A 72,089-nucleotide genomic window follows, 5' to 3' on the forward strand; every position below is an offset into this window, starting at 1 on the left:
AGTTAGTTGCGGGATGATGTGTTACGGAACGAGTAAAGAGACTTGCCGGTAACGAGATTGAACTAGGTATCGAGATACCGACGATCGAATCTTGGGCAAGTAACATACCGATGACAAAGGGAACAACGTATGTTGTTATGCGGTCTGACCGATAAAGATCTTCGTAGAATATGTAGGAACCAATATGAGCATCCAGGTTCCGCTATTGGTTATTGACCGGAGAGGTGTCTCGGTCATGTCTACATAGTTCTCGAACCCGTAGGGTCCGCACGCTTAACGTTACGATGACAGTTATATTATGAGTTTATATGTTTTGATGTACCGAAGGTTGTTCGGAGACCTGGATGCGATCACGGACATGATGAGGAGTCTCGAAATGGTCGAGACATAAAGATTGATATATTGGATGACTATATTCGGACACCGGAAGTGTTCCGGAGAAGTTTCGGATAAAACCGGAGTGCCGGAGGGGTTACCGGAACCCCCGGGGAAGTATTGGGCCTTGGTGGGCCTAAGGGAGAGAGAGGGCAGCAGCCCAGGAGGTGGCGCGCCCCCTCCCATGAGGAGTCCGAATTGGACTAGGGGAGGGGGGCGCGGCCCCTCTTTCCCTCTCCCTCTCCCTCTCTTTCCTTCCCCCTTCTCTCTTCCTCGTTGGACTAGGAAAGGGGAGTCCTACTCCTACTAGGAGGAGGACTCCCCCCCTCTCCTTGGCGCGCCCCAAGGGCAGCCGGCCTCCCCCCTTGCTCCTTTATATACGGGGGCAGGGGGGCACCTCTGAACACACAATTGATATACGATATTTTAGCCGTGTGCGGTGCCCCCCTCCACCATATTACACCTCGATAATATCGTTGCGGAGCTTAGGCGAAGCCCTGCATCTGTAGAACATCATCATCGTCACCACGCCGTCGTGCTGACGAAACTCTCCCTCAACACTCGGCTGGATCGGAGTTCGAGGGACGTCATCGAGCTGAACGTGTGCTGAACTCGGAGGTGCCGTGTGTTCGGTACTTGAACGGTCGGATCGTGAAGACGTACGACTACATCAATCGCGTTGTGATAACGCTTCCGCTTTCGGTCTACGAGGGTACGTGGACAACACTCTCCCCTCTTGTTGCTATGCATCACCATGATCTTGCGTGTGCGTAGGATTTTTTTTGAAATTACTACGTTACCCAAAAGCCTCGACGATCCCTGCATGACACGGAAGATCAGTTCGTCCATGCATGTGACCAGACTCCACCAGACACGCTTGGATTGGCTATCGTCTACACATCGTGCAGGCTGTGTTGTACAGGGCTGTAGTTCTGGTGAGAAATATAAAACAAGGTTTCTTGTCATCTCGCAAAATTAGGTGTCATGTGCTTCGGATCACTACGAGGGTTAAACAGCGACAACTGAGTTCCTCCAAGGCGCTAGTCATGGGGGGCACATGCACGAAGACTACTCGGCTGCCATCTTGGTCAAGCCGGCTATGTTAATTAGGACATCTATCGCTGGACCCCTTTTCTACGAGTTCATCTTCAATATGAGCTTTGATCCTCGTCTAGTTTGTTCGTCGGGATTCATGTTGTCTCCTTTGGGCAGTAAGGTTATGTTTTCTTGTCATGTGGCATTTTTTATGTTATATGTTATAATCTGGTGCTTCAGATGAAAATGACGACAACTGCACCTTCGGGGCATGTGCATGAAGACTTCTCGACAGTCATTGATGAGGTCAAGCCGGCTCCGGTAGACAAAAGAAAACTAGTAGTACTCCACTATATAGGCAGGAGCTTCCGCGCTTGCTTGCTAGTGTTGCTCTCTTCACACTGTCTCTTCCTCTCCAGATCTAAACACGACAGTGGTGGCCACACACTCTCTCTCTCTCTCTTTGCTCACCGCTTGTCACAGATCCAGCCGAATCCTCTCCACCGGGGAAGGTGAGAAGGTGAAACGTTCACGCGGTCATCCTCGGCGACGCTATTACCACTGCCGGCGCGTCCCGATTGGCATGCCTTGCCGTTCTTTCCCAAGCACCGCTGGCTAGGGAGGGCCTCCGACCCCTTCTTCCTCGTTGCCATAGTGTGGGCAAATCCGGCCTCCCGCCGCCCACCTAGTGACATCCCGGCGACCCTCAGGTATAACTTCCTTCGAAACCGGCCTTTCTCTACTTCCCAAGGTCCTGAAGTCGCTGCATTTGTATCTTTTACTATTTCTCAGGCCCCCTCGTAGATAGGATCGATCGGCTATTCGAAAGCCACCTAAATTTTTACTGTTAAGAGGTAAAACTAGTTCATGCACTTGAATCTAGTACTACTTGGTTCAAACAAGGAAGAAAGGGGGTGGGGGTGGGGGAGATTTGTTACCTGAATCTAGGACTTGATTGAAAGAGGAAATAATGGGGGCAAAAAGTAGCAGAGACTGGCTATCCAACTGGTCTCTAGGTCTAATAGGGAAATAAAGGGAAACGCAGTACAAACTCAATATAAACCCGATCTATTGGTTGAAAAAGGAAAGAAAGTGGGGACTGGGGGACAAGTCAACAGAGTAAGTCCAGCACTAGATTTGCTAGCCTCACACAGTATAAGGTGGCTATACCGAACAAAAATGGGACCAACCCAGATATCATGTTCTGATGTTTGTTGCCCCGAGCCACTCTTATGTAATGCCACTGGTAAAATGTAGCAGTCGCACTGCTAAAAGTAAGGACACGTTAAACCAATGTTGTTTTCAATGTAATGCCTCCAGTAATATGAATCAATGGCACTTTTTTTCATGTCCTGCTAAATTTCCCATTAAGATAAGTTGCTTCTTTTCGTTAGAAATGCAACTGTCCTGGTCCGCCTACTCTCCCGTGCCCAAATACCGACTCTGTAGCAGCTGTTAATGTAATGTTGCTGGTAAAATGAAGCAATGGCACCATTAAAGTAATGTTGTATTTAATGGTTGTCATAGTTAATCCTAATGCCCACACTAATATCTAGCAATGCTGCTGCTTTAGAAATTGCTACTGTCCTTGTAGGATTGCCATTCAGATAAGGAACATGCTTCTTTTCATTTGATGTATGTTTCATCACTTGTTTGTCACCCTCCTTTCCCCGTTTTTTGTGCAAACAGAGACATACATTTCACGCTTGATCTTAGTTGAACTGCACAAATGATATCCAAATTATAGTTGAACATTCCAGGAGCTTCACAACCAACCTTGATGTTGCTCAATTTTATTGCAACTAATGAAGATGAAGCTCTGTGGGCTTAGTTTTCTGATGGAAATGGAACCGGGGCTGGAGCCCTTTTCTTAAAAATAAGAAGAAGATGCTAGCTCATGGGACATTGCCTCATTTAGGTGAAATGCACCAAAAGGTCCCATGAATTGAATCATCCATGTTGGTGACTGGTGTCATCCCTTCTACGATGGTGTTGACTGCAGATATGGTTCCCATCACGAGGTATGTTCCTTTTTGGTCAGACCTTTTGCCAAAGATCCTGCATGTTGAGTCTGCTCTTATGCTACTGTTTTGGCACTGCCATGATAAAGCAGTAATGTTATTATTTTGCACCTTAATCTAGTGGCACTATTAATTTGAGGCAATGTTTTGGCACCACTAGTGCCACTGATTTTTTTATATATCGAAAGAGGGGGTTTCCTCCGATTTCATTAAAGAAATCCAACCATAGAGAACCATTATCCGACAACATCTCAATGTAAATGGGTAGTTATGCAACTACTACTAGAACGGACTGAGTACTAGCAGGAGACAAGTTTGCCACATAAGCTAGGCAGGTAGGGGGACACAGCACCAGCTCGACCAAGTTTGGATTACAACCCAAATGCTACCATAGAAACATCAGGGGGAAGATAGGGACTGAAAGAGCCATCTTCAGCATCCCAGTCTAAGCATCCTCGGCCTCCATCCTTCCGATGCACGGTACACCTCGTTTGCCACTTGCTCGACCCTAGTGCCACTGATAAAATGAAGTAATAATATAGTTAAAATAGAGCGAGTGTCCTCTCTATCATCTCATTTCCAATGTTGATAAAGAAAGTGCTTCTCTTTGTTAGTATATGTTTCATCAACTAGTCCCATTGTTAATGTTTAAGCGTTTCTGCAAACTAGGGTGCTTAATTTTAGTTGATCTGCACAAAAATAGAGATTGGAATGTCTCAAGGCCCCTCCTTGTACTACTGCTGTACACTGATGTTCATCACTGGCAGAAGGTGTATCGGGGAGACTTGAGTCGATTTCCAGTATGAGGCGTACCGTATGAGGCGTCGCAAGGCCCATCTCGCCCTCGCAGCATGGCATACTATGATACTATCGCAATATTTTCTTCTATTTATTAGTGTATGTTTCATCAACTAGTGCCACTATAATGTAATCACGCTTTTTCATTATCTGTGCAAACAGGGTTATTCAGCTGCATTTTGGTGGAACTGCACAAATGTACGGATGGAACCGGCATATATGCAGAGTGCAAGGTGCCAAGTAAAAATTACCGACACCAACCCTGCTCCATCTAAGCATTGGCATCCACCACCACCAGTGGGATGTGTGGCGCTCACTGTGGATGGATCTTTCTCAACAGCAAATCCTCTAACCAAATACTAGTAGCTTAGACTTCAAAAAAATACTAGTAGCTTATATTGGCAGTTTTCTAGGGAGTACTCTTTTCTGAAAGAAGCACCGATCTATTTTTCTTTACACAGTGTCACAACTTTGACCCAAAGGTCCAGAGCTATTTTAGGGTGATTGGCGTAGTACTCGGAGACTGACTGTAAGCATGATTTTTATTAGTTGTCACACTGATTGCAAGCATGAGCAGATGGAAGATTAGGTTAGTGCGAAGCTCACCTTAAACCCTACCGACGCCGTTGAAACGAGGCAAGAATCGAGGGAACCGTGGAGAACGGCGGGGAAGTGATGTCGCGCCATCCGGCCTCCTCTTGCGGTGCGAGAACGAATACTCCTGTGGCTCCGGCTGTCTCTGCACCCTCACGAACGGCACACCGTACTCGATCGATTTGTTATCCTCTGGGTGCTCGACATTCGACCTGTATGCCCACCATCTCCGCCTGACGTTTGCCTCGGGCGAATCTGCCTGCTCCATCGCCCAGAGGAGATACTCGATGAACTCGAAGGACTGCGGCGTGACTGCCGCCGAGGAGTACATCGCCGCCCTCATCGTCGCCGTCTCGCTCTTTCGCATACATTGCCACATGGCCCTCACCGTCCTCGAAATCTCCCACTCATTGTCAAACCAAGTAAGGATCTCCTTCAACCTGGCTAGCTTTGCCTGGTCGCCGCCGGCGATCTACCTGATTCGCTGCTGCATCCTCTCCATAGATGTCCTTCTGAGTGGTCTGGTGCTAGCTTTGGAAGATGAGAGGAGAGACGGTGGTCTTGCAATAGAGAAGAGGGAGAGGCGAGACGGTGGTTTTGTAATGGAGATGATCGAGAGGAGAGGGGGTGGTTTTGCAATGGAGAAGAGGGAGAGGCGAGACGGTGGTTTCAGAATGGAGATGATGGAGAGGAGAGGTTTCCCTGCCATTTGGTCGCTGACAGGTGGGCCCCGCGCTTTGTGGGACCCATGTGTCAGTGTCTCAATGGAAGGATGGGCTACGTCAGGGGATCCTCGTCCGAGGAGAGAGGAGGTGGTTTTGCAATGGAGAAGAGGGAGAGGCGAGACAGTGGTTTTGGAATGGAGATGAGAGGAGGTGGTTTTGCAATGGAGAAGAGGGAGAGGAGCGTGCGGCTGTGATTTAGGATTGGACGAGAGGACCGGCGCGCTGTGACTGGATCAAAATCAATCTACCCTTCAATTAAGAAAGCGACCCCACATTAACTAGTCTCCCTTTTATTCTGGGTCATAATTGAGCATGATTTTCACAAATAAAATATATGTTATATGTTGCAAAAATAATATAATTTGAAAGTACATTCAGATACGAACCAAACGATACAATTTTTGGTGACATGCATTCACATTTTGCTTGTCAAATACAGTACATGGTCAAACTTTGACCCAAAATACGCAAAACAAAAAAATACTTCCAAGACCAACGACGCTCCTCTCCTGTTCCAATCTAAATCCAGCACCGCTCCTCTCCTCTTCCATTTTAAAAACCACCGCCCCTCCTCTCCTGTTCCAATCCAAAACCAGCGTCGCTCCTCTCCCATTCTAATCCGAAACTAGCGCTGCTCCTCTCCTCTTCCATTCAAAAACCACCGCCGACGAGTGAAGGTGCTGTGGAGAAGTAGATCGATGGAGGAGTACAACCGATACATGAGGATCGCACACGGTGACCCTGTGAAGCTAGCTAGGATGTTGGAGATATAGTCTTGGTTTGACAACAAGGACCAACTAGCGGCGACGGCGACATCCCTGGCCAAATATCTGCAACAGAGCGAAAAGGCGGTGATACTCCCGAAGGGAGTCACGCGGGAGTACATAGAGCTGCTCCTCTGGGCCATGGACCAAACGAATTCATTGAATCCGATCGTGAGGGAGCGGTGGTGGGAGTATCGATCCCAGATGGAGCATCCACCAGAGGTTGAAGGATCGAGTATCTACAGGGTGCCGTTTGTGAGGGTGTCATGCCAGAGTGAGCCGGTGAAGCCTTCGTCGACCGAACCCAACTGCAAGAGGAGAAAAGCAGTTGGCCCGACGACGCTTCCCCGCCATCCTCTCCCTCGCCGTTCACATCGTCTCACGGGGCGGTTGTCTGCCGCCGAGGAATAGGAGGGGACTGCCCCCCAGCCCAATAGTCGGGCAGGTTGTGAATTGTCAGGAGGATCTTAGGGTTGTCAGTATTTGCAGGTTGTGAATTGTGTATTTTGAGAGTACTTTCAGATATGAATGTCTTTTGAATTTCAGATATGCAGTATTAAGCATATGAAGTATTTTATGAATTCTAGATATCTATTATTAGCACTTAGAAAAAGTAGTTTGATAGGAGTATAAAAGTGCAGACAATGTGATTCTCAGAGAAGAAACTGCAAGTTTTAGTTTCAGATAAGAAACTGCAACTTTCAGAGGCAGAGCATTTATATTAACATGGACTTTTCAAACAGGGTTAACATCATGTTGGAAGTTTTATTCATGGTCGAAAATGGAACTACCAGCCAGTTAACATCATGCTGATCAACATTCATGCATAGCACATCTTCATATGATGCACAGTCAAAAAGATATGCTATTTTCAAAATGCCCACACAATGTCGAGTGTGTGAATAACAGATAAAACGAGGGATGAAGTTTTGGCAAGTGTTGGACGTGGTGTGCGTAGATGACAATGGGGACCCACATGTCAATAATAGCAGAGGCAAAAAATTTGGAGATATTTTCCTTGCATCAGGTGGAATCGAACCCGGGTGGAACAGCTGTCGGGTAGTGTCACTTGGCCACTGGGCTAGTTCAGTACTTATGTTACAAATAAGGCAATGCCTCAGGTGGTCCGATCTCCTCCCGCGCCTTTGTGCGCTCGTCGCGGCGCTGTTGTCTGCCGTTGTGAACATGCTGAACAAGCAAGAGAAATCTGGAGAGGACTGTACGTGGAGAGGCGGACAGTCGGGATCCACCAGGTCTATGGCCGTACGCAAGCAAGTGCCTCATCGAAAAATACTTCCTCCTAATGCTATACTGACGTTGGGGCCCACGGGTTTGTCAACATAGTTACATTTTTAGGTGCTTCAACATAGTTACTATAGGAGATAAATTCACAACGAAGTCGGGAAGCTAACAGGTATCATTTATTATCACTGGGGCAGCAAGTATCAGCTGGGTTTTGGGCTGCCCCGTCTAGGCTTTCTTTTTCAACATGCGCAGCCCACGACATGCCGATTTGTATTTTTTTGAGGGCCGTCATGTATCGGCCGGCCTATGGACCTCCCATCCGAGGTTTTATTTTTCCTGAAACATCGGCAACCCAATTTATGTATTTTTTTGAAGAAAACACAGAGGTCTGTTCTATTTTTCTATATAAGAATAGGAACGCCTGGTCCAACTTGTGTTTCCCTTCTAACTATATTATATATATTTAAATTATTTTATATGTTATTGTTATTGTCATCATATATTTAACAGATACTTACATATGTAAGAAAACAATATCCGACATCTTATTAACTTATAAAAATAATTTCTTAACAATTAAATCCTGGATTTTTTGGCAACGAAAATCCTGGTGATTTGTGTACAAAAGCTTGGTAAGATTTAAGGACCAATGTAATAATAAATCACTTATTATTTAAATATATTTATAACAAAATGCTCAACCCCTGTTTATTTTTTGATAACATTGCTGCGCCCAACCCAACATTATAATTGGAATCAACCCAGGAAAATCGTGTATTTCGAGAAAGTGCAAATGGCCTGTAATTTTTTTGGAAAAAAATAAATGGGCCGCATGGATGCTACATTATTTGTTCACCCAGCCCAGCAAATGGACTGTAATTAAAAAAAGAGATCAAATTGACTGTAAATTCTGAAAAACTGGGTTGAATACGTGCCACATTTTTGGAGGCTGAAATGTGGGCCAATAGGTCGAAGCCAATGCAAGTCGTTGTCAAGTTAGTTAACAAATGATCTGACGTCGTTAGTCGTTGGATTTACATCCAACGACCGGCATCCATCTTCAATCTCTCGTCTTCTTCTTCCAGCGCCACCGGGACCACCTGCTCCCACCTACTGCTGCTAGCAGCTCTGCTTAGCATGCTTCGCTGTGAAGCGCTACCCCACCGTTGACCAGGCCATCCCTCCACCCCTCCACACCTCCTGTTCTTCTCCATCGATTGCCGAACCACACCGCACCAGAACCAGTTAACCCTCATACACCTCTCCGTCTGCGACTCTACTCCCGCGTCTTCCCATCTCCGGCTCGTTGCTGTCCGGGGCCTCGCCGTCGTCCACCACCTTGGATGCGCTCGGCGCGGAGTGGTCAACGTGGTCAACGAACGACATCCATCGGAAGTAGGCTGTGCATGGAGAGGCTGACAGCTGGGTCCACGGCCGCACGCAAGGAAATGCCTCCTTATTACGCGCAAAATAATGATTCCTCCACCTGACAGCTGGGACCCATCGGAAGGGCCTCTGTATTTCACGAAAAAACATTCCCCCCGCTGACAGGTCAGACCCAACAGCTATATCTTCGCACGCAAGGAAGTGCGTCCATATTACGGGCAAAAAAATGATTCGCCCCCCTAACTGCTGGGACCCACCGGCTACATCTTCACACGCAAGGAAGTGCCTGACAGTCGGGACCCACCTGGTCGAAGCGTACTTAGCGTTATCATTCTGGTCATGAACATGTACGTACATACGATCGGTATGTCTGCAGGCTGCAGCGATGAACCGTGGCCGTGTAAGGAAGGGCACGTGTCATAGTAGAGGCGCACACGTGTCGTTGTAGAGGCGCGCATGTAGCATGTACACGTACGTACAGCGGCCAGGGTACGTACATATAGGCGGGGTCTAGAACGCCCACTCGCGCATACGTACAACCAAGTCTCGTGTACATGGCTGGGTCGGAACGGAGAAGCTGCATCGTCGTCGTGTTCATGGGGAGGCAACGGAATGCGTCGTGTTCATCGGGAGGCAACGGAACGCGTGCTGTTCATCGGGAGCCAACCGGCTTGGATGGAACAGCCGATGGAAACGAGGCCTGACATACCGCAGAACAGAGGAAACGGCCTTGTGTTCGACCGGCCACGGTCGAAACAGGATCCTGTTCATCGGGAGGGGTCTGGCGTACCGCAAAGCGGAGGAAACGGACTTCTCTTGGACCTCCTACGGCCTAAACGGGGTCCTGTTGATCAGGAGGGGTGTGGCATACCGCAAAAAGGAGGAAACAGACTTGTGTTGGAGCACTACAGTCAAAACAGGGGTCATGTTCATCAGGAGGGGTGTGGGGTACTGCAAAACGAGACTCCACGGGATACTGTTCATCTCCACCGTCGACCTCCTCCAGCCTCCACAGGCTATTGTTCATGTACCGTCGACCTCCTCCATCCTCCACCTGCGACTGTTCATCCACGGGCTCCTGTTCATCTAGCCTCCACCGCGCGCTCCTCCACCGGCTACTGTTCAACCAACCCTCTCCACGGGGTCCTGTTCAACAACCCCTCCATGGGATACTGTTCATCTAGCCCTCCACCGACTACTGTTCAACCAGCCCTCCACGGGGTCCTGTTCATCCAGCCATCCACCGGCTCGATCGATCGGGGTACTGTTCATCCAGCGGCAACGGCCTCTACTACCACAGGGTCCTGTTCATCCAACCCCCCATCGGGAACTGTTCATCCAAAGCCCCCAACAACACTCACTGTTCACCAAGGGAAGGAGGCAGCAGTGTTCGATCGGCTTCAGTTAGCAGCAGTAGCGAAGGAATCGCTCGATCGGGTTCAGTTAACAGCCATCGATTGATCGCTCGGGTTCAGTAACGCATAGCCTGCAGTGCAATTGCTCGGGTTCAGTTAGATCCCAACGCCTCGCACCCACGCGCCTACGTGTACGAGAGAAACGCGCATCGCTCGGCCCTGACCACCCACCATAACCGGGAACTCCCCGATATTTTTCGCGCCCTCGCTTCTACCACGGTTTTCTCTGTCATGGACGGCCCAAAGAATGTCATGCAGCTGCGTCTCCGGCCCGCCCAGGACGAAAATCCCATTTTCTGTAATGATTTTTTGTCATAGAAGTAGGATCCCACCACATCTATGATGATACCAGGTTTTGTCACAATTATTGTCATAGAAGTGTCATAAGCATGACCGAATTTTTTTTCGTTCGGCCCAAAATGTCACGGATGTGTCGTTTTTTAGTAGTGGATCCTAGCATCGGCGGCACTCCGGCGCCACCGAGACAGAGGGGGAGAGAGCCCCCCTCCTTCTTCTTCTTCTTTGGCCTCCCCCCTAGATGGGAGGAGACTTCCCCCTCTGGTCCATGGCCGCGGAGGGGCGGGAGCCCCTACGAGATTGGATCTCCCTCTCCGTTCTCTTCTGTTTCGCGTTCCCTAGATCTGGCTGAAAACCGTTTCTTATATTCCCGAAGATCCGTAACTTCGATTGAGCTGAGATTTTAACACGATCTTTTTTCCAAACATAAGCTTCCTTGCGCCCGAAGTAGAGCCCCAACCGACGTACGAGGTGAGCACAACCCACCATGGCACGCCTGGCGCCTCTTGCGCGCCTTGGTGGGTTGCGCTCACCACGGGCCTCCGTTTATGGTGATTCCAACTCCCAAAAATCACATATATTCCGAAATAATTCTCCGTGAAATTTTATTGCATTTGGACTTCGTTTGATATGGATACTCCGCGATACAAAAAACATGCAGAAAACAGGAACTGGCACTGGATCAATAGGTTAGTCCAATAAATCATATAAAAAGTTGCCAAAAGTATGTAAAACTTGTGTAATATTGGCATGAAACAATAAAAAATTATAGATACGACGGAGACGTATCAGAGGTCTCCTTCATGAACTTTGTAGGCTTTCGAATGTCGAACGATACAACGAGCCTCATTGTGGTCATTAGGGAGCTCCCGCCTATTAAGGTAGGCCAGGAAGGGTTCGGTCCATGGAGCGATTACCGCCATGATTACATGGCCGGAAGGCGTTGGTTCTGTGCCTGAGCCCCCGATGATATCCGAATCATGTTCGGCATCCAGGGGTGTGATCGGCGCCGAACTGGTATTTCCGCTCTCGTCCTGCCATACCACAGATGGCTTAAAGAGCCTTTCCACGAAGGTGTTAGGCGGGACGGGGTCGCATTTAGCGCCCATTCGAGCAAGGATGTACGCTGCTTGGTTACTGTCTCGGGCCACGTGATGAAATTCGAGCCCCTCGAACCGAGCTGATATTTTGAGTACGACGTTGTGGTAAGCTGACATCTTTGGATCTTTTGCATCGAATTCTTTGTTTATTTGGGATATTGCGAGGTTTGAATACCCACGCACCTAAGGCGGTGTATGGCCATAGAAACAGCCATCCGGAGACCATGCAGTGGTGCCTCGTATCTGGCTGCGTTATTGTAGTCCGTATACATGATTTGCAATACGTAACGGACTGTGTCCCATGTAGGGGATCTTAGGATGACACCGGCCCCCAATCCGGCTAACATTTTGGAACCCTCGAAGTACATGACCCAGTTGGAGTATGTGTCGTACTCTTTAGGGAGTTCGGCTTCCGTCCATTCGGCGACAAAGTCGGCCAACACCTGAGATTTGATAGCTCGGCCGGGTTTGTACGTTATTTCAAATGGTAAGAGCTCGATCGCCCATTTTGCAATGCGGCCGGTGGCGTCTCGATTGTTTATGATGTCATTGAGTGGTACCTCGGAGGCCACTGTGATCGAGCACTCTTGAAAGTAATGTCGCAGCTTCCGAGATGCCATGAAAACCGCATACGCTATCTTTTCATAGTGCGGGTATCGGGATTTGCATGGTGTGAGAACCGTCGATACGTAGTATACGGGTTTTTGGAGTGGGAATTTATGTCCCTCTTCCTCTCGTTCAACGACGAGTACTGCGCTCACCACCCGGTGAGGTGCAGATATGTACAGTAGCATAGGTTCGCCGATGTTCGGTGCGGCAAGGATTGGGTTGTTTGCTAGCAGAGGTTTTATTTCCTCCAACCCGGCTGTTGTCGCGTCCGTCCACTCAAATTGGTCGGTACGTCAAAGCAGACGATATAGCGGCAATGCCTTCTCTCCCAATCTTTAGATAAAGCGACTCAAGGCTGCTACGCACCCTGCTAGTTTTTGGACCTGCTTTCGGTCTGTTGATATTGCCAACTGTGACAAGTCTCGGATTTTGACCGGATTTGCTTCGATTCCTCTATTGGAAACAATGAACCCGAGCAACTTTCCGGCCGGAACACCGAAAACGCATTTTTCCGGATTGAGCCGTATGTCATATGTTCGAAGGTTATCAAATGTAAGACGTAAGTCGTCCACCAATGATTCGACATGTTTAGTTTTGATGACTACATCATCGACATATGCCTCCACCGTCTTGCCAATTTGTTTTCCCAGGCATGTTTAAATCATGCGTTGATAAGTGGCGCCGACGTTTTTGAGTTCAAAAGGCATAGTGTTAAAGTAGAAATGCCCGTACAGAGTGATGCGTTGCGGCCTGATCGTATTCCTTCATCTTAATCTGATGGTACCCGGAGTATGCGTCGAGGAAACACGGTGAATCATGTCCTATAGTCGCATCGATGATTTGGTCAATGCGGGACATTGGGAAGAGGTCCTTGGGGCAGGCCTTATGGAGGTCTTTGAAATCGACACAAAGGCGCCAGGATTTGTCCTTCTTTGGTACCATGACCAGGTTTGCTAGCTAATCCGGGCATTTTATCTCTCTAATGAACCCGGCTTCCAGTAGTTTGGCTAGCTCCTCCCCCATAGCTTGTTGCTTGGGTTCGGAAAATCGCCGTAGCGTTTGCTTAACTGGCTTGAACCCCTTTATTATGTTGAGGCTGTGTTCGGCCAGTCTGCGTGGGATTCCTGGCATATCTGAAGGATGCCAGGAAAGATGTCCCAATTTTCATGCAGGAATGCTCTTAGAGCGGCGACGACCGTCGGATCCAGCTGTGCTCCAATGGCTGCTATTTTATTAGGATCCGTCGGGTGGACTTGGAATTTGACTATTTCGTCTGCTGGATTGAAAGAAGTGGACTTAGGCCTTTTATCGAGGATTACGTCATTTCTATCCACTTTGGAACGCAGAGCGGTGAGCTCCTCAGCCGCAAGGGCCTCAGATAGTGCCTCGAGGGCCAGGGATGCGGTTTTATTTACGGCGCGGAGTGCTATGTCCGGATCACTGGTGATAGTGATAACTCCGTTGGGCCCAAGCATTTTGAGCTTCATATACCCGTAATGGGGTATGGCTTGAAAGCGTGTGAATGTGTCTCGCCCCAACAGGGCGTGATATCCGCTATTGAAAGGTGACACATGGAAGATTAACTCTTCGGACCTGTAGTTCTCCGGTGTTCCGAATACCACATCAAGTTTAATTTCCCCCGAACATCGCGCTTTGCGACTAGGGATAATGCCTCAAAAGGTTGTACTGCTCTACTCGATGCGGCTCTTGTCTATTTGCATTTTATCAAGCGTGTCCTTGTAGATGAGGTTCAGTCTGCTGCCACCGTCCATGAGTACTTTAGCGAGACGTAAGCCGTCGACGATTAGAGTTAGGACCAAAGCGGCTGGTGCGTGGACTCATCGAGCCCTTGGTTCGTCATTGGCAGTGAAAGTTATCGCCGTATCATTCCAAGGATTTACTGCGGCTACTTGGTTAACTTCGGCGAGGTCGCGGAGCGCCCTTTTGTGCTGATTATTTGAAGAAAAGGTCTCGAAGACCGCAAATACGTTGAGATCGTCACCCTATGAAGAGGGCTTCTCTTGGGTAGTTTTGGTGAGGATAGCCTCACCGCTCTTAGCCACCTGCCGGAGTATCCAACACGTCCGAAGGCTGTGTGTTGGTTTGGTATTCGACGTTGTGTGTATCTGACAAGGCTTGTCGAGCCATTCCTCAAAGACAGTTCTATGTCCCGCTAAGGGCTTGATTTTCTTGCCCATGGGATGAAGATTAGGTGCCCCGCGAGGGTGCATCCTTTTTGCCCGTCCGGTGGGAGGCCTGAAGGCGGGCGGATCCCACCGGGCTATCTGGGCTTTCCAGGCGCTTTCCATTGCGCAATACTTCTGTACTATGTGTGCCAAATCTGCAAAGTGCAGTATGCGGCGTCAGTTGAGGGCATTGAGGATTCCCTCGTCCGTACAGTTGCGGAAAAATGTTGAAACCGCATCACCGTCACAACAATCTTTGATCTTGTTTTTAACAAGGAGGAACCTGGCCCAATAGTGATGGACCGTTTCCTGAGGTTGCTGCCGCACAAACATTAAGTCGCATATGTCCGGAGGGCCGGAATTGCTTGGTGAATATTGCCCGTGGTGGGTGCGAGGGATTAAATCCGAACCCTAACCCACTGTGGGATCCGGAGTTTGAAGAATTTCTGAGGTCACCGGCCCAGGATCCGGGGTGTCCTGGGGGTTTTCAGGCTCAATGCCTGGTTCTATGTTCGGAGGGCGGAGGGTCTCTTCCCGAAGATGGGTGTCCGGCTCGAAAGGCTCGGAGATCCGAACATAGCTTGTTCTCAGTGTAGGGGGAGAGGTGTCTGCGGCTTGCTCCTCTACAACCGCTACCTGGTGGGTGATCGGCGGAGATCTGATTTTCCTTTCATCGGGTTTAAGCCCAATCCGACCATAGTCTGTTGTGACCCACAGCGCGGTGATGCGATCCATTAGTTCATTCAAAGACAAGATATCCGCCGGATTCATCTTATCGGAGTGTTCGAGGCCAATGCAGAGAAGGTTATTGGCAGTTTGGGGGACCGCCTTGGGCTTAATGGCTGAGCGGGCGCCCATGATAAGACTGTTGAGCTGGAGGATCTGCCCCGGAGCCACGGCCCTTCCAGCGGTGATTTTTTCATTGATGACAAGGCGAGCCATCGATCCTTCTATTGACGACACAGAGGAACTTTCAATGAAAACACCAATGTCGGTGTCAAAACCAGCAGATCTCGGGTACGGGGTCCTGTGCGTCTGAGGATCAAGGGTAACAGGAGACGGGGGACACAATGTTTACCCATGTTTGGGCCTTCTTAACGGAGGTAATACCCTACTTTCTGCTTGATTGACTATGATGAGTATATGGGTTACAAGAGTCGACCTAACTCGAGATCATAATGGCTAAACCCTAGATGTCTAGCCAGTATGATTGTGATGATCTCTACGGACTAACCCCTCCGGTTTATATAGACACCGGAAGGGGCCAGGGTTGTACAAAGTCGGTCTACAGAGAAAGTAAACTACATGACTAGCCGCCAAGCTTGCTATCCACGCCAAGGAGAGTCCCATCAGGACACGGGGAAAGGCCTTCTATCTTGTATCTTCATGGCCCATTACTCCGCCCATGTCACATAGCCCGACCATCCGAGGAACCCTTAATCCAGGACTCCCTCGGGGGCCACTACGAGGAGCTGCACGAGCGCAGAGTGGAGGCGGTTGCACGGGGAGTGCGTGGCAGCGGCGCTTGCGGAGAGGAGCGTAAAAAAAGGACTAGGAGATGAGACAATATGCAGTCGACGACGAGGGTGCCCCTGGTATGCCCCGGTGCTAATGCGGCTACAAGAGTGTCGTGCTCCGGGATACGGCATGCTGGCCACCGACTCGATGTCGGACTTGGGCTACTCCACCGCCATGGCCCGCGACCTAGTGACGACATGGCCAGCACCAATGACCCGCACTGGTACGGCGAGTTTCCAATGCGGTCGTACGTGGAACAGAGGAAGGGGATCCTGGTGCAACCACGTGGAGTTTGACGGCAAGAAGTGACCGTGGAGTTGGAGGCATCGTTCCCGGCGGCGCCCTCGTCATGCTGCTCATCTACACCGAGTTCATCTCGGACCGGCCGAAATGAAACTTTTGGTCCCACCGATTGGCCCTAGCCATTGCACTAAGTACAACTCGGTCTGACCGAAAGCAATTTCTTCGTGAAACCCTAGCATCTCGGAGTCACCGAACTACAACTCGGTCCAACCGATTTTGCATGTTTAGACTCTGTTTGTGCTTTGGTGTCACCGAGATTATCATATCGGTAGCTCAGAAATGCCTTCTACAGAAAACTAAAACTAAGTTTTTGATGCAATTGTTTTACAAAACCAGCTGCACTTTTGTGATTCTCATCCACCCTGACTATACCTATCCATTCACAGGGTCTGTTTGCAATATGTCAAGTGCAAGTGACAGTCAGAAAAGATCAGAGGAACAGGTTAACCTCAGTCAGGGCACTAGTCCCAGCAGCAGCTATGATGATGGCAGTAGAAGCACTCCTAGCAACTTGCCAAAATCTGCTACCAGACAAAGAAAGAAGAGAAATTCTGATAGTGAGGATGAAGATTTCGTGGTTGAGGAATAGGTAACTTCTAAGAAGAAAGTGCTGAAGAAATTGTTAGGGAACGCTGTATTTCAAAAAAAAATCATACGATCACGTGAGATCTATCTAGGAGATGCATAGCAACGAGAGGGGGATAGTGTGTCCACGTACCCTCGTAGACCGAGAGCGGAAGCGTTTAGTAACGCGATTGATGTAGTTGAACGTCTTCACGATCCGACCGATCCAAGCACCGAACGTATGGCACCTCCGAGTTCTGTCCACGTTCAGCTCGATGTCGTCCCTCGAACTCTTGATCTAGCGAAGTGTCGACGGAGAGTTCCGTCAGCACGACGGCATGGTGATGGTGAAGTAATCCGCGTAGGGGTTCGCCTAAGCACTACGTGAATATGACCGGAGGCGTAAACTGTGGAGGGGGCGCCGCACACGGGTAACAATGTTTGTTGTGTGTTCTAGGAGCCCTCCCCACATATATATAGGTGGGAGGGGGAGGGGAGCAGCAAGGGCGCGCCCAAGTAGGAGGAATCCTACTTGGGGGCCTTGTCCAATTCGGCCTCCCCCCCTTCCAAAAGTGTTGGAGGGGGAAGGAAAGAGAGGGGGGAGCGAAGGGAAGGGGAGGCCGAATCCTCGTATTTCCTTTCTCTCTTCCCCTCCTTCCTTCTCCTCCTATTTGGCATATATGGGGCGCACCATCCCACTAGGGGCTGGTCTGTCCCACCCTTGGCCCAATAAGGCCCATAAGTTTGCCGGGGGGGGGGGGTGCCCGAGAGGGGGGAGCGAAGGGAAGGGGACGCCGAATCCTCCTATTTCCTTTGTCACTTCGCCTCCTTCCTTCTCCTCCTATTTGGCATATATGGGGTGCACCATCCCACTAGGGGGCTGGTCTGTCCCACCCTTGGCCCAATAAGGCCCATATCTTTGCCCGGGGGGGGGGGGGTGCCCGGAACCCCTTCCGGTGTCCCGATACATACCCGGTACCCCCAGAACACTTCCGGTGTTCGAATACTATCGTGCTATATATGAATCTTTACCTCTCGACCATTTCGAGACTCCTCCACATGTCCGTGATCTCATCCGGGACTCTGAACAACATTCGGTCACCAAATCACATAACTCATTTAATACAAATCGTCATCGAGCGTTAAGCGTGCGGACCCTACAGGTTCGAGAACTATGTATACATGACCGAGACACATCTCCGGTCAATAACCAATAGTGGAACCTGGATGCTGTTATTGGCTCCTACATATTCTACGAAGATCTTTATCGGTCAAACCGCATAACAACATACGTTATTCCCTTTGTCATTGGTATGTTACTTTCCCGAGATTCGATTGTCGGTATCGTCATACCTAGTTCAATCTCTTTACCGCTAAGTCTCTTTACTCGTTTCGTAATGCATCATCCTGCAACTAACTCATTTGTCACATTGCTTGCAAGGCTTATAGTGATGTGCATTACAGAGAGGGCCCAGAGATACCACTCCGATACATCGAGTGACAAATCCTAATCTCGATCTATGCCAACTCAAAAAACACCATCGGAGACACCTGTAGAGCATCTTTATAATCATCCATTTACGTTGTGATGTTTGATAGCACACTAAGTGTTCCTCCGGTATTCGGGAGTTGCATAATCTCATAGTCAGAGGAACATGTATAAGTCATGAAGAGAGCAATAGAAATAAACTAAACGATCATAATGCTAAGCTAATGGATGGGTCTTGTCCATCACATCATTCTCTAATGATGTGATCCCGTTCATCAAATGACAACTCATGTCTATGGCTAGGAAACTTAACCATCTTTGATTAACGAGCTAGTCAAGTAGAGGCATACTAGGGACACTTTGTTTTGTCTATGTATTCACACATGTATCAAGTTTCCGGTTAATACAATTCTAGCATGAATAATAAGCATTTATCATGATATAAGGAAATATAAATAACAACTTTATTATTGCCTCTAGGGCATATTTCCTTCAGTCTCCCACTTGCACTAGAGTCAATAATCTAGTTCACATATCGCCATGTGATTTAACACTAATAGTTCACATCACCATGTGACCAATACCCAAAGGGTTTACTAGAGTCAATAATCTAGTTCACATCGCCATGTGATTAACACCTAAAGAGTACTAAGGTGTGATCATGTTTTGCTTGTGAGAGAAGTTTAGTCAACGGGTCTTCCACATTCAGAGCCGTATGTATTTTGCAAATTTTCTATGTCTACAATGCTCTCGACAGAGCTACTCTAGCTAATTGCTCCCACTTTCAATATGTATCTAGATTGAGACTTAGATTCATCCGGATCAGTGTCAAAGCTTGCATCAACGTAACCCTTTACGATGAACTTTTTGTCACCTCCAAAACCGAGAAATATGTCCTTATTCCACTAAGGACAATTTTGACCGCTGTCTAGTGATCCACTCCTGGATCACTATTTTTCCCTCTTGCCAAACTCATGGTGAGGTACACAATAGGTTTGGTACACAGCATAGCATACTTTAAAGAACCTATGACTGAGGCATAGGGAATGACTTTTCCTTCTCTTTCTATGTTCTGTCGTGGTCGGGTTTTGAGTCTTTACTCAACTTCACACCTTGCAACACAGGCGAGAACTCCTTCTTTGACTGTTCCATTTTGAACTACTTAAAAAACTTGTCAAGGTATACACTCATTGAAAAAACTTATCAAGCATCTTGATCTATATCTATAGATCTTGATGCTCAATAAGTAAGCAACTTCACCGAGGTATTTCTTTGAAAAACTCCTTTCAGACACTCCTTTATGCTTTCCAAAAAATTCTACATCATTTTCGATCAACAATATGTCATTCACATATACTTATCAGAAAGGCTGTAGTGCTCCCACTCACTTTCTTGTAAATACAGGCTTCACCGCAAGTCTGTAGAAAACTATATGCTTTGATCAACTCATCAAAGCGTATATTCCAACTCCGAGATGCTTGCACCAGTCCATAGATGGATTGCTGGAGCTTGCACACTTTGTTAGCACCTTTAGGATTGACAAAACCTTCTTGTTGCATCATATACAACTCTTCTTTAAGAAATCCATTAAGGAATGTAGTTTTGACATCCATTTGCTAGATTTCATAAAATGTGGCAATTGCTAACATGATCCGGACAGACCTTAAGCATCGCTACGAGTGAGAAAATCTCATCGTAGTCAAAACCTTGAACTTCTCGAAGACCTTTTTGCGAGCTTTATAGATAGTAACACAACTATCAGCGTCCATCTTCCTCTTGAAGATCCATTTATTCTCAATGGCTTGTCGATCATCGGGCAAGTCAACCAAAGTCCACACTTTGTTCTTCATAGATGGATCCCATCTCAGATTTCATGGCCTCAAGCCATTTTGTGGAATCTGGGCTCATCATTGCTTCCTCATAGTTCGTAGGTTCGTCATGGCCTAGTAACATGACTTCGAGAATAGGTTTACCGTACCATTCTGGTGCGGAACGTACTCTGGTTGACCTACGAGGTTTGGTAGTAACTTGATCTGAAGTTTCATGATCATCATCATTAACTTCCTCACTAATTGGTGTAGGAATCACTAGAACTGATTTGTGTGATGAACTACTTTCCAATTCGGGAGCATGTACAATTACCTCATCAAGTTCTACTTTCCTCCCACTCACTTCTTTCAAGAGAAACTCCTTCTCTAGAAAGGATCCATTCTTACCAATGAATATCTTGCCTTCGAATCTATGATAGAAGGTGTACCCAGCAATCTCCATTGGGTATCCTATGAAGACACATTTCTCGAATTTGGGTTCGAGCCTATCAGGCTGAAGCTTTTTAACATAAGCATCGCAGCCTCAAACTTTAAGAAATGACAGCTTAGGTTTCCTGCCAAACCACAGTTCATACGGTGTCGTCTCAACGGAGTTAGACGGTGCCCTATTTAACGTGAATGCAACTGTCTATAATGCGTAACCCCAAAACGGTAGTGGTAAATCGGTAAGAGACAACATAGATCGCACCATATCTAATAAAGTACGGTTACGATGTTCAGACACACCATTATGTTGTGGTGTTCCAGGTGGCATGAGTTTGTGAAACTATTCCACATTGTTTTAATTGAAGGCCAAACTCGTAACTCAAATATTCGCCTCTGCGTTCAGATCATAGAAACTTTATTTTCTTGTTACGATGATTTTCCACCTCACTCTGAAACTCTTTGAACTTTTCAAATGTTTCAGACTTATGTTTCATTAAGTAGATATACCCATGTCTGCTCAAATCATCTGTGAAGGTCAGAAAAGAACGATACCCGCCGCGAGCCTCAACACTCCTTGGACTCCATACATTAGTATGTATTATTTCCAATAAGTTAGTTGCTCGCTCCATTGTTCCGGAGAACGGAGTCTTAGTCATCTTGCCCATGAGGCATGGTTCGCAAGCATCAAGTGATTCATAATCAAGTGATTCCAAAAGTCCATTAGCATGGAGTTTCTTCATGCGCTTTACACCAATATGACCTAAACGACAGTGCCACAAATAAGTTGCACTATCATTATTAACTTTGCATATTTTGGCTTCAATATTATGAATATGTGTATCACTACGATCAAGATTCAATAAACCATTTATATTGAGTGTATGACCATAGAAGTTTTTATTCATGTAAATAGAACAACAATTATTCTTTGACTTAAATGAATAACCTATTGCAATAAACATGATCCAATCATATTGATGCTCAAGGCAAACACCAAATAACATTTATTTTAGGTTCAACACTAATCCCGAAGGTAAAGGGAGTGTGCGATGGTGATCTTATCCTTGGAATCACTTCCAACACACATCATCACCTTGCCCTTAACTAGTCTCTCTTTATTTTGCAACTCCTGTTTCGAGTTACTACTCTTAGCAACTGAACCAGTATCAAATACCGAGGGGTTGCTATAAACACTAGTAAAGTACACATCAATAAAATGTATATAAAATATACCTTTGTTCACTTTGCCATCCTTCTTATCCGCCAAGTATCTAGGGTAGTTCTAGTTCGAGTGACCATTTCTTTTGCAGTAGAAGCACTTAGTTTCAGGCTTGGGTCTAGCTTTGGGCTTCTTCATGGGAGTGGAAACTTTCTTGCCATTCCTTTTGAAGTTTCCCTTTCTTTCCCTTGCACTTTTCTTGAAACCAGTGGTCTTGTTAACCATCAACACTTGATGCTTATTTCTTGATTTCTACCTTCACCGATTTCAGCATCGCAAAGAGCTCGGGAATCATTTTTGTCATCCTTTGCAAATTATAGTTCATCACAAAGTTCTAGTAGCTTCGTGATAGTGACTTGATAATTCTGTCAATCACTATCTTATCTGGAAGATTACCTCCCACTTGATTCAATCGATTGTAGTACCCAGACATTCTGAGTACATGCTCACTAGCTGAGCTATTCTCTTCCATCTTGTAGGCAAAGTAATTGTGAGAGGTGTCATACCTCTCGACACGGGCATGAGTCTGAAATACCAATTTTAACTCTTGGAACATCTCATATGCTCCATGTCATTCAAAAACATTTTTGAAGTCCCGGTTCTAAGCCGTAAAGTATGGTGCACTAAACTATCAAGTAGTCATCATACCAAGCTTGTCCAACATTCATAATGTCTGCATCTTCTCCTGCAATAGGTCTGTCACCTAGCGGTGCATCAAGGACATAATTCTTCTGTGCAGCAATGAGGATAATCCTTAGATCACGGACCAAGTTTGCATCATTGCTACTATCATATTTCAACTTATTTTTGTCTAGGAACATATAAAAAATAAATGGGGAGCTACATCGCGAGCTATTGATCTACAACATAGTTATGCAAATACTATCAGGACTAAGTTCATGATAAACTAAAGTTTAATTAATCATATTACTTAAGGACTCCCACTTATATAGACATCCCTCTAGTCATCTAAATGATCACGTGATCCATATCAACTAAACCATGTCGATCATCACGTGAGATGGAGTAGTTTTCAATGGTTAACATCACTATGTTGATCATATCTACTATAGGATTCACGTTCGAACTTTAGGTCTCAGTGTTCCGAGGCCATATCTCCATATGCTAGGCTCGTCAAGTTTAACCCGAGGACGCTGCGTGTGCAAAACTGGCTTGCACCCGTTGTATGTGAACGTAGAGATTATCACACCTGATCATCACGTGGTGTCTCGGCACGACGAACTGTCACAACTGTGCATACTCAGGGAGAACACTTATGACTTGAAATTTAGTGAGGGATGATCTTATAATGCTACCGCCGTACTAAGCAAAATAAGATGCATAAAAGATAAACATCACATGCAATCAAAAATATGTGACATGATATGGCCATCATCATCTTGTGGCTTTGATCTCCATCTCCAAAGTACCATCATGATCTCCATCGTCACCAGCATGACACCATGATCTCCATCATCTTGATCTCTATCAATGTGTCATCACATGGTCGTCTCGCCAACTATTGCTTTTTGCAACTATTGCTATTGCATAGCAATAAAGTAAAGCAATTACATAGCGATTGCATCTTATGCAATAAAGAGACAACCATAAGGCTCCTACCAGTTGCCAATAACTTTACAAAACATGATCATCTCATATAACAATTTATATCTCATCACGTCTTGACCATATCACATCACAACATGCCCTGCAAAAACAAGTTAGACGTCCTCTCTTTGTTGCAAGTTTTACGTGGCTGCTACGGGCTTCTAGCAAGAACCGTTCTTACCTACGCATCAAAACCACAACGATTTTTCGTCAAGTGTGTTGTTTTAACCTTCAACAAGGACCGGGCGTAGTCAAACTCGATTCAACTAAAGTTGGAGAAACTGACACCCGCTAGCCAGCTGTGTGCGAAGCACATCGGTAGAACCAGTCTCATGAACGTGGTCATGTAATGTCGGTCCGGGCCGCTTCATTTAACAATACCGCCGAATCAAAGTAAGACGTTGCTGGTAAGCAGCATAACTATTATCTCCCACAACTCTTTGTGTTCTACTCATGCATATAACATCTACGCATAGACCTTGCTCGGATGCCACTGTTGGGGAACGAAGTATTTCAAAAAAAAAGAATCATACGATCATGCAAGATCTATCTAGGAGATGCATAGCAACGAGAGGGGGAGAGTGTGTCCACGTACCCTCGTAGACCGAAAGCGGAAGCATTTAGTAACGCAGTTGATGTAGTCGAACGTCTTCATGATCTGACCGATCCAAGCACCGAACGTATGGCACCTCTGACTCCTGCACACGTTCAGCTCGATGACGTCGCTCGAACTCTTGATCCAACAAATTGTCGAGGGAGAGTTCCGTCAGCACGACGGCATGGTGACGGTGATGGTGAAGTAATCCGTGCAGGGGTTCACCTAAGCACTACGTGAATATGACTGGAGGCGTAAACTGTGGAGGGGGCGCCGCACACGGCTAACAATGTTTGTTGTGTGTTCTAGGCGCCCCCTACCCATGTATATATAGGTGGGAGGGGGAGGGGAGCAGCAAGGGCGCGCCCAAGTAGGAGGAATGCTACTTGGGGGCCTTGTCCAATTCGGCCTCCCCCCTTCCAAAAGTGTTGGAGGGGGAAGGAAAGAGAGGGGGAGAGAAGGGAAGGGGAGGCCGAATCCTCCTATTTCCTTTCTCTCTTCCCCTCCTTCCTTCTCCTCCTATTTGGCATATATGGGGCGCACCATCCCACTAGGGGCTGGTCTGTCCCACCCTTGGCCCAATAAGGCCAATATCTTTGCCGGGGGGGGGGGGGTGCCCGGAACCCCTTCCGGTGACCCGATACGTACCCGATACCCCCAGAACACTTACGGTGTCCGAATACTATCGTCCTATATATGAATCTTTACCTCTCGACAATTTCGAGACTCCTCATCATGTCTGTGATCTCATCCGGGACTCTGAACAACATTTGGTCACCAAATCACATAACTCATTTAATACAAATCGTCATCGAATGTTAAGCGTGCGGACCCTACGGGTTCGAGAACTATGTAGACATGACCGAGACACATCTCCGGTCAATAACCAATAGCGAAACCTGGATGCTCATATTGGCTCCTACATATTCTATGAAGATCTTTATCGGTCAAACCGCATAACAACATACGTTATTCCCTTTGTCATCGGTATGTTACTTGCCCGAGATTCGATTGTCGGTATCATCATACCTAGTTCAATCTCTTTACCGGCAAGTCTCTTTACTCGTTCCGTAATGCATCATCCCGCAACTAACTCATTAGTCACATTGCTTGCAAGGCTTATAGTGATGTGCATTACCGAGAGGGCCCAGAGATACCTCTCCGATACACGGAGTGACAAATCCTAATCTCGATCTATGCCAACTCAACAAACACCATCGGAGACACCTGTAGAGCATCTTTATAATCACCCAGTTACGTTGTGATGTTTGATAGCACACTAAGTGTTCCTCCAGTATTCGGGAGTTGCATAATCTCATAGTCAGAGGAACATGTATAAGTCATGAAGAGATCAATAGCAATAAACTAAACGATCATAATGCTAAGCTAATGGATGGGTCTTGTCCATCACATCATTCTCTAATGATGTGATCCCGTTCATCAAATGACAACTCATGTCTATGGCTAGGAAACATAACCATCTTTGATTAACGAGCTAGTCAAGTAGAGGCATACTAGGGACACTTTGTTTTGTCTATGTATTCACACATGTATCAAGTTTCCGGTTAATACAATTTTAGCATGACTAATAAACATTTATCATGATATAAGGAAATATAAATAACAACTTTATTATTGCCTCTTTGGCATATTTCCTTCAGAAAGAGTATGCGGTAGCTGCCACCACCAAGCCTGGTATTCAAAAGAAAGCATCTGCCAAGAGAGCTCCAACTTCCAAAGTCAGGCAGTCCAAAGTTGCTCAAGAGCAAGCAACTGCTGCTGCACCAAGAGGTGCTGGTGAGAAGAAGATTGAAAGGAAAAGAGGTGGATGGTGCAAGCTAGCTGATCCAATGGCTGAATTTGAAAGGCACTCATCTGAAGAAGAAGAGGAGGAGGAAGAGCAAGCAGAAGCACCCCCTACCAAGACAGAAAAGCTCATGAGTGATGCTATGAAGTCTGTTGCTGCTCCCTCCAAGCTCAAGCCCAAAGTTCCAGCTCAAGCACCCAAGTCCATAGCTCCAAAGAGATCCACCAGAAACATATCAGCTGTTGAGAAGAACAAGGCCCCAGTGCGAGGGGTCCAAGAGGATGACGAGCCACTAGTGCTCAGGAAATTGAAGCCAAAGATTCCAGACCACAATGATGATTATCCTATTGCTGAGAACATGAAACTGAGAAAGGATGCATGTCTGAGATAGTGAAGTAAGAATGATCCGTATGCTATAAGGAGGAGGACTGCTATTGATTACCATTTCCACACTAGAGAACAACAAGATTTCTATGAGACAGTTCTGCTTGACAAGAAGCCCATTGTGTGTGACATGGAGTGGGTTGATTGGAAGTACATTGATGACAATGAAGATTACTTTCCCCATGTTCACGAGAGCTTCAGGCTTAATGGAGTAGATGCTTTTGTTGGACAGAAGCTAACCAAGTGGAATGATGAGATGATTATGTAGTTTTATTCCACTGCACACTTCTATCCAGATGGAAAGATAGCGTGGATGACTGAGGGCACCAGATACCAGTCATCTATCTCTAAGTGGGCTGAGCTCATCAATGCTTAAGAAGAACAAGAAGATGATCTTGATGTGTACAGCAAACCCAGAAAGGATCACAACTCTATGGCTCATATGTATAAGCCAATTCCAGATGAAGCATTGGAAACTCACAAATTTGGCTCCATATATTACTTGCTTGCTGGATTGACCACCACCAACACCATTCTGAGGCATACCCTCTTGCCTAAGTTTGGAGATCATAGAATGATACGTGGTCACTCAATCAACCTGCTGCATCTGTTTGGTGTTCCCCAAAAGTTCAAGGTCATGAGTTTGATAGTTGAGACAGTCAAGAGGACAACTGCCGACCAAAAGAGGTCATGTGGATATGCTCCACATATTTAGATGTTGATCAATTCCAAGGTTGGAACCGGAACATATCTACTAGACAAAGAGCATTTACCTCTTTGGCAGAATTTGAGGACAATGAAGTTGTCATGGATGCTTCCCATCCTACTTCTGTTGAGGCTCAGGAGAGCATTGAGAAGGCAAAGGCTACTAAAGCAGCAAAAACAGCAACTGCTCCAGGTGCATCAAGTGCGAATCTCAAGAAAAAACAAGATCAGCTCACATATCTGCTAGAAGCTACCCTGAGGATTGAGAAGAGTCTGGCCAACTTGACTAAGAATCAAGAGAGCTTAGAGAGGACTGTGGAGGATAAAATGTACAACCTTGATGTGAAGGTCACAGAGATTCAGACTATAGTTGGGAAGCTGAGAGATGATGCCGAGGGCAATGATGGTAGAACTACAACAGACAGATTCCAGACAGTGCCAAGGGCACAGAGGTCTTCCGCTGAGCCAGTTGCAGACTTGAGACCTGCTCATTCTGCTCCTGCCACCACAACCACTGTTGCCTCTCCAGTGTCAACTCCACTAGCTCCACATACATAAGCTGAAGCATTTTCAGATGGACTCCTCTCAACGCCGTCTATGTGTTGGGGAACGTAGCAGGCAATTTCAAAAAAATTCCTATGCTCACGCAAGATCTATCTAGGAGAGGCATAGCAACGAGAGGGGGAGAGTGTGTCCACGTACCCTCGTAGACTGAAAGCGGAAGCGTTTGACAACGCGGTTGATGTAGTCGAACTTCTTCTCCTTCCCACCGATCAAGCACCGAACGTACGGCACCTCCGAGTTCTGCACACGTTCAGCTCGATGACGTCCCTCGAACTCTTGATCTAGCAAAGTGTCAAGGGAGAGTTCTGTCAGCACGATGGCGTGGTGACGATGATGGTGAAGTGATCCGCGCAGGGCTTCGCCTAAGCACTACGTGAATATGACTGGAGGCATAAACTATGGAGGGGGGCGCCGCACAAGGCTAAAAATGATTCGTCTGTCTTCTAGCGGTGCCCGCCCTCATATATATAGGTTGGAGGGGAGGAGAGGAAACCAAGGGGGGACCCCAAGTAGGAGGAATCCTACTTGGGGTCCTCCTAATTCCGCCTCCCCCTTTCCTGTTCCTATTCGGAGTAGGAAGAGAAGAGGGGGAAGGGGGAATCCTATTCCCTTTTTTCCTTTCCTTCTTCCCCTTTCCTTCTCCAATTTGGCCAGCCCATATGGGGGGGGGCAGCAGCCCCTTTGCGGCTGGTGTGTTTCCCCTCTTGGCCCATAAGGCACATATCTTTTGCCGGGGGTGCCCGGAACCCCTTCCGGTGACCCGATAAGTACACGGTGCATCTCGAAACACTTCCGATGTCCGAATACCATCGTCCTATATATATATATATATCAATATTTACCTCTCGACCATTTCGATACTCACCGTCATGTCCGTGATCTCATCCGGGACTCCGAACAACATTCGGTCACCAAATCACATAACTCATATAATACAAAATCGTCATTGAACGTTAAGCGTGCGGACCTTACGGGTTCGACAACTACATAGACATGACCGAGACCCCTCTCCAGTCAATAAACAATAGCGGAACCTGGATGCTCATATTGGTTCCTACATATTCTATGGAGATCATATCGGTCGAACCGTTATGACAACATACGTTATTCCCTTTGTCATCGGTATGTTACTTGCCTGAGATTCGATCGTCGGTATCTTCATACCTAGTTCAATCTCGTTACCAGCAAGTCTCTTTACTCATTCCGTAATGCATCATCCCGCAACTAACTTATTAGTCACATTGCTTGCAAGGCTTATCATGATGTGCCTTACCGAGAGGGCCCAGAGATACCTCTCCGATACTCAGAGTGACAAATCCTAATCTCGATCTATGCCAACCCAACAAACACCTTCGGAGATACTTGTAAAGCATCTTTATAATCACCCAGTTACGTTGTGACATTTCATAGCACACAAGGTATTCCGCCGGTATCCAGGAGTTGCATATCTCATAGTCAAAGGAATATGTATATGACATGAAGAAAGTGATAGCAATAAAACTGAACAATCAATATGCTAAGCTAATGGATGGGTCTTGTCCATCACATCATTCTCCTAATGATGTGATCCCGTTCATCAAATGACAACACATGTCTATGGTTAGGAAACTTAACCATCTTTGATTAACGAGCTAGTCTAGTTGAGGCTTACTAGGGACACTGTGTTTTGTCTATGTATCCACACATGTATGAAGTTTCCGGTTAATACAATTCTAGCATGAATAATAAACATTTATCATGATACAAGGAAATATAAAATAACAACTTTATTATTGCCTCTAGGGCATATTTCCTTCAGTCTCCCACTTGCGCTAGAGTCAATAATCTAGTTCACATCGCCATGTGATTTAACACCAATAGTTCACATCTTTATGTGATTAACACCCATAGTTCACATCGCCATGTGACCAACACCCAAAGGGTTTACTAGAGTCAATAATCTAGTTCACATTGCTATGTGATTAACACCCAAAGAGTACTAAGGTGTGATCATGTTTTGCTAGTGAGAGAAGTTTAGTCAAAGGGTCTGACACATTCAAATCCGTATGTATTTTGCAAATTTCTATGTCTACAATGCTCTACATGAATCTACACTAGATAATTCCTTCCACTTTCAATATGTATCCAGATCGGGACTCAGAGTCATCCGGATCGGTGTCAAAGCTTGCATCGATGTAACTCTTTACGACAAACTCTTTATCACCTCCATAACCGAGAAATATTTCCTTAGTCCTCTAAGAATAACTTTGATCGTTGTCCAGTGATCCACTCCTGGATCACTAAAATAGGTCTGGTATATAGCATATCATACTTTATAGAACCTATGGCTGAGGCATAGGGAATGACTTTCATTCTCTTTCTATTTTCTGCCGTGGTCGGGTTTTGAGTCTTACGCAACATCATACCTTGAAACACAGGCAAGAACTCATTGTTTGACTATTCCATTTTGAACAACTTCAAAATCTTGTCAAGGTATGTACTTATTGAAAAATATTTATCAAGCGTCTTGATCTATCTCTATAAATCTTGATGCCCAATATGTAAGCAGCTTCACCGGGGTTTTTCATTGAAAACTTCTTATTCAATTATCCTTTTATGCTATCCAGAAATTCTATATCATTTCCAACCAACAATATGTCATCCACATATAATATCATAAATGCTACAGAGCTCCCACTCACTTTCTTGTAAATATAGGCTTCACCAAAAGTCTGTATAAAACCATATGCTTTGATCACCTTATCAAAGCATATACTCCAACTCGAGATGCTTGCACCAGTGCATAGATGGATCACTATAGCTTGCATACTTTGTTAGCACCTTTATGATTGACAAAACCTTCTGGTTGCATCATATACAACTCTTCTTTGAGATATCCATTAAGGAATACAGTTTTGACATCCATTTGCCAGATTTCATAATGTGGCAATTGCTAACATGATTCAGACAGACTTAAGCATCGCTACGGGTGAGAAAGTCTCATCGTAGTCAACTCCTTGAACTTGTCGAAAACCTTTCGCGACAAGTCGAGCTTTGTAGACAGTAACATTACCATCAGCGTCAGTCTTCTTCTTGAAGATCCATTTATTCTCTATGGCTTGCCGATCATCAGGCAAGTCCACCAAAGTCCATATTGTGTTCTCATACATGCATCCTATCTCGGATTTCATGGCCTCAAGCCATTTATCAGAATCTGGGCTCATCATCGCTTCCTCATAGTTCGTAGGTTCGTCATGGTATAGTAAGATGACTTCCAGAACAGGATTACCGTACTACTCTGGTGCGGAACGTGCTATGTTCGACCAACGAGGTCCAGTAGCAACTTGATCCGAAGTTTCATGATCATCATCATTAGTTTCCTCTCTATAGTTGGTGTAGGCATCACGGGAATAGATTTCTCTAATGTGCTACCTTCCAAATTGAGAGAAGGTACAATTACCTCATCAGGTTCTACTTTCCTCCTACTCGCTTATTTCGAGAGAAACTCCTTCTCTAGAAAGGATCCATTCTTAGCAACAAAGAGCTTGCCTTCGGATCTGTGATAGAAGGTGTACCCATCAGTTTCTTTTGGGTATCCTATGAAGACGCACTTGTCCGATTTGGGTTCGAGCTTATCAGATTGAAGCTTTTTCACATAAGTGATAGCCCACATGTATAGGGGATCGCAACAGTGTTTGAGGGTAAAGAATTCAACCCAAATTTATAGATTCGACATAAGGGGAGCCAAAGAATATTTGAAGGTATTAGCAGCTGAGTTGTCAATTCAACCACACCTGGAGATTAATTATCTACAGCAACGTGATCAGTAGCAAAGTAATATGATAGTTTTGATAATAGTGACAGTAGTAACAGTAACGGTAACAGTGATCGCAATATTTTTGTAGCAAGTGCAACAGTAAAGATAGCAGTAGTAACTTAGCAAGAACAATATAAGATAAATTCGTAGGCATTGGATCAGTGACTTGTTGGATCCGACCAGAAGGTGGAGGGCCTTGCCCAGGTCCTTATCTGACGAGGCATCCGAGCGCAGGCGGAAGTCGTCCCCGAGATTCCACAAGGGGCGCGAGCGCGCCTGGAGCGGGGCTATGCGCTGCGCCAGGAACTCCTTGAGTATCATGGCCCCCGTCAGCTTCTCCGCCTTCGGGTCGTCAGGCTTTAAGTCGGCGGTCATCATCTCCAGCACATGCTTCGCCCGGGGGTTGGCGAGCTTCGCGCTGAACCAACCCTCGTGAGGCGAAGGCATCCCCGTCGGCAGCGTCAGCCGAGGGTGGGAGCATTTGGCATCCATGAGGACCCACTTGTTCCTGAAGCCCTCGGCCTTCTTCCCAGCCTTTGAGATCGCGTTGGTCCCGTTAGGCGCGACAAAGTTGGCACACCCCGATCAATGGCTCTCCCTATTCCGGAGGTAGAACAAGTGGCGAAGCAGCGCCACGGACGGCATCACCCCCATGAACGCCTCGTAGTAGAAGGCGAAGATCGACAAGAGGAGAACGGAGTTGGGATGAAGATGGAGAGCGTGGAGGTTGTAGTGGCTGAGCACAACATAGAAGAAATCGGAAAAAGGAGGGACCGGCCCCACGAAGACACTATTTAAGAAGAAGGGATGAAAGGTACTGCCCGGAGCCTCAGGGTTGGCGGAGTCGGCTCGCAGCGCTGCCTCTCTTCCCTCGTCGTCGTCGCCCACCGTCATTCGGCGCATCGGCAAGCTTCTCCTCCGAGACCGTGGGTGCGCTCAAGGCCGGCTCGTACCAGGCGGGTGAGCGTGAGGCCTTAGCCTTGACAGGCGCCACGGATGCGAGCTCGGGGAGGATTTCCGGCAGATCGGGAGTCTTTGGAGGCGAGAAGGAGGAAGGGGATCTGGAGCAAGGCGAAGGAAGGCAATCAAAGCTCTATGGCACGCACCACCCTTTATAAATAGGACTAGCCACCACCATAGGAGGCAGCGGATCATGGATTGGAAACTCATCTTGGACCGGATCCATTCCACCAAGACCATCCTCACCAGCTCATAGAGCTCAAGAACACCTCTCTTCTAGAGGCTGTTCACCCATTGTACTAAGTTCATCCTCAGCCCACGAGGCAATCCACCACCACCACACTGGAGTAGGGTATTACACCTCACGGTGGCTCGAACCAGTATAAATCTTTGTGTCTCGTATTCTTTGGGTTCGTCGAGCTAGGCTGTGGAATCGTTTGGTAGACGAGCTGGGGAGAGAGAGTCTTTCGTGCTCACCCTAGAGTTCGAACCTCTCAAGTGTCTGCGGAGCCCTGAATCCGACATTTGGCGCGCCAGGTAGGGTTGCGCCGAAGCTTTCCCTCTGCCTATCCACGCTCCACTGTTCCACCACTTACATGGCAGATGCTCGTCGAGCCCGTGTGGAGCGCCAGGCCGCTCTCAACGCTCGCGTCGCCCAGACGGCGCCTGTCGGTGGGCCTCCCCGTCCCTCTCCATCACCTCCTGCCAACGCGCCACTGGCCCGGCGGGGAACGAGCAACAGGCCTCATTGTTGCACCCCTCCGTGCGGCGGGACGGACGCGCCGCCACCCCTTCGCTGACTCCGGCCGGTTCATCATCCCATGCTCGCCGTGGGCCCGCGCACGCGCAGGACGCACTGCTCATGGCGCGCGAGCTCCTACGCTACCGCCCCGTTGATGACCTCTACGAGGACTAGTTGGACCGCATCGCCGAGCTCGTCCGCGCTGCCAGGGGCTCTCCTGCGCCGTCCCTCTCGCTGCCTCGACCGCCTCTAGATGTCACCATCGCTCCTAGATGCGCGGCCCCACGGCGCGACCTACCCTTCAGGGCGCCCGCGCATGATGAAGGAAGCTGCCAGGAGGTCCCTCAGCCGCAAGAAGACGCTCCTGCGCTCCCCGCACCACCGCGTCAAGACCGTGCGCCACCTACGGTGGTGGCGTGCAGATACCAAGACCAGGCTCCGCCCCCGCGACGGGCTCCAGTGACTACAGCAGGCTGCCACACATTCACTCCTAAGCTGCGTAGCATCGTCTGGCCCGGGAAGTTCAAGCCCGACCTGCCACCGCGCTATGACGGCACCCCCGACTCTGCTGAGTTCCTGCAGCTCTACGAGCTGAGCATTGAGGCAGCCAACAACAATGAGAAAGTCATGGTGAATTGGTTCCCCATGGCCCTCAAAGATGGCGCGCGCTCGTGGCTCCTGAACTTGCCTGCGGGATCGATCTCCTCCTGGGGCGAGATGCGCGAGCGTTTCGTCGCCAACTCCCAGGGCACTCTCGACCGCCCGCCGTCCGCGGGTGACCTACGGCGCATCAAGCAGCAGCCGGGAGAGACCCTGCACAAGTACATCCAGCGCTTCAGCAACGTTCGCCTCAAGATCCCCAAGGTGACGAATGAGGCCATCATCTCCGCGTTCTCTGACGGCGTCCGCGATGTCAAGATGAAGGAGGAGCTCGCCATCCACGAAGACCTATGCACGGATCTGGAGATATTCTACATGGCTACCAAGTGCGCGAGAGCTGAGGAGGGGCGCCTCTCCCTCCTCGAGCTCCCTGCTGCCGACCGAGAAGACAAGAAGGCTGTGACGCCCGGATAATTAAGCTACAGTAATCCCTCGTTAACGATGCCACGTCACCCCATTACTGTTGATAAACTCTCGATGGTTCAGGACCGAAACAAATTCAAAATTTAAATAAAAGCAAACAACAAAAGTTTTCAGATGTTAAAACTAAAATGTTCGGATCGTGACAAATATTGCGTAGGTAGTTATGGTGAAGAAACAACATTTTTATAAAAAGTTTAAATGCACTTAAATGATTAAAACAGTAGGTAAAACTATTAAATAAATGCCTTTGATATTTTATAAAATCATAAACTATTTTATCTTGAGGTAAAACTTTTTAGGGTAGTGGGTTGTTTTGGAACACTAATTTGGAGCTATTGTCATGTTTTACTGAACTAAGAATAAAGTGTAACTAAAATAAAACAGAAAAGGAAAAAGAACTAAAACTAAAACAAACAAAAAAAGAAAACAAAATAAAACAAAAGCCCCCCCAACTGGACCTGGCCCAACTGGGCCAACCCCAGGCCCAGCCGGCCAGCACCATCCCCCCCCGGCCGAAAGGCCCAGCTCCACCCTGGCCCATCTGGCCTACCTTATCCCCTCACCCCCACCGACAGCCACCCCCACTCCCCCCCGAAATATCTCCCCTGCCTCCCCACGATCTGGATCGGGGAGGGCTCGACCCCGCCGCCGCTGCCTCACCTCGCCCCCGCTGCCGCCGCCCGGTGCCGCCCCGACCCCGTCGACGCCATCACCCCGGATCGCCGTCGCCGTTACCTCCTCGTCCTCCTCTCCCTCGCGCGACACCACCAGAAGCCGCGACCATGCCTCATCGCCGTCCCGACGCCCTCGCCCAAGGACCTCGCCGGAGCTCCCTCGCCGGCCTGCCTCCACTCCGTCCGCGCCGTCCCCGTTTCCCCCACCTCGAGCATGCTGCCCCGTCCCTACAGCCCCGCCGTGAGCGCCCTCCTCCTCTCTCCTCTTCCCCTGTCACGGCGCGCCCGAGGCCGTGCTCGCTCGCGGCCTCCCCGCGCTCGTCGCGCCTCCTCTGGATGGCCATCGCGCCCCAGCCGTTCCCCGTCGTCGCCTCGCCGTACACGGCCGCCTGCCGCGCCTGGCCGCGCACCGCGCCGCCGTTGCCTCCCATCGGCGTTGGCCTCTGGCTTCGCCCTGCACCCTCGCCCCCGTACGCGCCCGTGGCCGCGCGTGGCCGCCTCTGCCCGTCCCCTGCTGCGGCTCTGCTCCGGCCAAGCCGCCGCACGCCGTCGCTCGCCCCCGCCTCCGCCTGCCGCGGCCGGCCGGCGAGCCTCGCCTCGCCGCGCCCCGACGGCCTTCGTCCGCCGCACCTCCTCGCCAGTCCCGTTCGGGCGGACGCCCGACGCCCGGCGCCCGTTGCGCCCGAACCACCTTGGCCTATGGGCCAATGACCATTGGGCCAGTGCCCTCTGGGCCACTGCCAAACGGGGCCCAGCACCAGAACGAATAATAATAATAATAAAAATTAATAAATAAATTAATAATAATAATAAGAAGAATAAATTAATTAATAAAATAATAAATAAAATAAATTAATAATAATAATAAGAATAAATTAATTAATAAAATAATAAATAAAATAAATTAATAATAATAATAATAAGAATAAATTAATTAATAAAATAATAAATAAAATAAATTAATAATAATAATAATAATGATAGGAATAAATTTAATTAATAAAAATTAATAAATAAATAAAGAAAGAAAATAAAAATAATTTTAATTAATTAATTAACTAAATTAATTAAGTTAATTAATCCTGTTTAATTTAATTAAACAGTAATTATTTAGCTAAGCACTAATTAACCTAAATAGTGAATGACAGGTGGGTCCCACTGGACCCACATGTCAGTTTGACTTAGTCAACCCCTGTTGACTGCTGATGTCAGCATGACATCATGCTGATGTCATAAATCCAAGTTTCGAATTAAATTAAATAATTAATTAAATTCCAGAAATTAATAAAATCTTTAGAAAATCATATCTTTTAATCCGTAACTCGGATTAAAATATTTTCAACATGAAAGTTGCTTAGAACGACGAGACGAATCCGGATACGTAGTCCGTTCGTCCACCACACCTCCCTAACCTATCGAACTCGCAACTTTCCCCCTCCGGTCCATCTGTCCGAAAAACGCGAAACATCGGGAATACCTCCCGGATGTTCCCCCCCTTCACCGGTACCACCTACTGTCGCGTTAGGACACACCTAGCACCGCTCATTGTCATGTCACGCATCGTCATGCTTATGTTTGGATTGTATTTACTGTTTCTTCCCCCTCTTCTCTCCGGTAGACTACGAGACCGACACTGCTGCTGCCCAGTTCGACTACGGAATCGACGACCCCTCCTACTTGCCACAGCAACCAGGCAAGCCCCCCCCCTTGATCACCAGATATCGCCTATTCTTCTCTATACTGCTTGCATTAGAGTAGTGTAGCATGTTACTGCTTTCCGTTAATCCTATCCTGATGCATAGCCTGTCATTGTTGCTACAGTTGTTACCCTTACCTGCTATCCTACTGCTTAGTATAGGATGCTAGTGTTCCATCAGTGGCCCTACACTCTTGTCCGTCTGCCATGCTATACTACTGGGCCGTGATCACTTTGCGAGGTGATCACGGGTATATACTATATACATTTATACATGACACATGTGGTGACTAAAGTCGGGTCGGCTCGAGGAGTACCCGCAAGTGATTCTTATGAGGGGGCTGAAAGGACAGGTGGCTCCACCCCGATAGAGGTGGGCCTGGGTTCCTGACGGCCCCCGACTGTTACTTTATGGCGGAGCGACAGGGCAGGTTGAGACCACCTAGGAGAGAGGTGGGCCTGGCCCTGGTCGGCGTTCGCGGATACATAACACGCTTAACGAGTTCTTGGTATTTGATCTGAGTCTGGCCATTTGGTCTATACGCACTAACCATCTACGCGGGAGTAGTTATGGGTATCCCAGCGTCGTGGTATCAGCCGAAGCCTTCGTGACGTCAGCGACTGAGTGGCGCGCGCCGGATTGGACTGGAACGCCACTAGGCTAGGTCTGCTTCCGGCTGCGTACGCAACGTGCAGGTGTGCATAGGGCGATGGGCCCAGACCCCTGCGCGCTTAGGATTAGACCGGCGTGCTGACCGCTCTGTTGTGCTTAGGTGGGGCTGCGACGCGTTGATCTTACGAGGCCGGGCATGACCCAGAAAAGTGTGTCCGGCCAAATGGGATCGAGCGTGTTGGGTTATGTGGTGCACCCCTGCAGGGAAGTTTATCTATTCGAATAGCCGTGTCCCTCGGTAAAAGGACGACCCGGAGTTGTACCTTGACCTTATGACAACTAGAACTGGATACTGAATAAAATACACCCTTCCAAGTGCCAGATATAACCCGGTGATCGCTCTCTAACAGGGCGACGAGGAGGGGATCGCCGGGTAGGATTATGCTATGCGATGCTACTTGGAGGACTTCAATCTACTCTCTCCTACATGCTGCAAGATGGAGATGGCCAGAAGCGTAGTCTTCGACAGGACTAGCTATCCCCCTCTTATTCTGGCATTCTGCAGTTCAGTCCATTGATATGCCCCTTTACACATATACCCATGCATATGTAGTGTAGCTCCTTGCTTGCGAGTACTTTGGATGAGTACTCACGGTTGCTTTTCTCCCTCTTTTCCCCTTTCTATACCTGATTGTCGCAACCAGATGCTGGAGTCCAGGAGCTAGAGATCCCGAGGATGATGCTACAAGGAGTTCGGCTTCGAGGAGTAGTTAGGAGGTCCCAGGCAGGAGGCCTTGCCTTTTCGATCGTTGCTACTTTGTGCTAGCCTTCTTAAGGCAAACTTGTTTAACTTATGTCTGTACTCAGATATTGTTGCTTCCGCTGACTCGTCTGTGATCGAGCACTTGTATTCGAGCCCTCGAGGCCCCTGGCTTGTATTATAATGCTTGTATGACTTATTTTTGTTTTAGAGTTGTGTTGTGATATCTTCCCGTGAGTCCCTGATCTTGATCGTACACATTTGCGTGCATGATTAGTGTACGGTCAAATCGGGGGTGTCACAAAGGCCAGGACCAACGACGTGAAGCGCATGGGAGCGGCTGTGCTCGCGGCTAAGCTAGAGATGAAGCGCGGCCGCGACCACATAGAGTCATCGAAGGGCGGCCGTCCGTTCTGCGCCTTCCACAACATGCACAACCAGAACACCAATGACTGTTAGGAGCTCACGGCCATCCGTGATGGGCGCTTCGGTCGACGCCCCGAGCGCAACGACCGAGGCTACGGCCGAGGAGGAGGACAAGGCGGAGGATGCTGGGACTACCGAGGCCCCCGCCAGGAGTGGCGCGACCAGCCTCGTAAGGACCGCTGGCATGACCAGCCTCGCGAGGGTGCCTGGAGGGAGCAGCCTCGTGAGGACCGTCCTTAGGGCAAGGCTGGCCTCCCTCCGCTGCTGCCACCACCAAGGAGGAACGACGACCATCATCAAGATGAGGGGGCTGGGGGCTTCCAGGAGCCACGCGCCATCGCCTGCATCTTGGGTGGCGCCCAGCCCCCAGCCTCCCGGTGCATCTTCAAGCAGTTTGCCCGCGAGGTGAATGCGGCTCTTCCAAGGCTCGAGGCCATGCGCCCGCTCAGGTGGTCGAAGTGCGCCATTACCTTCAGCTCGTCCGACCAGCTCAAGTGCGCAGCAACTGTCAGCGCCCTCCCGATGCTCTTTCGCCCATCATCAGCAATGTCCAAGTCACCAAGACCCTCATCGACGGTGGCGCAGGACTTAACATCCTCTCCATCGACATATTCAACCGCCTCCAAGTTCCATATGATCAGCTGCAATTGACCAAGCCCTTCTCAGGAGTGACCGACGGCTCCACCACCCCGACAGGGCAGATCTGCCTCCCTGTCACCTTCGGCAAGCGCGAAAACTATCGCACTAAGCTCATGGACTCCGACGTCGCCCACATTCGCCTTCCCTACAACGCTATCCTCGGGTATCCAGCCCTGGCCAAGTTCATGGCGGTGACTCATCATGGTTACAACGTCCTCAAGATGCTAGGGAGCTGCGGTGTCATCACGGTCTCCTGCGGAGAGAAGGACGCGGTGTGCTCCCTCGAGCACGCCTACTAGGCTGCGGCGGTCGAAGACCCAGACAATGAAGGCATCATCTACCCTCCCGAGGCCGTCCCCAAGAAGAAGAAGTAGCTGCTTCACCAAGGGCCTCAGGAGAACAGCGTCTCCAGCGGCACCTCCTCAGGACCTACGCCCGCAGACGGGTCGCCTCACTCCCTCGCATAGGAAGGCGTGCTCGGCACCCTCCTCAGGCTGGGCTCGGGGGCTCTCTTCTGCAGGGCCTCAGACCTATTCAACATCATGAGGGAGGCACTCGGTCACTACATGGAGGCATTCTTTGCCGCACGCTTCATTCGTCAGGGCACAAGGCACGAGGTGCCTGGTGCTCAGGAGTTCATCACCAAGACCACCGAGGAGCTTCAACAGGCGAGAGCCATGCGCGGCGACCGCCGCCCACCACCAGGCGCAGGTCCTTGTCCTGGCGTGGACGATGAGTTGTGCATTTGTGTCGACATTCCGGGGCTCAACATGTAACGCCCATGATGCGGCTATATCTCCCACGTGTCGAGGCACGACTTAGAGGCATAACCGCATTGTGGTTTTTGTCGCAAGAAGGGTCATCTTCACACAATCCCATGTAATGAACAAGAATGGGATAAAGAGTTGGCTTACAATCGCCACTTCACACAATACATCAAATATAATTCATACATCATCCAAAATACACACATAGACCGACTACGGTCAAGATCCAAATGAAAATAAGATAACCCCAAATGCTAGATCCCCGATCGTCCCAACTGGGCTCCACTACTGATCATCAGGAAAAGACACATAGTAACGACCACGTTCCTCATCGAACTCCCACTTGAGGTTGATCCCATCATCTGCACTGGCATCGTCGGCACCTGCAACTGTTTTGGTAGAATCTGTGAGTCACGAGGACTCAGCAATCTCACACCCGCGAGATCAAGACTATTTAAGCTTATAGGAAAGGATGGTGTAATGAGGTGGAGCTGCAGCAGGCACTAAGCATATATGGTGGCTAACATACGCAAAAGAGAGCGAGAAGAGAAGCAACGGAACGGTCGTCAACTAGCAATGACCAAGAAGTGATCCTGAACTCCTACTTACGTCATTCATAACTCAAACCGTGTTCACTTCCCGGACTCCGCCGAGAAGAGACCATCACGGCTACACACACGGTTGATGTATTTTAATTGGGTCAAGTGACAAGTTCTCTACAACCGGACATTAACAAATTCCCATCTGCCTCATAACCGCGGGCACGGCTTTCGAAAGATAATACCCTGCAGGGGTGTCCCAACTTAGCCCATCATAAGCTCTCACGGTCAACGAAGGATAAACCTTCTCCCGGAAAGACCCGATCAGTCTCGGAATCCCGGTTTACAAGACATTTCGACAATGGTAAAACAAGACCAGCAAAGCCGCCCGAATGTGCCGACAAATCCCGATAGGAGCTGCACATATCTCGTTCTCAGGGCACACCGGATGAAGCACTACGTACAACTAAAACCAATCCTCGAGTTTCCCCAAGGTGGCCTGCAAGTGGCTCTAGTTTGGACCAGCACTCAGAGGAGCACTGGCCCGGGGGTTTAAATAAAGATGACCCTCGGGCTCGCGAAAACCCGGGGGAAAAGGCTTAGGTGGCAAATGGTAAAACCAAGGTCGGGCCTTGCTGGAGGAGTTTTATTCAAGGCAAACTGTCAAGGGGGTCCCATAAATCACCCGACCGCGTAAGGAACGCAAACTCAAGGAACATAATACCGGGATGACGGAAACTAGGGCGGCAAGAGTGGAACAAAACACCAGGCATAAGGCCGAGCCTTCCACCCTTTACCAAATATATAGATGCATTAATTAAATAAGAGATATTGTGATATCCCAAAATATCCATGTTCCAACATGGAACCAACTTCAACTTCACCTGCAACTAGCAACGCTATAAGAAGGGCTGAGCAAAAGCGGTAACTTAGCCAAACAACGGTTTGCTAGGAAAGGATGGTTAGAGGCTGACATGGCAATATGGGAGGCATGATATAGCAAGTGGTAGGTAGCGCAGCATGGCAATAGAACGAACAACTAGCAAAGCAAAGATAGAAGTGATTTCGAGGGGTGGTCATCTTGCCTGCAAGGTTCTCAGAGTTGTCGAAAGCTTGATCCTCGTAAGCGTACTCAACAGGTTCCTCGTTCACGAACTCGTCTCCCGGCTCTACCCAAGACAAGAACACAAGCAACGGAACCACAATCAATCACGAGAAATGCACAAGCAACATGATGCAAAACATGATGATATGCAAGATATGATATGCGATGCGTATGCGTGCTCCGGAAGGAAAAAGATGAACAAGGCAGTAACTTGGCAAACCAAGCATGCCACTGGAAAGATGAGATGATTTCGGTCGAAATCGATATAAAGATCACCGGAAACGGATGCACGGTTTGCAAATGGCAAGCAAAACAAGAATGACACGAATCTGCGATTAACAGCATGATAGCACTTAGAATGCAACAAGTAACAATGCTACAGCACTCCAACATAGCAACAAAGCATATGGCAGTAATCTACAGGAGATGCTTGACAAAAGATGAACACTGAGCTACGGCTAGATCACAACATAACAAGGCTCAAACAAGCATGGCAAAAGTGCAAAAGATAACAGGTTCACAGACTTCGTGAAATTACTGGACATGCCTGAAACAGCATCAGGTAGCAATGTTTAGAGCACGAAAACAACATGCTACAGGAAATTAACATGGCAAAACAAGGCATGGCAGTATTCTACTAAATGCATATGACAAAAGTCCTTAGTGACCATAAGCCAAAAAGGACCAGAAGATATGATGGCAACCTTGTACACATAGCAAGTTTCGTTAACAGGTTTCAGACTTTGCAGAAAACAGAGCATGGCAGAAACAAAAATACGAAGGCATCTTTGTGAGCTTGATGCACTCACCACAAAGCAATGCATGACAAAACAAGCATACCTACAGCAAGATGGTATGTTTATGAAGCTATCCATGGCAAGAGCAAATACAAAGCATGTATGGATCAACTACAACAAGCTTGGCAAAATTGAATAACACGTAAACAATCTGCCAGAAATATTTTATAGCAAAAGTAGAACAATATTGAGTCATGCTATGACACTCCATAATTGCAAACAAGGGCAGGAATGGATGAAATACAACAATATCTACAAAACATCCTTACTGAACATCTCCAAAATATGCATGTATCTCTCTGTAGCATCAAGTTTACATGGCAACAAAATAACAGCAGACAAAGACTTGGAGAAATCACTGTCCCTGAAATCAGAAACATTACGGAGCCTAGTTTGCATGCTTGTGCTAGTTACCACAGAGATCACAAAAATACATGGCATACACCACTGGAAAGATGGCATGGCATAAAACGAAACACATGTAGAGCTCATGCCCATAAGATGCACAGATTAAATGATACAAAATAACAATCCTCAAGTTCTGCTAAGTAACAACAGACAACAGCAACTAGCACTCTTGCACCAGAGATTTGGGCATCAAGATGGATTCAAATGAACATGGTTCAATTGAACAAAATGTAGAGCATCACGAGGCGAACATTTCGATATATTACACGCGCGAAATGGAGCTATATGCAGAGAGTTATGCCATGATGAACATGGGTCTATTAATGTGAAAATGCAAAGATTAGGGAATTTTTGGATGCGGAAAAAGTCAACCGTCGGTGCCCTCCAGATCCGATCGGCTCAGCTAGGGTTCGGCTCGCCGGAGCTCCTGTTCGCTGAAGATGGAGGTGAGGCGGCGCCCGGCGCACTGCAGAGAGGGAGAGAGACCTGAGAGAGAGAGAGAGGAAGGAGGAGAAGGGGCGCGGGGCGGCGGAGGGACCTGCGGGCGGCGACGGCCGAGCTCGCCGGCGAGGTGGCTGCGGCCCCATTGCGACGATGGCGGCGGGCGAGCGCTGGAGAAGACGGGCGCGGCGTCGCTCGGGGAAGGAGGCGTGGCGCGGGCGGGAGACGGCCCGGAGGGCCCCGCGCGGGCTCGCGGGCCGTTGGTGGCGCACACGTGGCGGGCACGGAGAGGCTGCGGGGCCGGCGGGTCTGTCCGGCGACGTACGGACGTGTCCGGCGGCGCGGAGGGATAGGGTTAGGGTTTTATCTGCGAAAGTATTTCGGGATGGATGCAAATATATAGCTAGAGGGAGCTAGGAGAGTCCAAATGAGGTGCGGTTTTCGCCCACATGATCGTGATCGAACGACCTACAGCATGGAAGAGAGTTTGGTGTGTTTTGGACTATTTAGAGAGGGGTTTTTGCTGCACACACAAAAGGACTTTGCGGATGCCCGGTTAACCGTTGGAGTACCAAACGACCTCCAAATGGAACGAAACTTGACCGGTGGTCTCCCGGTGGTAAACTAAGGCCACTTGACAAGCCTCAGTCCATTCTGAGAATGTACAACACCCGCTCACGAAAAGAAAACAAGAGGGGTGCACTGGAGGAGGTGGGAGCGCCGGATTGCAAAACGGACAACGGGGAAAATGCTCGGATGCATGAGACGAACACGTATGCAAATGCAATGCACATGATGACATGATATGAAATGCATGACATGAACAAAATGCAAAACGAAAGACAAAACCCGACCACGGAGGGAATATCATAACACATAGCCGAAAATGGCAAGAGTTGGAGTTACAAATATGGAAAGTTACATCCGGGGTGTTACAACACTCCACCACTACGAGAGGATCTCGTCCCGAGATCTAGGACTGAAAGAACTCCGGATATTCGGAACGGAGATGGTCCTCGCGTTCCCAGGTGGCTTCCCGGTCGGAATGGTGCGACCACTTCACTTTCAGGAATTTGATTGACTTGTTGCGAGTCTTGCGCTCAGTTTCTTCAAGAATAGCAACGGGGTGCTCATGATAAGACAAATCTTCTTGGAGGTCAATCTCTTCGAAGTTGATAGTGCGCTCAGGCGTCTTGAAGCACTTGCGGAGCTGTGACACGTGGAACACATCGTGCACGTTCGCGAAGTTGGAAGGAAGCTCAAGTTGATAGGCGAGGTCGCCTCTTTTGCCAATGATCTTGAAAGGACCCACGTATCTAGGGGCAAGCTTCCCTTTGATACCGAAGCGACGAGTGCCTTTCATTGGAGAGACGCGGAGGTAGACATGGTCTCCGATCTCGAAAGCCACATCACGGTGCTTACTATCATAGTAACTCTTCTGGCGCGATTGCGCGGCTTTGAGATTATCACGGATGACTTTACACATTTCTTCAGCTTCAGTGATTAAGTCATTGCCAAGAAGTTGGCGTTCACCAGTCTCTGACCAATTGAGAGGAGTACGACACTTTCTGCCATAGAGAATCTCGAATGGGGCCTTGCCCGAACTCGCTTGGAAGCTGTTGTTGTAGGAGAATTCGGCATATGGAAGACAATCTTCCCATTTCATGCCAAAGGAAATGACACAAGCCCTGAGCATATCTTCAAGAATTTGATTGACTCGCTCGACTTGGCCACTAGTTTGAGGATGGAAAGCTGTGCTGAAGCGAATGTTTGTGCCCATGGCCTTCTGGAAGGAGTCCCAGAACTTAGAGGTGAAGATGCTTCCACGATCTGAAGAAATCAATTGTGGAATGCCGTGCAAGGAGACAATCCTGGAGGTGTATAGCTCTGCCAACTGAGCTGCTGTGATGGATTCTTTGATTGGAAGGAAATGAGCCACTTTAGAAAGCTTGTCGATGACAACGAAGATAGCATCATTTCCACGCTTGGACTTTGGAAATCCAGTCACGAAGTCCATTTCGATATGATCAAACTTCCACTCTGGGATAGCAAGAGGTTGGAGGAGACCAGCTGGTCGTTGGTGTTCTGCTTTCACTCTTCGACAGACATCACATTCATTCACGAATTGAGCAATTTCTCGCTTCATTCGAGTCCACCAATACGACTGCTTGAGGTCATGGTACATCTTTGTACTTCCAGGATGAATGGAAAGAAGAGAATTGTGCGCCTCGTTCATAATGACTTTCCTTAGATCACCTTTAGGAACCACAATCCGGTCCTCGAAGAATAAAGTGTCTCTGTCATCAATGTGATAGCACTTGTATTTGGAAAGACCCTTGTCGATACCACGTTTCACCTTCTTCACCATGGCATCAAGAAGTTGTGCCTCACGAATTTGATCTTCCAAAGTAGGAGAGACTATGAGGTTGGCAAGAAAGCCTTGAGGAACAACTTGGAGATTCAGCTTGCGGAAAGCTTCACAAAGATCCGGTTGGAAAGGCTTGAGAATTAAGCTGTTGCAATAAGCCTTCCTGCTCAAAGCATCTGCAATGACATTGGCCTTGCCTGGAGTATATTCAATACTCGGATTGTACTCTTGAATCATTTCGACCCATCGAGTCTGCCTGAGGTTGAGGTTGGGCTGAGTGAAGATGTACTTGAGACTCTTGTGATCGGTGAATATGTCCACTTGTCTTCCCAACAAGAGATGTCTCCACGTTATTAATGCATGGACAACTGCCGCCAACTCAAGATCGTGAGTGGGGTAGTTCTTCTCATTGGGCTTCAACTGACGAGAGGTATAGGCCACAACTTTCTTCTCTTGCATTAACACAGCACCGAGACCTTGGAGAGAAGCATCACAGAAAACTTCAAATGGCTTGGATTCATCAGGAGGAGTTAAGACAGGAGCTGTGACTAGTTTCTCTTTGAGAGTGTTGAAAGCAACGTCACACTCAGGAGACCAGACATACTTCACATGCTTCTGGAGGAGGTTGGAAAGAGGCTTTGCAATCTTAGAGAAATTCTCAACGAATCTTCGGCAATAGCTTGCAAGACCAAGAAAACTGCGGAGCTGCTTGACATTCTGAGGAGGTTCCCAATTCACAATTGCGGACACCTTCTCGGGATTAACAGCGATGCCCTTGGCAGAGATGATGTGACTAAGGTAAAGAACTTCATCGAGCCAAAACTCACATTTAGAGAACTTCGCATAGAATTTATACTCTCTGAGCTTGTCGAGCACCAATCGCAAATGTTTGGCAGATCCTTCTTATTCTTGGAGAAGACCAAGATAATCATCGGGAATACACCAGGACGAATTCATTGGTATAGGGGTTGAAGATGAAATTCATCATCCGAGAGAATGTTGGAGGAGCATTGACAAGGCCGAAAGACACGACAGTATATTCATAAGAACCAAAACTTGTTCTGAATGCTGTCTTGGGAATATATTCTTCACGAATGTGAATCTGATGATAACCCATACTGTTGAGGATATAGACCTTAGAGTCACCCGCCAGAAGGGGCCGGGTTACTCATAATGGTCATCGCCAGAAGCCCGGCGCCAAGCTTGAAGACGGTGGGCCAAAGATGGGCTTAAGACCCGGATATGGCTTAAGGCCCGTAGTTACAATCATCATTATGGTAGAACTTGTGGTGTAAGGCAAGAATAGTTGAGAGTCCGAGCCGGACACTCTTATGAGCCGGCCGGGACTCTAAGAGCTGCTGGGCGTCAGCCTCCCTCTATAAAGGGACGACCCGGCAACGGTTTAGGGACAAGAAAGATCTCATCGAGAGCCAGGCATAGCAGTTAAGCTCCCTGGTCATCGAAACCCTAATCAATACCACCTCAACTGGACGTAGGCTTTTACCTTCACCGTAAGGGGCCGAACCAGTATAAACCCTCGTGTTCCTTGTCCCGTTAACCCCTTCAAGCTTCCTAGCGGCGATGGCTCCACGACTAAGTCCTAGCTTGAGGACATCTGCCGTGACAATTCCACGACAGTTGGCGCCCACCGTGGGGCCAGCGCACGGTGGATTTGAGTTCTTGAAGGGCAGCTTCGAAGGGCTCAAGGGATACGCTGTGGGCCGGATGACCAAGAGTCGTCGCGGCAAGCTCTACATCGACGATGCAAACTGGGGCCCCGACGCCGGCTCAATTGAGTACGGGTACCGGGTCCCCTTCGGCGGAATTCATGTTTTCATTGGCAAGATTGGTGAGCCGGGCCCTGAGCCGGATCTCTGCGCCGATCTCATCGAGACGGCTCAGCGTGCACGACCCGCCCGGGCCCTGCCTGCCTTAAAGCATGCTTTTGTGGGATGTATCCATGGAGGGCTCTCTGATAGATCTGGATCTGGTGATGAGACGGCCGCCGGCTCTGACGGCGAGTCGTCCACAGATGAGTCAAACTCGTTGTATCAACTTCAAGATGGCAGGCTCATGGGTTGTTCCGATGGTGACAGTATTCCGGACCCGTTTGAGCCGCCAAGCCGGGTTGGAATCTTCATGGCCGGTGCGCAGCCTGTTCAGAACCCTGCTGCTGGAGCGGGAAACCCGGTGCCCTCGCCGGCTCAGGTGCTGATGGATCTCACGGACAAGATGACGGCCCTGTTGACCGCCGCGGTTGACCCGGCGGATCAAGCTCAGCATGATGCGGAGGTGGCGCAGTTAAAGTTAGATCTAGTGAAAGCTAAGGAGGATCTGGCAGCGGAAGGGATCAGGATGGCTGCGGAGAGGGCGGCTCTCGACGCCCAAACTCAGTTGATCCAGGCGCAGTCCTTCCGGCTCACGATGGATCAGAACGCGTCCAATGAGGTCATGAGAAGGAGGCATCAAAAGGCCCAATCTCGACTCCCTCCGGTTTACGATCCTCGAAACCTCTTCAACACGCCAGGTGCAGGGTCTAGTAACCCGCCAGGGATCATAGTGCCCGGGTCTGGGAACCCTATTCAGCCACAAGTGATGGGGCCTCCCCGGGTGAGCCCTGCCCCGCCTCAGTATGTGCCAATACCACCGGGTCATTATGCTAACCCGCTGGAGAACATGGTAGCCGCAGCAGCGCGGCTGGCGGCCCTCCCAATTGACGGCGACTCTCCGACGGCTATTGAAACCCGCCGGGTCAGGGAACTCCTTCAGACAGCACTGGCGCAGCAAGAGGCGTACTCCTACAGCCGGGACAGGATCCACTCGACCCCTCGTCCAGGCCGGAGCCCGAGTTACAGCAGACACATGGTCTCAGCGACCGGCTCAAGTAACGTCCGACGCCATGACCCGCCCCCTGGCCATGGCCCGGCTCATAACGGAGCCTTTCACGCAGCAGACCAAGACAGAGCGCGGCAAGAGGCGGAGCAGGTGCCTCAGTTGACGGCTTACCAGACTCCCCCGGCTTATCCGACGACTTCCGTCGACGTGGGTATCCCTACCAGGACTGGAGGTGTCCCTTGTTTAGTGCCAGCTCTCCGCAATGAGCGTCTACCAAAGGACTTCAAAGGCCCTAGGAAGGTGCCTAATTACACGGCTGACTTACAACCCGCAGCCTGGATCGAGAGTTACAAGATGGCCATGGAACTGCTGGAGGTCAGTGAAGCGGCAATGGCCAAGTACTTCACCATGATGTTAGATGGGACTGCCCGCACTTGGTTGAAAGGGCTACCACCGAATTCCATCGGGTCTTGGGCTGAGCTGAAAGCCCGGTTCATCCAAAACTTCAAGGATACCTGTAGGCAGTCTATGTCAATTGTGGATTTGACTAACTATAAGCAGCAGGAGGGTGAGTCTATGACACATTGGGTTCACCGGGTTAAGGAGATAATACATTCGTCTGATAAGATGGATGCCGGCTCTGCAGTCTTAATGTTGGAACAGAATTGTCGTTTCGTGCCCCTGAAGATGAAACTCGGGCGGCTTAAGCGCGACTGCAATGATATGGGTACACTGATGGCGGCTCTCGTCAAGTACGCCGATTCTGATGGTACCAAGGACCCCGCTTCAGATGATGAAAGGACAGGGAAGGGAAAGAAGAACGGCAATGGCAAGGGTCCTCAGCATAACCCGGGGAACCAAGGAGGTGGCAAGCGCAAGGCCGATGGCAGCCTAGAGTTCGTAGCCAACGCCAGCTCACAGGGTAATAACCAGCGACGCAAGGGGAGGCCCCCTCCCCGAGCCGGCGGGTCAGGCCCGACGCTGGAGCAGCTGTTGAATGAGCCTTGTCCAAGGCATGGCTCTAGAGAGAAGCCAGCTACTCATCTATGGAAGGATTGTGCAATCATGAAGGCCTTTAAGAATTCCAACGCCTTTAACGGCAACAATGGCCCGGGCGGTGGCTCAGGCGCCGGCGGCTTTCATGGCCCGGGCGGCGGCTCAAATTCTAATCCTCAGAACGGTCAAGGGGGCTTTAATCAGCAGTCTGGCCAGGGTCATCAACAGCAGCAGGGGGGTTATCAGACCAATCCAAAGCAGCTTAGCGGTGGACAGTATCATGTGTTTACCACCAGTCTGTGTAAGCGAGATCAGAAGCTTCATAAGAGGGCTGTGAATGCTGTTGAGCCGGCGGTTCCACGCTACTTGCGGTGGTCTGAGCAGCCTATAGTGTGGAGTAGGGAGGATCACCCTCCCCGGGTGGATAATCCGGGTCACTTGGCCTTGGTGGTGGCTCCTCAGGTGGGAGGATATAAGTTCACTAAGGTGCTCATGGATGGAGGCAGCAGCATCAACATCCTCTATTATGAGACGTTCCGTCGTATGGGGTTGATTGATAAGAACCTCAGCCAGTCAAACACTATTTTCCATGGTGTGGTACCTGGTAAGTCGGCTTATCCAGTCGGCAAGATCGAGTTGGAAGTGGCCTTTGGAGATGAGCACAACTACAGGGTGGAAAAATTGACCTTTGAGGTGGTCAAGATAAGAAGTCCGTACCATGCCATATTTGGGCGGCCGGCTTACGCCAAGTTCATGGCACGGCCGTGTTACGTGTATTTACAGCTCAAGATGCCGGGTCATAATGGGACCATTACGGTTCACGGCAGCCGGAAGGTGGCCTTGGAGTGTGAGGAAGGCGATGCAGCTTATGCAGAATCTGTTTGTGCAACAGAGGAGTTGAAGTTTTACAAAGACAATGTTGACCCAACAGATATGACCTCTCTGAAAAAGCCGACTACGGAGCATGAGCCGGCAATGAAATTTAAGTCGGCTGATGAGACTAACCTTGTTGATTTCGTTCCAGGAGATTCATCTCAGCAGTTTAGCATCAGTGCCAATCTGGATCCAAAATAGGAAAGCGCGCTCATCGAGTTCATCCGTGAGAATAGGGACATTTTTGCATGGAAGCCGTCTGACATGCCAGGTGTACCTAGAGAACTCGCTGAGCACACTCTCAATGTTGATCCGAAATTTAAGCCGGTCAGGCAGTTCCTTCGGCGGTTTAATGAAGAGAGGCGGAAAGCTATTGGTGAAGAGGTGGCCCGGCTCTTGGCGGCCGGGTTTATCGTTGAAGTCTTTCACCCGGAGTGGTTAGCTAACCCGGTCCTCGTGCTCAAGAAGAACGGCACCTGGCGGATGTGTGTGGACTACACGGACTTGAACAAGGCGTGTCCGGCTGATCCTTTTGCCCTTCCCCGTATTGATCAAATTATTGATGCTACGGCGGGTTGTGAGCGCTTAAGTTTCTTGGATGCTTATTCTGGATATCATCAGATTAAAATGGCAGTTAAGGACCAGGAGAAGACGGCGTTCATCACTCCCTTTGGAGCCTTCTGCTATGTGTCTATGCCCTTTGGACTCAAGAGTGCACAGGCGACTTATCAGCGTTGCGTGCAGAACTGTCTTCATAACCAGATTGGGCGCAATGTTCATGCTTATGTGGATGATATTGTGGTTAAATCCAGGAAGGAGGAAACCTTGATAGATGATCTGAGGGAAACCTTTGATAATCTCCGGGTCTACAAGATGATGCTTAACCCGGCCAAGTGTGTTTTTGGTGTTCCTGCAGGCAAGCTCTTGGGTTTCTTGGTTTCTAACAGAGGCATTGAAGCTAACCCGGAGAAGATCAAGGCCATCACCTCCCTGGCTAAGCCGGCGTGTATAAACGACGTCCAGCGCCTGGCGGGTCGTATTGCTGCTTTAAGCCGTTTTATAAGCCGTTTGGGGGAGAAGGCCATGCCATTATATCAGTTGATGAAGAAAACTGATGACTTTGTCTGGAATGATGCAGCTAATACTGCTTTTGAGGATTTGAAGAGGCAGCTGGCCGAGCCCCCAGTCCTTGCTGCTCCGGTTGACAAGGAGCCTTTATTGCTGTATGTGGCTGCTAACACACGAGCCGTCAGTGTGGCCGTGGTGGTGGAGCGCAAGGAAGAGGGTAAGGAGCATCCGGTTCAGCGGCCGGTTTATTATGTCAGCGAAGTACTCATTGAGTCCAAGCAGCGGTATCCGCATTGGCAGAAGCTTGTTTATGGTGTGTTCATGGCAAGCCGGAAGCTTAAGCATTATTTCCAGGGTCACCCCATCACTGTGGTCAGTTCTGCCCCCCTTGGAGATATCATTCAAAACAGAGAGGCCACAGGGAGAGTGGCTAAGTGGGCTATAGAGCTCGGACCTCATGGTCTGAAATACGTGCCACGCACTGCTGTTAAATCTCAGGCCTTGGTGGATTTCATCAATGATTGGACAGAGCTACAAGTGCCCGAACAAAAGCCGGATAACACATATTGGACTATTCACTTCGATGGGTCCAGGCAATTGGAGGGCTCGGGGGCTGGAGTCGTATTGGCTTCCCCTAAAGGTGACAAGTTCCATTATGTGCTACAATTGATGTTTCCTTGCACCAACAATGCAGCTGAGTACGAGGCCTTGCTCCACGGTCTTCGGATGGCTAAGGAGATGAGCTTGAGCCGGGTAAGGTGCTTCGGCGACTCAGACTTGGTGGCTCAACAAGTATCAGGAAAGTGGGACTCCAAGGACCCTCTCATGGCGGCTTATCGCCGCGAAGTTGATGCCATTGCTGGGCACTTTCAGGGTTACCAAGTAGAGCACATCGATCGCAGGAAGAACGAGGCGGCTGATGCTTTAAGCCGGCTGGGCTCTCAGCGAAAACCGGTGCCGCCTAATACTTTCCTGGACGTCCTGTATAACCCTTCTGTTAAGTTGCCTACAGAGGAAGACTTGGCTGTCCCTGACCCGGAGGCACGACTGGTGGCGGCTCTCCACATCATACCGGACTGGACAGTGCCCTATCTGGCTTACATGACCCGGGGAGATTTGCCTGAGGATGAAACTTTGGCCAGACAAATAACCCGGCGGTCTAAGTCAATGGTTGTTATCAATGGTGAGTTGCATCGCCGCAGTGTTACGGGAGCGTTCCAGCGTTGTGTCTCCCCTGAGGAAGGTCAAGAGATCTTGCGTGAGATTCATGAAGGGGATTGTGGCCATCACGCCGGCTCAAAGTCTCTTGTGGCCAAGGCTTTTCGTCATGGTTTTTATTGGCTGACGGCTCATGCTGATGCGGAGGACTTGGTCAGTAAATGTGATGGTTGCCAAAGGTTCTCGCGACGGGCTCATGTGCCGGCTCAGGAGCTGAGGATGATCCCAATTACTTGGCCCTTTGCGGTCTGGGGGCTTGATATGGTTGGGCCTTTTAAAAGGTCCAAGGATAAGAAGACCCACCTCTTGGTGGCAGTTGACAAATTTACCAAGTGGGTTGAAGCGGAGCCAGTTAGCAAGTGTGATGCAGCCACGGCGGTTCAATTTATGAAAAAGGTGATTTTTCGCTTTGGCTTTCCGCACAGCATTATAACTGACAATGGTACCAATCTATCCAAAGGCGCCATGGAGGAGTTTTGTCAACGAGAGCATATCCGACTTGATGTTTCATCAGTGGCTCATCCTCAATCCAATGGTCAAGCTGAGAGGGCTAATCAGGAGATTCTGAAGGGCATCAAGCCCCGGCTTTTGGTCCCTTTGCAACGGACGCCGGGTTGTTGGGTGGAGGAGTTACCCTCCGTGTTGTGGAGCATCAACACTACTCCTAACAGGTCTACAGGTTTCACGCCTTTCTTCATGGTTTATGGAGCGGAAGCAGTCCTCCCCAGTGACATCCGTCATGACTCGCCTCGAGTGGCGGCTTATGTTGAGGCGGATAATGAACAGGCGCGCCAAGATGCTCTTGACTTGTTGGACGAACAGCGTGATGTGGCAGCAGCTCGCTCAGCGATTTACCAACAAGACCTGCGCCGTTATCATAGTCGCCGGGTTAAATCCCGGGTCTTCCAGGAAGGCGATCTGGTGCTCCGGCTCATCCAAGATCAAACAGATGCGCACAAGCTATCCCCGCCTTGGGAAGGGCCCTTTGTGGTCAGCAAGAATTTGCACAACGGGTCATATTACCTCATTGACATTCGGGAGCACAAAGATTCACGTAAGTCGGAGGAAGAGACCCGTCGGCCGTGGAATATAGCTCAGCTTCGGCCTTACTACACTTGAGCCACCGGCTCTCATAATGTACATATTTCTCTAAGCCAGGTACATATTATGATAAGCAATAAAGCAGGACCTCTGTCCTTTTTTCTCCTCCAAATGTGAACGTGTTGTTTTCATTGCAAGATCACATGATAACTTGAAGGAGGATCCGGCTTATGATCGTATTCGAATCTAGCCGTAGGCAATAAGGTCACTTGGGGGCTTCCTGTTCAAACATAGGTCGTATTCGAACCAAAGAGAACATAGCTGTCGATACCCATTTGATTGGCAAAGTGCTGAGCTCATTGGGGAGTGTTCTTTGGTCATATCTGAATCATAGTTCAACCCCCTTTGGGAACCGACGTGGATCGTATTCGAATCAGCGTCGTTAAACAATTCTTAAAGTCATTTGGGGGCTTCCTGTTCAAACATGGGTCGTATTCGAACCAAAGAGAACATAGCTGTCGGTACCCTCTTGATTGGCATCGCCACACCCACTGGGGGCTATATGATCGTATTCGAATCCTAGCATAAACCCCTTTGGGACGGGTCTCTGGTCGTATTCGAACCGGAAGCCCCTAAGTTTTTCTGATTTATAGCGAGTTCTTCTGATTATTTCAAGTATGCACGGCGGGTCTCACTTTGCCGGCTTAACTTTGATTTACAGTGCTAGTCGAATACAATCGGCGTTATTAAGACTGGTAAACCGGAATTGAGGTACCAACCTTATTGCCCGGGTTATCTAAGCCGGAAGTGTGCTTGCAGGCTGGTAAGTGTGTTGTTACGGTTATATCAAGGACATAATTGAGGACCAGTCTTTTGTGATTCATACTCCGGGTTATATGCATAAGACTATGATTCTCCGTGCGGTAAGCCGCCTCGAGACTTGTGAATTGTCTTTCTATGCAGGATAGTTAAAGACAACTATTTAAGCTTAAGGAACATGACTGATCAACTATGACCCGGAGACATATAAGGAAGCAACTTTCATAGAATTCAGCATTCAACACGTGCACGATGGCACGGCACAGTTAAAGTGTTGATCCTATTCTATTACAAGACTCATTGAGTCCAAAAGGGTGAAGCATTGTTTCACATAAACCGCCTACAGAGTTACGACACTTGCTGGGTTGAGGTTTCCGGCTCATCCCTCTCCGCTCCTCCGGCTGTTCCCAAGACCTGGAAAGTTGACGACTTCCAGTCAATGCCGCTCAGAGCTTCAAATTGAGCTTCCTCGTCAATTAACCTGGCCGGGTCAATTTCCGGGGCAAAGGTGTGCTTACGAGTCGGCGGGACTAAGCTGATGGCTTCGTAACGCGGAGTGGGGATCCTCTGATTCTCGGCATCGTAACCCGGCTGGTACTTGGTCAGATCCGTGTCATTTCCAATCAGAGTGGCCACCGGGCGTACGATCTTCACGCAGGCTGCGAAGTCCTTTTGGTCGAAGGCGGTGCCGTCTTCCTTCAAGCTGGGATAGCCAAGGGCAATGTCCGCCGGGTCTAATTCTGGAAGGAACGCCTTGGCCCGGCTCAGAGCAGCTATGGCTCCGGCTCTTGCGGAGGCCCGTCGCAGCTCCTGGACACGCTGAGGAAGAACGGCAAGCCGGCGAAGCACTTCCGCCAGGTGAGTCGGCACCTCATTGGATAGGGCCACCACGGCCAAGGCGCGCTGTGACCCGGTGTAGAGTTGCTCCACCAGGGTGTACACGGCCTTCAGCTTGGTCACCACACTTTGGTTGAGGTTGGCGCTTCTGGGACCTGTTTAACAGAGTAAGGTAAGCCGCTGGCAATGATGGATTATGAGACATAAAGGTTATAAACTGGACGAGAGCCGGTGGAATGACTTACCGAAGATTGCGGCGACCATCTGTGACACGTGGCGCTTTAAACCGGCGAGTTCGGTGGTTCTTTCCGTCAGAGCCTTTTCCGCCTGTTCGGCCCGGTTCACCAGAGTAGCCTTCTCTTCGGCCCAAGCTTTCCGTTCAGCGTCAAAGTCCGTCTTCAGCTTTTCTTGCGCAGCAATACTGGACACAAATTTGGCATTGGCCTTCCGGGTCTCAGTTTCTTGCGTCTTCAGGCGGGTCTTTAAATCGGAGATGTCAGCCTCAAACTTCTTGCAAGCAGCCTGCATAATTTCCGGGTTATAGCATGAACAGTTACTATGCAAATTTAAAGTCCCAAGCATTTTCCAAGCAAAGACACTTGGCACTTGGGGGCTAATGCATATCGAACGTTCCTATCTACAAATTACCGGTTCATGGAAGTAAGCCGGAACTTAAGTCTACAACATATTCAATCATAAGTCGTCGACTTGGGGGCTAGCATGGTAAAGATAACTATGCAGTAAAGCAAGAAGAGTGGTACCTCAGACTTCTGCTGAATCTGATTCACCATGTCGATCTCTAAGTCCCGGCTCTTGTGCACCTGACTGACATAGCCGGAGACGATCTCTTCGATGTTCAGATTGGCGTAGTCGGTGAGGTCCAGATTAGCCCGGCGGCGCCCTAGCAACTCCTCCTTGGCGGAGCACTTGGCCAGTGCAGTAGGTCTCCCCGGCTCAACAAACTCCGTCCGGGTGATTACCACGTCCGGGTCATTGACCGGGTGAGCCAGGCTGGAGGTCTCCGGGTTAGCAGAAGCTTCTTGAGGTTCTTGAGCTGAAGGGGCAGAGGCAACTGGCGTTTCTTGAGCTGCAACCTCCGGTTCAGGCAAGTCCGGCTCTTCGACCGGCTTGTTCTTCTTCGCCCGCTTGCTGAGCTTTGCCTGGGCACTGAAAGGACAAAAAGGTTAGTACAAAAGTATGAGTAAAGATGATTATCATTACCCGGGTACGGTCTTGAAGGCCGGCAGGTTTGATTGCATCGAGTCACCAGAAGAGGGTGAGGTTTCCTGATAGTTTGAATCGGAGGAATTGAGCGGTTGACGTATAACACCCGCCAAAGGATGAAAAGGGTACAAGTGGTACATAACCTCGGTCCGGCGTTTCCTCGACGCGTCAGGTAAACCGGAGGAGAGGTCAGCGTCCTTGTTGGTCCGGGTGTGCCGCCGGCTCTCATGAGTCTGTCGCTTCAAAAGAAATTGAGGATCTTGATAAGCTAAAGGATGTGAAAATCTTACTTTCCGGGTTACCCTTCGGACTTTCAGCCTTGGCAAGGGCTCCGAGTCGGAGGAAAGTGACATTACCTCTTCAACCACCGGGTTACTTGCTCCGGTGTCATCCTGTTGATGAACAGTATTGATAAGGTGGACAGAAATGAACAACAAATACAACAAGAGCTTACAGGTTCAGGGGTTACCTCTGACTCGGAGCTGTCGCTTAGTTGCAGCAGCTCTGAAGCAGTAGGCCTACTTCCCTTCTTGCGGGGAGCGGCTCTCTTGGCGGCTTTCTTCGCTTCCTGGCCTTCTTGGCCGCCTCATGGTCATATTTGACCTTCCAGAATTTGTCATCAGCCTGAAAATACAATGACAATTTCTTAAGGTTCGGATGAAAGTTGTCTACAGGTGAAAATAAGATGTTCAGGTCAGCGGCTTACCGCTGGGGCCGGGTTGGTCTTGCAGAAGGGGCTTAAGCCGGTCCTCCCGCAGTCTGCCAAGCTCTCGTTCAAGAGAGCCTTGGTCATGTCCTTGGCAACATCTTCAGGAAGATCGTTGCGGCTGTGTCGCAGCGGGTCATCTTTCCGGCCTGTGTACTCACACATTAAGCCGGGGCGGCGGCTCAAGGGGATCACCCGCCACGAGATCCAGACCCGGACCAGATCAATTCGATTGAGACCATTGCCCAGGAGAGCCTTGATCTTGTTAATAGTGGGGAGCAGAGGTTGGCGCTCCGCTTGAGTCAGCTTGTCTGACAGAGGGTGTGTTGGTTCCAGACGCGAGGGGCAAAAGCCGGGCAGGGGACTCTCGTCAGCCGGCGACGTGTCTTGGCAATAGAACCACGTCTGGTTCCAGTCCTTTGGGTGGCTTGGCGGCTCGGCGTAAGGGAAAAGGCAGTCTCTCCGTCGCTGAATGGAGATGCCACCAAGTTCCAAGCTTGGCCCGTTGGCGCACTCGTTCTGACGGTTCAGGTAGAAAAGCTCTCTCAAGAGCAGCAAGCTGGGCTCTTCTCCAAGGTAGACTTCGCAGAACACTTGGAAGTTGCATATATTGGGCACAGAATTGGGTCCTATGTCTTGTGGCCGCAGATCAAAGAAGTTCAGCACATCTCTAAAAAACTTTGAGCCGGGCGGTGCGAAGCCCCGGCTCATGTGATCCGCAAAAATCACTACCTCCCCGTCCTTTGGCTGTGGTCTCTCCTCTGACGGGTCAGGGGCACGGTAGGACATGACGTCCTTCTTAGGCAGGTAACCCGACTTTACAAAATCCGCTAAGGTCTCGTCGGTGACATTGGACCTCATCCAATTGCAAGTGATGGATGCTTTAGGAGCTTTGGGAGGCATGGTGAAAGTCGGAAGCCTATGATAAAAGGAAACATGCCCGGTTTAATTATAAGCCGGAGGAAATTTACAGTTCAATGTTAAAGTGGCGGCTTATGGAGGGGACTAATTACATATATCTAGGTGCGTCGGGTTATCTAAGCCGCCCGAGGTATTGAGAGCAATTCAACTGTCTACAGCCTTGCTGCAAATGAGCCAGAATTTTTTTACAGTACGTGGTTTCTTTAAGCCGGAAACGTAAACCGCCATGACTCGGCAGGTGTAGTTTTTTACTAAGTGTGGTGAAAACAGGTTTCACACATCGCAGTAAATAATTTGGATCAAAACGGTCGGTTGAAAAGGAAAATTCCTAGACCTAAAAACAGGCGCAGAAGAAGTCTGCGGGTTCGAACGAAGCATCTATGCAGTAAAAAGGGGATCTATTTGCATTAGGAATGGAAGTAAAACAGCTACCGCAGTGGTTCTATACAAGTCTAAGATCAAAAGGGGTGGTACAAATCAAATCTACCGAGGGCCTGCAAAGAACGGTGAAGAACATGGGAAGAACAAGAAGAAACCCTACTGCAGATCTGTTCTACGGGGTAGCAAGGACTTACAGGTGCTGGTGAGTCGCGGAGGTCGCTGCCGTTCTCTGGACACAACAGGTTGATGCAGCGGCCGGAGTTGGTGAGGACGAGAAGACCCGCGGCGGCGACGGCAACAGAGCTCGAGCGGAAGAGCAGTGGCGCGAGGAGGAAGACGGGTGGCTGAAGGCTCATCGGGTCGGACTATTTATAAGGCCAGACTCATAAATGGGCGCGAGAAACGAGGAGGCCACGGCGCGGTTATCTGGCCCGAGAGGCGCCTCGATTTTCGGGATGGCAGTAAAGATAAGATCCGTCAGAAGGGGCCGGGTTACTCATAATGGTCATCGCCAGAAGCCCGGCGACAAGCTTGAAGACGGTGGGCCAAAGATGGGCTTAAGACCCGGATATGGCTTAAGGCCCGTAGTTACAACCATCATTATGGTAGAACTTGTAGTGTAAGGCAAGAATAGTTGAGAGTCCGAGCCGGACACTCTTATGAGCCGGCCGGGACTCTGAGAGCTGCTGGGCGTCAGCCTCCCTCTATAAAGGGACGACTCGGCAGCGGTTTAGGGACAAGAAAGATCTCATCGAGAGCCGGGCATAGCAGTTAAGCTCCCTGGTCATCGAAACCCTAATCAATACCACCTCAACTGGACGTAGGCTTTTACCTTCACCGTAAGGGGCCAAACCAGTATAAATCCTCGTGTTCCTTGTCCCGTTAACCCCTTTAAGCTTCCTAGCGGCGATGGCTCCATGACTAAGTCCTAGCTTGAGGACATCTGCCGTGACAATTCCACGACACATACGGAGGACAAGCTTGGAGAATACTTTAGCCCCTTTGAGTTGCTCGTATAGCTCATTGATGTTGGGAAGTGGATACTTGTTCTTGATTGTCTTCTTGTTCAATGGACGGTAGTCGACACAGAGTCGGTCCGTGCCATCCTTCTTCCGGACAAAAAGAACACCACAACCCCATGGAGATGAACTCGGTCTGATCAAACCCAGACGCTCTTGTTCATCGAGTTGTTTCTTCAATTCCTTCAGCTCCTTGGGTCCAAGCTTGTATGGACGCTTGCAAACGGGTTCAGTTCCTGGCTCAAGATCGATAACGAACTCGACTGGCCGATGAGGAGGCATACCCGGAAGCTCTTCTGGAAAGACATCTTGATACTCACAAACGACTGGAATTTGAGAGATGGCATTTAATTCACCCTTCTCATTGAGAGAAAATAACCGAATGGTTTCATCACGAGTAGCATAAATGATAACATCCTCAGAAGAGTGTGTCAATTGAATTTCCCTGGCAGCACAATCAAGTTGAGCCTTGTGCTTAGAAAGCCAGTCCATCCCGAGAATAAGATCAATATCCGAGTCACCAAGAACAACTGGTTTAGACAGAAATCTATAGTTCCCCATCTTGATGAAAACATCCGGGACACAATTATTAGATGTCATTTGCTTGGCCAGAGACACAACCTTCAACGGGATAGGAATCTTTTCCGTCACAAACTCATGCTTGGCAACAAAAGGTCTTGAAATGAAAGAAAGCGATGCACCAGTATCAAAAAGAACTTTTGCAGGAATATCATTAACAGGAAGATTACCCATTATCACATCAGAAGATTCCTCCGCTTGAGCTGCATTCATCATGTTCACCTTAGCAGACTTTGGATTATGCTTGACCACTGCATTGCTGGAAGATCTGACAGGAGGAGGAGGCGGAAGACGCCTTTGGTTGAAGCACTTGTTAGCATACTGACCTTTCTGCTGACACTTGTTGCAAGTCACCTCTGAGAGTGGACAATGATAAGGAGCATTGGACTTTGGAGCTTGATTCTGAGACTTGTTCTGATAGCTAGAGTTGGAAGAACCATGGCCACCTTTGTTCTTCTGCTGGTAAGGCTGGCGAAATGGAGGAGGAGGAGGCAACCAGAACTTCGGTTGCTTAGCAGCCACAAGTGAGGAAGAAGAAGACTGAACTGCGTCCCTGACTCTCTTCTTAGAAGCCTCACACTTGAGCTGAGCAGCCTCTTGCTTCAGTGCCGTATTGTAGAATTGATCAAACTAAGTAGGCTCAACAAGAACGAGAGCTAACTGCAGATTCTCTCTAAGTCCACCTCTGAAGTGATAGATCATGCTCTTTTCATCAGGAACGTCTTGTTTAGCGAAGCGAGCAAGTTTCTGAAACTGGATGTTGTATTGATACACAGACATGTTGCCTTGCTTGAGATTGCGGAACTCCTCACGCTTGCTCTCAACAACACTTTGTGGAATGTGGTGCGCTTTGAAGTCCCGACAGAAGTCAGTCCAAGTGATCACACGACCTCCTATGGAATCTTTGTATTGCTGAAACCAATCAGCAGCTTGGTCCTTGAGCTGAAAAGAAGCGAACTTGACATATGTAACACCCCGCATGTAACTTGCCATATTTGTAACTCCGACTCTTGCCATTTCCGGCTATGTGATATGTTTTTCCCTCCGTTGTCGGGTTTTGTCTTTCGTTTTGTATTTTGTCATGTCTTGCATTTTCATATCATGTCATCATGTGCATTGCATTCGCGAACGTGCACGATGTGTTCCACGTATCACAGCTCCGCAAGTGCTTCAAGACGCCTGAGCGCACTATCGACTTCGAAGAGATTGACCTCCAAGAAGATTTGTCTTATCATGAGCACCCAGTTGCTATTCTTGAAGAAACTGAGCGCAAGACTCGCAACAAGTCTATCAAATTCCTGAAAGTGAAGTGGTCGCACCATTCCGACCGGGAAGCCACCTGGGAACGCGAGGACCATCTCCGTTCCGAATAACCGGAGTTCTTTCAGTCCTAGATCTCGGGACGAGATCCTCTCGTAGTGGTGGAGTGTTGTAACACCCCGCATGTAACTTGCCATATTTGTAACTCTGACTCTTGCCATTTCCGGCTATGTGATATGTTTTTCCCTCCGTTGTCGGGTTTTGTCTTTCGTTTTGTATTTTTTCATGTCTTGCATTTTCATATCATGTCATCATGTGCATTGCATTCGCATACGTGTTCGTCTCATGCATCCGAGCATTTTCCCCGTTGTCCGTTTTCCAATCCGGCGCTCCTATCTCCTCCGGTGCACCCCTCTAGTTTTCTTTCGTGTGCGTGTGTCCAACTTTCTCGGAATGGACCGAGGCTTGTCAAGTGGTCTTAATATACCACCCGGAGACTACCGGTCAAGTTTCGTTCCATTCGGAGGTCGTTTGGTACTCCAACGGTTAACCGGGCCTCCGCAATGTCCATTTGAGTGTCCAGCAAAAACCCCCTCCAAGACCAGCCCAAAGCCCACCAAACTCTCTTCCATGCTCTAGGTCGTTCGATCACGATTGTGTGGGCGAAAACCGCACCTCATTTGGAGTCTCCTAGCTCCCTCTACCTATTTATAAGTGGGCATCCCGAAAAACGAAATCTCAGACGAAACCCTAACCCTCTCCTCGCGCCGCGCCGGACACGTCCGCCGCCGGCCGGACGCACCGGCCGCAGCTAATCGGCGCGCGCCACCTCACCCGCCTCTCTCTCCTCCGCGCCGCCGGCCCGCAGGCCCATCGCCGGCCCTCCGGCCCGCCTCCTCCCTCCGCCGCCGCCTCGGGCCCCGTGCCCGCGCCGCCGGGCGCCGCCGCCGCCAACTCCGCCGGCCGCCTTCGCCACCGGGCCCCGCCGCCGCGCCTCACCGCCGGTGGTCGCCGCCCCCGCCGGCGGCCCCCTCCTCCGGCGCCGCCGCCTCATCTCCTCCTACCTCCGACCGCCGACCGCCGGCCCTGCTCCTCCTCCGACCGACGAGCTCGGGCTCGAGCGAGGAGCCAGATCCGATCGATCGGTACTGTAGCTCCCGTTGACTTCTCGCTCCCCCTCTATTTCTCAAGTCTGGAGATTCCATCAGCATGTGCCCCTGTTCCCGATGCGATAACTTTGTGCATGTAGCTCCGATTCGTGCGTATAATATGTAAAATTGTTCGTCTCGTGATGCTCTTCATTTTGTTCAATTGTACCCTTTCCATTAGAGGTCATCTTGATGCCAAAATCTTCGTTAGAAGAGGGCTAGTTGCTGTTAATCTCTGGTTCTTATCAGAACTTGGAGATTTGTCATTTTTGTATCATTTATTCTGTGCACCTTTTGAGCATGAGCTCTACATGTGTTTTGAAGTATGCCATGCCATCTTTCCAGTGGTATATTCCATGTATTTTTGTGATCTTTGTGGTGACTAGCACAAGCATGCAAAGTAGACCCCGTAATATTTCTGATCTTTGTCTGCTGTAATTTTGTTGCCATGTAAACTTGATGCTACAGAGAGATCCATGCATATTTTAGAGATGTTCAGTAAGGATGTTTTGTAGCTATAGTTATAGTTGATCCATTCCTACAACTGTTTGCAATTTTAGAGTGCCATAGCATGACTCAATCTTGCTCTACTTTTGCTATAAAATATTTCTGTCAGATTCTTGACATGACATTTATTTTTGCCAAGCTTATTGTAGTTGATCCATACATGCTATGCAATTGTTCTTGCCATGAATAGCTTCATAAATATGCCATCTTGCTGCAGTTATGCTTGGTTTGTCATGCATTGCTCTTTAGTGAGTGCATCAAGCTCACAAAGAGGCCTACATATTAATATTTCTGCCATGCTCTGTTTTCTGCTAAGTCTGAAACCTGATAACGAAACTTGCTATGTTTACATGCTTGCCATTATATCTTCTGGTCCTTTTTGGCTTATGGTCAGTAAGGGACTTTTGTCATGTGCTTTTAGTAGAACACTACCATGCCTTGTTTTGCTATGTTAAGTTTCTGTAGCATATTGATTTCATGCTCTGAACATTGCTACCTGATGCTGATTTCTGCCATGTCCAGTTTCTCACCAAGTCTATGAACCTGTAATCTTTTGCACTGTTGCCATGCTTGTTTGAGCTTGATATGTTGTGAACTAGCCATAGCTCAGTGTTCATCTTTTGTCAAGAGTCTCCTGTAGATTACTGTCATGTGCTTTGTTGCTATGTTGGGGTGCTGTAGCATTGTTACTTGTTGTATTTTAAGTGCTATCTTGCTGTTTATCGCAGATTAGTGTCATTCTTGTTTTGCTTGCCATTTGCAAACCGTGCATCCGATTCCGGTGATCTTTATATCGATTTCGACCGAAATCATCTCATCTTTCCAGTGGCATGCTTGGTATGCCAAGTTACTGCCATGTTCATCATTTTCCTTCCGGAGCACGCATATGCATCGCATACCACATCTTGCATATCATACATGTTTTGCATCATGTTGCTTGCGCATTTCTCATTGTTGATTGTGGTTCCGTTTGTTTGTGTTCTTGTCTTGGGTAGAGCCGGGAGACGAGTTCGTGAACGATGAACCTGTCGAGTATGCTTACGAGGATCAAGCTTTCGACAACTCTGAGAATCTTGCAGGCAAGATGACCACCCCTCGAAATCACTTCTATCTTTGTTATGCTAGTTGTTCGCTCTTTTGCCATGCTCGCTACCTATCACTTGCTATATCATGTCTCCTATTTTTAGCCATGTCAGCCTCTAACCATCCTCTCCTAGCAAAACGTTGTTTGGCTATGTTACCGCTTTTGCTCAGCCCCTCTTATAGCGTTGCTAGTTGCAGGTGAAGTTGAAGTTTGTTCCATGTCGGAACATGGATATGTTGGGATATCACAATATCTCTTATTTAATTAATACATCTATATATATCTGGTAAAGGGTGGAAGGCTCGGCCTTATGCCTGGTGATTTGTTCCACTCTTGCCGCCCTAGTTACTGTTATACCGGGATTATGTTCCTTGAGTTTGCGTTCCTTACGTGGTCGGGTGTTTTATGGGACCCCCTTGACAGTTCGCCTTGAATACAACTCCTCCAGCAAGGCCCAATTTTAGTTTTACTATTTGCCGCCTAAGCCTTTTCCCCCGGATTTTCGCGAGCCCGAGGGTCATCTTATTTTAACCCCCCCCCCCGGGCCAGTGCTCCTTCTAGTGTTGGTCCGAACCGAGCAGCCTGCGGGGCCACCTCGGGGAAACTCGAGGTCTGGTTTTACTCGTAGCTTGACTTATCCAGTGTGCCCTGAGAACGAGATATGTGCAGCTCCTATCGGGATTTGTCGGCACATTCGGGCGGCTTTGCTGGTCTTGTTTTACCATTGTCGAGATGTCTTGTAAACCGGGATTCCGAGACTGATCGGGTCTTTCCGGGAGAAGGTTTATCCTTCGTTGACCGTGAGAGCTTATGATGGGCTAAGTTGGGACACCCCTGCAGGGTATTATCTTTCGAAAGCCGTGCCCGCGGTTATGAGGCAGATGGGAATTTTTTAATGTCCGGTTGTAGATAACTTGTCACTTGACCCAGTTAAAATACACCAAGTGCGTGTGTAACCGTGATGGTCTCTTCTCGGCGGAGTCCGGGAAGTGAACACGGTCTGTGTTATGTTTGACGTAAGTAGGTGTTCAGGACCTCTTCTTGGTCATTGCTAGATGAGTCCGTTCCATTGCTTCTCTTCTCGCTCTCATTTGCGCAATGTAGCCACCATATATGCTTTGCCACTGCAGCTCCACCTCGTTGCACCTCTTGTCCTATAAGCTTAAATAGTCTTGATCTCGCGGGTGTGAGATTGCTGAGTCCCCGTGACTCACAAATACTTCCAACACCAGTTGCAGGTGCCGACGATGCCAGTGCAGATGATGGCGTCGATCTCAAGTGGGAGTTCGACGAGGAACGTGGTCGTTACTATGTGTCTTTTCCTGATGATCAGTAGTGGAGCCCAGTTGGGACGATCGGGGATCTAGCATTTGGGGTTGTCTTATTTTCATCTGGTTTTTGACCGTAGTCGGTCTATATGATTGTATTCTGGATGATGTATGATGATATTTATGTACTGTGTGAAGTGGCGATTGTAAGCCAACTCTTTATCCCATTCTTGTTCATTACATGGGATTGTGTGAAGATGACCCTTCTTGCCACAAAACCACTATGCGGTTATGCCTCTAAGTCGTGCCTCGACACGTGGGAGATATAGCCGCATCGTGGGCGTTACAACATAGTCCTCAGGCCTGACATTGCTACATTCAAAATGCTTGCTGATGTCCACGAGCCAATCATCGGCATCCCGTGGCCTCGGCACAGTAGCTGAAAAACTTGGGCTGATTTGCGAGAAACTGGTTGAGTGTAGCGAAATGAGGCTGAATGTTGCCTTGACCTTGATTTCCTTGATTGCCTTGCCCTTGGGTGCGTTCTTGCAAGAGTTACAGAATCATCTGAGCATTGGCGTTGGTGGCTGCCATGATAGCTTGCCATGCCTTCGGAGGCGGAGGTGGTGGCGGAGGGTTTGCCTGACTCCCTTCATTGCGATCCGGATTCTGACGCGTTGGCGGAGCCATCCTGAAGAGGGTGACATCCGTTAGCATCTTGATAGACAAATATACAAGTAGAATCAACGGATAGAAATTGCAACATATAGTCTTCACAATAAACATTCGAACGAGGATGAACGAATGAATTCCATAGTAAATCATCGCACTTCCATAAATTGAGAAGCCACTTAGAAAAGGTATGGATTCAACATATGACTTCGAAGCAACTCGAATACCACCATACAAAACAAAAAACAAAGTATTGGCTTGCAGAATAAGCCGGAACAAACATATGATAGATATTTCATCCGAAGTTTTTGTGGTGGGGCCCACACGGGCTCGATCGTACATCACCATCATGTATAAGGCTGTGCACATGACATACGAAGCGTCCCCGAGTCGGCATAGCCAAGGACTCTTTGAGACACTACGAGACCACTGTAAAACCAACCGTGTACAGGCGGACCACTAGACGTCGAACCCCAATCTCATATCATGCGTCCGTCGGAAAGATATCCTAGAGCTACTTGAATTCCCACTTATAAACTCCCGAAACTTTCTGGTTATGCAATCTGGTGTTGGGGATACAGGGGACACAAAATATATCATCCAAACTAGCAATCCCTAGATCCAGCTGTATCCATCCGTGAACACATAATCAAGAAACCTTCGGAAATCGTTTACCTCAACCTTCGAAAAACATCCGTTATACGAGTTATGGCAATACTCCCGAACTCCCGCCCCAGTACTGGGTGGCGTCGAGGTGATCTCACCAAAAACTGCATAAAAGAGATTTCGATGTCGGCGAAACTCAGGTATTCCAGAACTACAACGATAAAATTGTGACCACAACCCAGTCAAAAAAAAATTATGACCACAACACCTCGGAGCTCAACTCCCCGGGACACTGCCACAACCCCTAAATGACAGGAGGCACCAAGAACAATGTTCTCGTCACAAAACCATCGGAACGATTCCAAGATACCCGCGTGATCCTAAATTTTTTTTAGTGAAATTTGAGGAGAGAAGAGTCCAAACTTCAACGTCAGGAGACCTCACCAGAGCGACGAAGGGACTGAGGAGTAAAAGAATCCTACTCTCCGATATATATAATCCTAAGACTCAAAACATTTTTGTTCTAGACTCAACAACGCCAGTGATTCGATCAAGCAGGGGGCTCCTAAGTCGGGGATGGCTCTGATTACCAACTTGTAACGCCCACGATGCGGCTATATCTCCCACGTGTCGAGGCACGACTTAGAGGCATAACCGCATTGTGGTTTTTGTCGCAAGAAGGGTCATCTTCACACAATCCCATGTAATGAACAAGAATGGGATAAAGAGTTGGCTTACAATCGCCACTTCACACAATACATCAAATATAATTCATACATCATCCAAAATACACACATAGACCGACTACGGTCAAGATCCAAATGAAAATAAGATAACCCCAAATGCTAGATCCCCGATCGTCCCAACTGGGCTCCACTACTAATCATCAGGAAAAGACACATAGTAACGACCACGTTCCTCATCGAACTCCCACTTGAGGTTGATCCCATCATCTGCACTGGCATCGTCGGCACCTGCAACTATTTTGGTATAATCTGTGAGTCACGAGGACTCAGCAATCTCACACCCGCGAGATCAAGACTATATAAGCTTATAGGAAAGGGTGGTGTAATGAGGTGGAGCTGCAGCAGGCACTAAGCATATCTGGTGGCTAACATACGCAAATGAGAGCGAGAAGAGAAGCAACGGAACGGTCGTCAACTAGCAATGACCAAGAAGTGATCCTGAACTCGTACTTACGTCATTCATAACTCAAACCGTGTTCACTTCCCGGACTCCGCCGAGAAGAGACCATCACGGCTACAAACACGGTTGATGTATTTTAATTGGGTCAAGTGACAAGTTCTCTACAACCGGACATTAACAAATTCCCATCTGCCGCATAACCGCGGGCACGGCTTTCGAAAGATAATACCCTGCAGGGGTGTCCCAACTTAGCCCATCATAAGCTCTCACGGTCAACGAAGGATAAACTTTCTCCCGGAAAGACCCGATCAGTCTCGGACTCCCGGTTTACAAGACATTTCGACAATGGTAAAACAAGACCAGCAAAGCTGCCCGAATGTGCCGACAAATCCCGATAGGAGCTACACATATCTCGTTCTCAGGGCACACCGGATGAACACTACGTACAACTAAAACCAATCCTCGAGTTTCCCCAAGGTGGCGCTGCAAGTGGCTCTAGTTTGGACCAGCACTCAGAGGAACACTGGCCCGGGGGTTTAAATAAAGATGACCCTCGGGCTCGCGAAAACCCGGGGGAAAAGGCTTACGTGGCAAATGGTAAAACCAAGGTTGGGCCTTGCTGGAGGAGTTTTATTCAAGGCAAACTGTCTAGGGGGTCCCATAAATCACCCGACCGCGTAAGGAACGCAAACTCAAGGAACATAATACCGGTATGACTGAAACTAGGGCGGCAAGAGTGGAACAAAACACCTGGCATAAGGCCGAGCCTTCCACCCTTTACCAAATATATAGATGCATTAATACAATAAGAGATATTGTGATATCCCAAAATATCCATGTTCCAACATGGAACCAACTTCATCTTCACCTGCAACTAGCAACGCTATAAAAAGGGCTGAGCAAAAGCGGTAACTTAGCCAAACAACGGTTTGCTAGGAAAAGGATGGTTAGAGGCTGACATGGAAATATGGGAGGCATGATATAGCAAATGGTAGGTAGCGCAGCATGGTAATAGAACGAACAACTAGCAAAGCAAAGATAGAAGTGATTTCGAGGGGTGGTCATCTTGCCTGCAAGGTTCTCAGAGTTGTCGAAAGCTTGATCCTCGTCAACGTGTACTCAACAGGTTCCTCGTTCACGAACTTGTCTCCCGGCTCTACCCAAGACAAGAACACAAGTAACGGAACCACAATCAATCACGAGAAATGCACAAGCAACATGATGCAATACATGAATGATATGCAAGATATGATATGCGATGCGTATGCGTGCTCCGGACGAAAAAAGATGAACAAGGAATTAACTTGGCAAACCAAGCATGCCACTGAAAAGATGAGATGATTTCGGTCGAAATCGATATAAAGATCACCGGAAACGGATGCACGGTTTGCAAATGGCAAGCAAAACAAGAATGACACGAATCTGCGATTAACTGCATGATAGCACTTAGAATGCAACAAGTAACAATGCTACAGCACTCCAACATAGCAACAAAGCATATGGCAGTAATCTACAGGAGATGCTTGACAAAAGATAAACACTGAGCTACGGCTAGATCACAACATAACAAGCTCAAACAAGCATGGCAAAAGTGCAAAAGATAACAGATTCACAGACATGGCAAAACAAGGCATGGCAGTATTATACTAAATGCATATGTCAAAAGTCCCTTACTGACCATAAGCCAAAAAGGACCAGAAGATATGATGGCAGCCTTATACACAAAGCAAGTTTCGTTAACAGGTTTCAGACTTAGCAGAAAACAGAGCATGGCAGAAACAAAAATACGAAGGCATCTTTGTGAGCTTGATGCACTCACCACAAAGCAATGCATGACAAAACAAGCATACCTACAGTAAGATGGTATGTTTATGAAGCTATCCATGGCAAGAGCAAATACAAAGCATGTATGGATCAACTACAACAAGCTTGGCAAAATTGAATAACACGTAAACAATCTGCCAGAAATATTTTATAGCAAAAATAGAGCAATATTGAGTCATGCTATGGAACTTCATAATTGCAAACAAGGGCAGGAATGGATCAACTATAACAATATCTACAAAACATCCTTACTGAACATCTCCAAAATATGCATGTATCTCTCTGTAGCATCAAGTTTACATGGCAACAAAATAACAGCAGACAAAGACTTGAGAGAAATCACCAAGTCCCTGAAATCAGAAACATTACGGAGCCTAGTTTGCATGCTTGTGCTAGTTACCACAGAGATCACAAAAATACATGGCATACACCACTGGAAAGATGTCATGGAATACAACGAAACACATGTAGAGCTCATGCCCATAAGATGCACAGATTAAATGATACAAAAATAACAATTCCTCAAGTTCTGCTAAGTAACAACAGACAACAGCAACTAGCACTCTTGCACCAGAGATTTGGGCATCAAGATGGATTCAAATGAACATGGTTCAATTGAACAAAATGTAGAGCATCACGAGGCGAACATTTCGATATATTACACGTGCGAAATGGAGCTATATGCAGAGAGTTATGCCATGATGAACAGGGGTATATAATGTGAAAATGCAAAAGACTTGGGGAAATTTTGGGATGCGGGGAAAAGTCAACCGTCGGTGCCCTCCAGATCCGATCGGGGCTCAGCTAGGGTTCGGCTCGCCGAAGCTCCTATTCGCCGGAGATGGAGGTGAGGCGGCGCCCGGCGCACTGCAGAGAGGGAGAGAGAGAGAGAGAGAGAGAGAGAGAGAGAGAGAGAGAGAGAGAGAGAGGAAGGAGGAGAAGGGGCGCGGGGCGGCGACGGCCGAGCTCGCCGGCGACGATGGCGGCGGGGCGACGGCGCTGGAGAAGACGGGCGGCGGCGGCGGCTCGGGAGGAAGGAGGCGGGGCGCCGGCGGAGACGGGCCCGGAGGGCCCCGCGCGGGCTCGCGGGCCGGCGGTGGCGCGCCATGTGGCGGGCGCGGAGAGGCTGCGGGTGGCGGCGGGTCTGTCCGGCGACGTACGGACGTGTCCGGCGGCGCGGAGGGATAGGGTTAGGGTTTTATCTGTGAAAGTATTTCGGGATGGATGCAAATATATAGCTAGGAGCTAGGAGAGTCCAAATGAGGTGCGGTTTTCGCCCACACGATCGTGATCGAACGACCTACAGCATGGAAGAGAGTTTGGTGGGTTTTGGGCTGTTTAGAGAGGGGTTTTTGCTGCACACACAAAAGGACTTTGCGGATGCCCGGTTAACAGTTGGAGTACCAAACGACCTCCAAATGGAACGAAACTTGACCGGTGGTCTCCCGGTGGTAAACTAAGGCCACTTGATAAGCCTGGGTCCATTCTGAGAACGTACAGCACCCGCTCACGAAAAGAAAACAAGAGGGTTGCACCGGAGGAGGTGGGAGCGCCGGATTGCAAAATGGACGACGGGGAAAATGCTCGGATGCATGAGACGAACACGTATGCAAATGCAATGCACATGATGACATGATATGAAAAGCATGACATGGACAAAATGCAAAACGAAAGACAAAACCTGACCACGAAAGGAATATCATAACACATAGCCGAAAATGGCAAGAGTTGGAGTTACAAATATGGAAAGTTACATCCGGGGTGTTACACAACAGGGCCGCATCTGAGGAGCGCTTCTGGCCATCGCGCGTTGGCCGGTGTGGAGGTCCACCTCACAGCTACGTTTGCATGCCTTTCGGCTTGCCGAACGTAGCTGTCACCTTCCAGCACCGCCAATGGATTACCCTGGCGGCCCAGGAAGCCTGGCACCAGGCGGTCCTGGCGGAGATGGCGACGGTCCGTCATGAGCCTCCCTGCCTCCCAGAGCCTCCCGAGGCTCAGGATCTTGGCGGCTCGTGAGGAACGACTCCTTCAGCACGCATCCTCGGCTACTCCAACACCCCTTTGACGACGGTGCCACTTGACATTTTCTGGTTTATTTAGCTGGGGGCGCCCCTCGGGCTGCATCATCCCCAGGGAACATGGGCCTGTCCCTGCAACGTGTATCCTTTTTGCATCTTTAGCTTACTCTGTAGGGGGCGCCCCTCGGGCTGCTTCATCCCCAGGCCGCATGGGTCCGTCCCTGTGGCATGTATCATTCTCACACCTATTTGAATTAGCTTGCCTCCTAGCCCAAGCTACCTTACGCTTACCACCTGCTTGTCCGGTACTTCGATGCCATGAACGTTGTATGCCCTTGCAAACCCACCAGCGACCACCTCATGATTAAGGACCGGCACCGCGTATGTGCTCGGGTCCGTCCCTGCAGTGTCGCCAAATCCAAGCAGCTGAGCTCTGGCTCGCGGGCCAGCTCCCGTGCACGTCACCTCCCATGGTCCTTGGTGCTTGGCCCTCGCATGAGCTAATCACAGGCGGATAAGCTAGGGCGCACGACACGGTGCCATGCGCCGGCTGTCTTTCTTCAGGATTTTTAGCATGAGAAGACTCGGCAGGACGTCTGTGCTCGGGTCCGTCCCTGTATTGTCCCTGCAGTATCCCTACGGCGTCTGGCGGGCTGGCCCC

The sequence above is a fragment of the Triticum aestivum genome, chromosome 3D (assembly GCF_018294505.1).
Source record: "Triticum aestivum cultivar Chinese Spring chromosome 3D, IWGSC CS RefSeq v2.1, whole genome shotgun sequence".
Lineage (NCBI taxonomy): Eukaryota > Viridiplantae > Streptophyta > Magnoliopsida > Poales > Poaceae > Triticum > Triticum aestivum.